Genomic DNA, 71,037 nt, shown 5'->3' with positions numbered 1-71,037 from the left:
CTCTTTATAAGATTTAGCCTTTTAATATAATGGAACAAAATCAGATTTATACCTTTAATAACCTCACTCTTGTTCACAGGCATGGAAAGTCAGCATGCAAAACGTTTTCATAAGCTAAAGCTAGTGCTATCCATGCTGTAGAGCCACTGTCACTCCTTCGATTTGGTGACATACCATTAATACTGACTTGTACGTCTGGAAAAAAATCATCCTTAGTTGAAAAATAAAAATGGTTTATACTTTATAACATGATTTTCTTAAACTACATGCATTGTGAAATAAGTGCAAGGTCATAGCACTAGCTTATATACATATCATGTTTGGTGTGTCATTAGAACACCTAAACCTACCCTCTTAGCAATTCTTAGGTACATAATGCATTGTTTTAACTATATTAGCCGTAAGATACAATGGAGCTCATGATCATATTCCTTCTATCTACATTTTATATTCCTTAACCACCATCTCTCCTATTGCTCTACCCTCACCCCTGATAACTGCCATGACTCAGGATTTCTAATGAGTAAATATTCCAGGAAAAATGTTTATCTACCTACTTGTTCTACTCCCTTTAAAAATTTTGAGGATTTGTTTTCCAAATTTAAGAAAGCACAGGGTGGAGTATAATGTGTAAATAACTTCCATGTTCTTGCAATGTAGTGACAGAAATGTTGAAAACCCCAGTCCCAAAACATAACTTCTTCCTTTTCCAATGCCTGTCCATGCTTTACAAAATCTAAGACAGGAAACAGAATAGGAAGAGTTTTTCAGGCTTGGAACACCTGACACAGATAAACAAAGGAAGTTTCATCCAGAGTCCTCCTCACTTTGGGGCTGGAAAGCTCACTCTAAGCACAGAGCTCAGCACACTGCAGTTACTAGGAAATACCTGAACAAACGAGCCACATAGTACTGCCATTAATCTTTCTCCGGAAGCTTCCCTTGCTTCATTAAAATGGAAGTGGTGCTCAAAACTGGACCCACTGGGCCCACATGCCCTTTACCCAGTGCAGTCTGATTCTGGTGGACTTTTAAACTGTCCTTCCCTCATATCCTCTTGGGGCTTTCTCTGGTCCCTCTTCACACTATTATTGCTATTTCTAAACATTGTCCATTACCTAGTTTCATTTTCACCCAGTATTCTGTCACACTACAGCTCTTGTCAGCATTTGTCTAATTTATGTATCATCTGTATTTTCATGTCTTCTCTGCTAGCTACAGTTGTTGTCCTTTGCAGATATCCCTAAGCAGACACACACACAAACACACACACAGAGTAATGCCAATCTCTCCCCCACCACTAAAAAAGCTCTTAAACAACTCACCTACTATATCACAGTATGAGATTAAGTGCCTGATTAAGTGGTAAAGGAAATGAAAATTTTCAAAGATAAATGAGGAGGGCAGAGAAGACTGTGGCCTGATCATGGTGGTGTGAGGAAGTGTCACTAGTCCCCTCCTGCACAGGACCCTTATATTTTAGGGACTGAGAAGCTGTGTGCTCCCTCCTGCTAAACCCAGATGTCAGGGTCACCCCTGGGATCTCCAAGGATGATACAGTGAGCCAAGAGAGAAATGAAAATCTTCCTCTTAATGCAAGAGTGGGTACTCTAGGGATAATTAGCAACTCCAGAACAAAAAGGAAAGTACATTAAGTATTTGAAGACAGAATGAGAGCATCGATAGAATTCTCTACAATAAAATGATAACCAACATTGTTTTAGTTAACTTAGTACATGCCAATCACTGTTACATTTAATATAAATCACCTCATTTAATTTTCAGAACAATCCAATTAGAAAAGAGATTAGCTACTCATTTTGCAAATGAAAATATGGAGACTTAGACGAGGAAGGCAAAAGCCTCCCAGTGAGCAAGTAAAAATGTTCAGATTCAGTCCTGAAATATTGACTAATAAAAAGAAATAACCTGGGGCCCAGCGTGATAATGTAGTGGTTAAAGTCCTCGCCTTGAGCATGCCAGGATCCCATATGGCGCCGGTGCTAATCCTGGCACCCCCACTTCCCATTCAGCTCCCTGCTTATGGCCTGGGAAAGCATTTGAGGACAGCCCAAAGCTTTGGGACCCTGCACCCAGCTGGGAAACCTGGAAGAAGCTCCTGGCTCCTGGCTTCGGATTGGCCCAGCCCCAACCCTTGCAGCCACTTGGGGAGTAAATTACTGGATGAAAGAACCTTCCTCTCTGTCTCTCCTCCTCTCTGTGTATCTGCCTTTCCAATAAAATTAAATAAAACTTTCTTTTAAAAAAAGAAATAACCTTTAAGGCAAATTTGCAGAGTCAATCACTTAAGTAAATAAAATGGTAAAGAGAAATAAAATAAACAAAAGGATGATTTTTTAAAATTTGCTCCATTAAAAGCAAAATTTATAGTCACATGAAAAGATGTTCATCATCAGTAATTATCAGGGAAATGCAAACAAAAGCTTTAATGAGATATCACTTCACATCCATTAGGATGCCTGCCACAAAAACTTTTTTAAAACTATAAAATTAAAAAGTGGGACAAGAATGTGGAGAAACTAGAACAGCATGGCAAGTCTTCAAACAATTAATATTGGACCAGCAATTCTACTTCTGGATGTACAACCAATAGAACAGAAATTCATTCATCATATGCTTAAATGGTACAATGACAGACTTATAACTGATTATGAAGGCCTATACTACTGGAATAAAATAGGGGAAATAAGTGGAGGTGGGGGTGTTTCAGGAGGGGCTGTGGGAAATCCCAGAACCTATGACCTGCATCATAAAGTGAAAATTAAAGACAGAGAACAAGCCTAAATACCTACCAATAGATTAATGAATAAAGAAAATGTGCTGCACACATGTTAAGAAAGAGATATGCTTACATCCATGTTAATAGCAGCACTAGTCATAACAGCTAAAATGTGAAAACAATACATTAATGCATCCAGATGTATAAATGAGCAAAATGAGTTTTGTACACACAGTGGAACATTATCCAGTCTTAAAAAGAAAAGAAATTCTGATTCAATTTGAAGATATACACAGTGGAATAAACCAGTCACAAAAAGATAAACATTATATGATTTTATTTATTTTTCTGCATATAATAGTCAAAGACATAAGGAGAGTGGTTGTCAGGGGTTTACTGGGCAGGAAATTAGAAATTAATGATTAATGGCCCACTGTTTTAGTTTCAAAATATGAAAAGAATTTTATGGGATGGATGATGGTGATGGTCACATAATAGCATAAACGTACTTGATATCACTGAACTTTACACTTAAAATGGTTAAGATGGCAAATTTTAACCTTTTTATTTGCTTTAATTTTATCTGAAAGGCACACATAGAGATCTCCTAGCCACTGGTCCACTCCCCAATGTTCCCAACAGTCAAAGTGGGACAAGGCCATTATCAAAAGGCTCGAATGTCATCAGAATCTCCTATATGTCTGACAGGGACCCAGGTACTTGAATACCACAAGCTACTTCACAGAAGCTGGATCTGAAGCAGAGGAGCCAGGACCAGAGCCAGGCACTCTGACATGGGAGGTAGGCAATGCCCTCCCCAAGACAGTAAAACCTTTATGTGTATTGTGCCACCAAAAATAAAATAGTGGGAAGAAAAATAAAATTCACATTTGTAGGGGTGTTTATTTAAAGTGTTCTAGGGGCCAGTGCAGTGGCACCTCATGTTAATTCCCACCTGAGGTGGCATCCCATAAAGATGGTGGTTCATGTCCTGGGCACTCCACTTCAGATCCAGCTTCCACCTAATGGCTTTGAGAAGCAGCAGGGAATGGCTGGAGGCCTTGGGCCCTGCACCCAAGTGAAAGACCTGAAAGAGGTTCTTGGCTCTTAACTTCAGATCAGCCCAGATTTTAACATTGCAACCATCTAGGGAGCGAACCAATGAATGAAAAACCTCTCTGTTATTGCCTCTATGTGTGTAATTCTGACTCTCAAGTAAAATAAATAAAATTTTTATATAATAAAGCACTCTTTTGGGGAGGGGAATTATATTTTCCATTCATCCTGTAGCTTTTGGAGCAAAGAAACTACTAGAAATCCACTAAAAAGGAAAATATCAATGGCATCAACCAAAAAAAAAAAAAAACCCACTGCTAGGTATTTAACTAAGAAATATAATAGCGTAAGTCACAAATACCTTATATACATATGTCATAAAGCTTTATTCATAATCAAAAATGGATGGCTGCTCATGTAGCTACCAACAGAACAGATAAATTGTGATATACAATGGAGTAATTAATACTCAGCAACTAAGATGAATAAACTTAAAACATGCAAGACACAGATTAAACTCAAGATCCTTATATGAAGTGAAAGAATCTAAACACAAAAGGCTAATATTGCATGATTAAATTTATGTAAGCTTCTATACCATGGCGATAGAAATCAGGAAGTGATTGCTTCTGAAATGGGAGGAAGCAAGGGGATTTCTTTGGAAAAAATGTTCTGTATTTTCAGAGATGTGTAGCAAAACTGTGGGTAAATTCTTCTCATGTATTTTCTATATCATCTCCAAGGATTAAAAACTATAACTCTGGATATCAAAACAATGGCATTTAAAAGAGAGAAGAAAGAGTAAAAAGACTCAAAAGAAAGGCTTCCATTCAAAGTTTCAAATATTGATCACAGCAGATTATGATGAATCAACATTTCTATATTCTAATACACAAAACAACCACTAGGAAAACTATAAAAAGTGACACATCAAAAAAAAAAATCAAGATGAAATCCTAAAACTTCGGAGTAATCCACAGGAAGGCAAGAAAGCAGAAACAGAGAAGAAAGAAAAGGAAAATAAACAGAAAATGCACAAACACCAAGACACTGATAATTTACTTAAATTGTAAGTGGTCTAAATACTTCAATTTTAAAAACAAGAGGTTAGCAATATGGGTGTTAAAAAAATTAACAAGTAATATATTCTTTACAAAAAATTAACTTCAAATTCAAAGCCAAAAAGAAAACTATCTAAAAAAAAAAAAGATAATCCAAAATGTACTGCTATGATATTATTAATGAATTTTTAAGAGCTTGATGCTGTGGCATATCAGATAACACTGCCATCTGCAAGACACATCCCATATATCGACCAGATCATATTATGACTAATTTTCTTCTGATTTAGTTCTCTACTAATGGTCTTGGAAAAGCAATCAAGAATAGCCAAGTGCTTGGCTCCCTACCACCCATGTCAGAAACCCAGAAGAATCCCCCAACTCCTGGCTTATGCCTGGCCCATCCAATGCTGTTGCAGTCCTCTGAAGGATAAACAGTGGATGGAAGATCTCTCTTCCTCTTTCTGTTGCTCTCTCTTCCTCTCTATATATAGCTCTGACTTTTAAACAAATTAATAAATCGTAAAACATGAATCTAAAATCTTCATGAATAAATCAAGCATCCAGCATAGCATCCTAAGATGCTATTTTGGATGCCCACATTCCATATCGGGGTGCCAGCTCTGCTCCCAGTATCAGCTTCCTGCTAATGCAAACATGACAAGCAGCAGCAGATGACTCAGTTACTTGGGTCCTTACCATCTATGCAGGAAACCTGGATTGAGTTCCTCAGCCTGGCTCACTCTCAGCTATTACAAGCACATGGAGAGTTAACCATCAAATAAAAATCTCTTTTTGTCTGTCAATGTCTTTCTCTTCCCTCTACCTGCCAAATAAAATTTAAAAATAAAGCTCAAAAAACAAGTTAATGCCAAGTATTAGAGTCCCATCCTGAAAATAGAGAATAACTCCCAAGTTATGGGCTAGCATTACCCTTAGCCAAAATCATATGAAAACCATATATTTTTGAAAGATTTTAAAATTTATTTTCATTAGAAAGGCAGATTTACAGAGAGAAGAGATAAAGTGAAAGATGTTCCAACTGCTGGTTCATTCCTCAAATGCTGCAATGACCGGAGCTGAGCCAATCTAAACTCAGCACCCAGGGGCTTTTTCTGGGTCTTCCACATGGATGCAGAATTCCAAGGCTTTGGGCCAGCATCCACAGCTTTCCTAGGCCAAAAGCAGGGAGCAGGAAGGGAAGTGGAGCATCTGGGACATGAACCAATGTCCATTTGAAATGCTGATAGGTGGAGGATTAGCCAGCTGAGCTATTGCACCAGCCCCATGAAGACTATATATTTAAAAACTCCTTAAAAAAAATGCTAGCTGTTCTAATAGAACAGTGTATTTTAAAAATCACACAGCATGACCAAACAGAATTAATTCCATATATGCAAATATGAATCAATATTTAACAATCAAGCTGAAACTCACTATATCAACAAGTGAAAAAAATATGAATTAAAACTAGAAAAAAAAAGAGTTTGGCAAAATAAATCCCCTTTCACAACTAAAACTCTCACAACTTAGCAAAAGAAGAAAACAGCTCAATTTGATAATGAGCATCTACAAAAGAAACCTAACCATACTTCGTAATGGTGGTAAAAGATCAGATGCAGAGTGAGACTACCTCTCACTCTTACTCAACATCAAATAGAAAGTCTAGCCACTGCAGTAAGAGGAGAAACAGAAAATGCACAGAGAAGAGGGATGACAGCTGTATCTCAAATTAGGTTGCTCTACCAAACATGCCACAAATTGGGTGACTTCAACAACAAACAGTTTTCAAGCTGAGGACTCCCCCAGGGAAGGCACCAGCAGATTCAGTGGCTGGTGAGAACCTGCTTTCTTTTTCTTAGATATCTGTCTTCTTGGTGTTACACAGTAGAAAATAAAATTCTCTGAGGTGTCTTTCATAAGGGCACAAATCCCATTCACTAGGTTTCTGTTCTCGTGACCTAGTCACACCCTAAAGGTCAACTTCCAAAAACATTTCATTAGGATTAAGTTTTAACTCACAAATTGGTGTTGAGGGGAGGAGTGGTCGAGATGGCTAACGGAAATAAACATTCAACATACAAGAAGAATGTGCCACCACATTCATCCCAGCTATTGAATTTTCACACATTTATCCTGGAGAAATGACAACTTATTTGCCACAAAAGCTCATATATATATATATACCTCAAAGAGGATTTTCTAGTGGTGCTCAAAAGCTGGAAATATTTCAGATGGCCTTCATTAGATGAATAGTTAAACAAATTGGTACAGATGGCCATAAAATGCTATTCAGCAGTAAAAATTAACTGCTCATACACAAAGCAAATTTGTCCAATTTTAAGGGAATTCTTTTGAGTCCAAATAAATCATGAAGGGCTTTATACTGTAGATTATATAACATTCTTAAGATGAAAAACAAATCACAGAAATGGAGAATAGATGAATGGCTTTTAGATAATCTCAGTGGGAATTTAGGAAGGAGGGAATGGCAAAAAGAGAGCTCATTGTGGTGATTATATTATGTATCTTGGCTATATCAATATCAGTAGCCTGGTAGTGACATTGTACCACACATACATTAGTTAGCTTTGCAAAATGTTGCTACTGGGAGTAACTACATAGATATTCAAGAGAACCTCCTCATATTTTATCTTACAACTGCATGTGAGCATCTAATTCATCTTATCATAATAAAAAATGCAGGTGTGCTTAATGTTTAAAAAGAATACATTAGAGATGTCTCAGTAGTGACCTGAAGTATTCCTTTGATATATTACTATTAAGCACCTAACAGTTGTCCCTTGTATAAAGTAGATACTCTTTAAATACTTGTTAAATCAGCAAAAGAAATCTCATTAAATATTTTTTATTGTTTTTATATTTATTATTTAATTCCAAAATCAAAAAACAAAATTAAAAAATATAAATACGTATGTGTAATTATGTACGAGCATGGAGAAAGATCTGAAAAGATGCACAGTAAAATGTTAACAAAAATTACCTATGCTATGAAGAAGGGACTGTAGAGGAACAAAATGGAAAGATGGAATTTTTGTTACCTCTTTTAGCAACAGTAAATATTGCTGAAATGCATACTTTTGGAAGAAATAATATTTTAAAATATTTATATGATGGGCCCAATGTGATGGTTCAGTGGCTAAATTCTTGCCTTGCACCAGAATACCGTATGGGTGTCAGTTAGTGTCCCAGCTGCTCCACTTCCCACCCAGCTCCCTGCTTGAGGCCTGAGAAAGCAGGAGAGTACACCCCACAGCCTTCAGACCCTGTACCCACATGGGAGACCCAGAGGAAGCCCCTGGCTCCTGGCTTCAGATCAGCTCAGCTCTGACATTGAAATCACTTGGGGAGTGAATCAGCAGATGGAATATCTTTCTATTTCTCCTTCTCTCTCTCTCTCTCTCTGTAAATCTGCCTTTCTAATAAAAATAAACAAATCTTAAATATAAATATATTTATATGACTTGGAGAAAAAGCAAATTATTAAGGTGAAGAGTAAAAAATAAGAATAGTATGAACATGACTGCAAGATGTAATTTTTAGCACATTGGTCGTCTGATGGGACAGGATTTGCAAAGGATGAAAACACAGTTCTTATCTTCAAGTCAAGGAAGTTGTGGTGAGGGTCCTAGGGAGGAAGAAAGGAGAGGTTCAGGGACAACAAACTAAGCATAAAAATCAAACAACAGAACGAAGAAAACTGTGATGAACATGTTGGCCCGAACTCAAAACAATCCACGCTCAGGCTCCACAGACTGCCTAATATTGCCACCACCGTGCAGATACAAAAGAAGGCTGGACCAAGAACAAACACACAAAAGAAGTTGGGCAATGCAAAGGGTAGTGTTGGCGCATTGCAAAAGAGGAAGAATTGAGTAATGTGAAAACAGACAAAACTCATTTGCAACGAAACTCAGCACTTGCTATCATTAAGTGTAATTTTACAGAGTGTCTCACAAAGCCAGCAATAAACAAGGCAAGAAAAAGAAGGATTTCTTTTTCCCTAGATTTTTGACTTGTTTGTTGTTTATGAAAAAGTAACAGATTTCATGTATTTTACATATACAATTATAAGAACATAATGATCTTCCTACCTCCTACTCTGCCTTCTCCATTCTTTATTCTTTTTTCAATGACATCCTTTCACTTTACTTAATAATCATGAGTTTAATCTTCCACTAAGCAAAGAAATCAACAAGTTGTAAATAGAAAAATCACTGTTCCTTAGGTGTAAAATGACAAGGACTATAAAAAATAATCAAATCTCAAGATGTCAATTTCAATCATATAAATTATATTCTTTCATACACTTCTTAGTTACCATAAATTGGAAAAAAAATGGCATTTGTCTTTTTATGTCTGGCTTCTTTCACTAAACAAAATAGTTTCCAATCACATTCATTTTATTGCAAAAAAACAGATTTCATTCTATTTTATGACTAAATAGAATTCCATTATGTAGATACACCACATTTTTCCTTATGCAGTCATCAGATGATGAACAACTGGGTTGGTCCCATGTCTTAGCCTTTCTGAATTGAGCTACCAAAGCCAGCTAATTCTTTCTAATGCTGATCTCATTTCCTTTGGGTAAATTCTCAAGAGTGCAGGCTGGTACAGTGGTACATAAAGTTAATCCCCTGCCAGTAGCACTGGCATCCCAAATTGTTCCTGGTGCAAACCCTATCTGATCCACTTTCCATCCAGCTCCCTGCTTACGTCATGGGAAGGAAGGAGGATGGCCCAAGTTCTTGTGCCCCTGTACCCACATGGAAAACCTGAAGGAAGCTCCTACCTCCCAGCTTCAGACTGAGCCAGCTCTGGCCATTGCAATCATTTGGGGAGTGAACCAGCAGATGGAAGATCTGTCTCCCTCTATCTCTCTGTAACTATGATTTTCAAGTAAAATAAATATATCTTTAAAAAAAATACTTAGGAGTGGGATGGCTAGAAAAAAGGTTAAATCTATTTTCAGATTTCTGAGGAATTTCCATGCTTTCTTCCATAATGGTGGTACTAGTTCACATTCCCACTAAGAGTGGGAATATCTTTTTCTCCACATCTTCACCAGCATTTTTTATTTTTTTAGTTTGGGAGTGATAACCATTCTAACTGGGTTAAGGTAAAGCCTTACTGTGGTTCTTATTTGCATTTCCCTGATGGCTAGCGATCCTGAGTGTTCTTTCATGTGTCTAGTGGCCATTTGTATCCCATCCTTGAAAAATTCCTGTTCCTATCCTTAGCCCATTTCTCAACTGAATTGCTTGTTTTGTTGTTGTTGTTGACTTTCTGAATATCAATCCTTTATCAGATATAATGTTCACAAATATTTCTTCCTATCCTGTAACACTTTGTTGAGTGTTTCCCTGGCTGTGCAGAAGCTTCTTAGCTTGATCTAATGACATTGTTTATTTTTACTTTTATTGCCTGAGCCTCTGGGGTCTCATCTAAAATATTTGCCTAGGCCGCTGTCTTACAATGCTTCCCCTATGTTTTTCTGTAGTGATTTAATGCTTTCAGGTCTTAATTTTTGCAAGAAAAATAAATCAAAAGGATACCAATGAAAAAGGGGGAAGTCAAATTATCCCTGATTGCTAAAGATATGACCCTCCGCACAGGGGAACCAAAAGACACAAGAGTCCCAAGAAGCAGCTTAACTTGCTGTCCCACATGTCTACCCATTTTTGTCATATTTTTATTTAAGAAGTGACTAAGAGAAGTAAATGAGAACATGGGCAGGAGCTAGTACTGTGGTGTAGCACGTTAAGTGGCCTCCTGCAGTGTTGGCATTGAGTTCAAGTCCTGGCTGTTCCACCTCCAATCCAGCTCCTGCTAATGTGCCTGGAAAAGCAGCAGAAGATGGCTCAAGTACTTGGGCCCCTGCACCCACAAGTTCCTGGTTTCTGGCTTCAGCCTGGTCAAGCCCCAGCCACTGGCCCTATCTGAGGAGTCAATCAGCAGATTGAAGAACTCTCTTTCTCTCTCCCTTACTCTTCTGTAACACTGTCTTTCAAATAAATAAAATAAATAAATTTCTTTTAAGAATATACACAAGTGTCAACACACATGCATAGCAACATAACAATAAATAATTTTAAGTCTGTCAATGATAAATATTGGGCAAAACCATAAGCCACAAAATGATTTAACAATCTGAAGAGATTATAAAGATTCATTTATCTGCATAAACAACTCAAAAATACATTCTGTATACAGAGTGGAAGATAACTTATGTTAATATTTAAATGGGCATATTCTAAATTCGTAATTATTGTTTTTTAGTGAGAGAACCGAAGATACAAGAGGCTTTGACTTTATCTGTAATTTTTATTGCTTTTATTAAAAACAGAACTGAAAGCACATGGGAAAATTTTAATGTCAGTTCTTGTGTTGATACTTGCACCTGTTCTTATTCTTTGTACTTTCATATCTGTTAGCCACTCCCCAAAAAAAAAGCATAACAGAAAGTAAACACAAAGAATGTATTGGAGACAAAAGGTTGTGTTTGGATGCTGCTGCGAGATCTTAGGATAAAGTTGTGAGGAATAAAATAAGACATCATCCTACGAGATTGAGAGGAGCTAGACACAGAAGCTCTTCAGATGTGTCCTAGTAGCTGTATGAAACCTAGCTTACTCCCTTTGGGCTGCCATAACAAAACACCACAGACCAGATGGTTTAAACAACAGACATTTCTCTTCCTGTTCTGGAATCTAACAAGTCTAAGATTAAGGTGCTCCATGCTTAGGTTCCTGGTGGAAGTTCTCTTTCCAGTTTGTATCAACAGCTTTCTCACTATGTCTTCACAAGGCACAGTGAGAGGCACAGAGATCTAGATCTTCTCATTCTTTTGTTTACAAAATGTATTTATTTTTATTGGAAAGGCAGATTTACAGAGAGAAGGAGAAAGACACAGATCTTGCATCTGCTAGTTCACTCCTCAAATGGCCACAATGGCTGGAGCTAAGCTGACCCAAACCCAGCAGCCAGGGCCTTCTTTGGGTCTCCCACATGGGTGCAGTATCCCAAGGCTTTGGGCCAGCATCCACTGCTTTCCTAGGCCACAAGCAGGAAGGTAGATCAGAAGTGGAGCAACTAGGCTAGGAACCAGTGCCCATATGGGATCCCAACGCTTGAAGGTGGATGATTAGCCATTATATCAGACTCTTGATCTTCTCGTTTTTACAGGGACACTAATTCTATTCATCACAGCCTCACACTCCTGACTCATCAATCTGTAAAATCTTCCAAAGTTCCCATCTCTAAATACCATCAGAGGTCAGGCCTACAACATAAGAATTTGGGAGGCAGGGGACACAAACATGCAGTCCATGTTTGTCACCCTGTGCTTACCATGCAATGAAACCTTAGTAAATTTTGCTGAGTCCTGAGAATGACATTAATTACTCATCTTAGTTGTAAGAGTAATCCAGGCAATGTGAAGTCGGAAACAGGGAAGCAATCAGGGAAAAGACAAAGACAACATTGCCTCAGAGATCTTGAGGGAATTAATTTCCTGTAATACGGCCTCAATTCAACCCAACAAAGGGAGCCTCTTTGGGAGTCCTCTTCTAAATGGGCTGATGGAAAGTCCTTGTTGGAAACTACCTCAGGAAAACCACCTTGGTCTTCTCAGCTAACATTGGTCAGTTAGTAAAACATTAAACACTGCATGCATGCCTCCCACTGAAAGAAAAGAACGACTGGCTAAGCCGCAGGAGTTTGGGGTTTCTAATCTGATATTGAAGACAATGATGGCCATTGTGGCCTCACCATGAAGGAGGGCAGTAAAGTCATTGCTACATGATCAAAGATGGCATCATTCCCAGAGTTTCTGGAACTAGAGGTCATAACCCCGCTGTGAAGAAAGGAGGGAGTGAGAGCATATATTATTACAGAGTTTATTTATAAGTACTAGGTTTATATACACATATATATGTGCATGTGTATATTTATATATATAAAACCCTTCTCAGAACCTGACTTCTATTTCCTTTTACAATAAAGAGGGTGAGAAGTTTCTTCTATAAAGGCTGTGACTTCAGTGCAAGTACAGCTACTAGTCTGAGAATTGGCTCCAGAACTTGATGAAATACTAAGGATTTCTCATGGAAGGACCTGAGATGGAAGGGAGAGATAAAACCGTAAGTCAGATAGATGTAGTGTTTATAGTTCCTTCCTTACCTCCACCGGGTGGTGTCACATAATATTACAGAGTCCTTTTGCTGCCCCTAGAACTGGGGGAAGGGAAGGCAAGGGCTACCATGGAACCAGGGGGAGCTTATACTGACCTGAGAATTGGGACTTAACAACTGCAACTTCGAACATTACTAGAAGAAAATCTACTACTGTACAATATTGCTAAAGTGCAAAGTTTTCTGATATATAACTGGAATATTTGAAATGGAAGAATCATTGAGTAAGTCCACAAGTCTTAAACTCATATATGAAAATCCTATTCTACAGGTATTCATGGTAGCAGCATTAGCCAAAGAAGTGAGGAAACTGGAGTTAATCTTCAAATAGAAACATCCTATTTGACAGTCTAGAAGCATCTGAGGTATCCATTGAGCCTTTCTTTCTCTTCCCACCCCATGAGACTCCCTGCAGAGACCTGGGACCACCACTGTAAGCAGGCTGTGGCACATCGCTCCACAAGGTCACAAGCATTTTGTCAGATCTCCTCTTCTAGTGGCCAGTATCACAGAGAATGACCAGTCAGGTGAACCTAGAAATGTTCAGATTCTATAAAACCAGACTGGGAGCTGGGCAATAAGCCAAGGAATTTTATAGAGGCAAAGTCTCCCAATGTATCCTCAGTTACTGGAGAATGAGTGCGGCAAATTTCTGAAAATCTAACAACTTCAATTTTGGAGTCTGTGAATTACTCTATGAGCAATCTTTGCACAAAGATCAAGTGCCCAAGAAAGCCAAAAGTCCAATTAGTGTTTTCTTGATGCCAACAGCATCCTGTCCTACCCTTCCATGGTTTTTAACCTGCTACTCCCATCTTCCTGTAGATGAGATTACCAATCTACTTTCAAACAGTTGTAGCTGCTTCTATATCTCCGCACTCAGTAATCGTGGGATCACTTGCCAATCTTCAAAGTTTCATGAGTGCACTTTTGTTTGAACACAATTGACACACTAGGGAACTTGACATAATGTGAATTATGTTTCACATATATGTGATTCCACTTTCATTCTCAAGAAATAAAGAAAACATAAAAACTGCTGGCTGAACCAAGCTAAGTAGGAAAACCCAACATGTATACACCTCAAGTACCTATCATATACCTCAGTTTATCAGTTATGTTGTAAATCACACCCACATCTGATATCACAACTTTTCACCCAGTTTCAGATAAACCTCCTCCACTGCTTCACAATAATCCACAGCTGCTTCCAACACTTACTTCCACAAAGGAACAGCAGATTGTTTTCAAGACAAAATATTGGGGACTGGTATTGTGACATAGCAGGTAAAGTTACTTCCCGCAACACCAGCATCCCATATGGGTATCAGTTCAAGTCTAGGCTGTTCTGCCTCTGATCCAGCACCTTGGGAGTGGCTTGGGGAAAAGTAGCAGAGAATTGTCCAACTACTTGGAACTCTGCCAACCACGTGGGAGACCCAGAGGAAGTTCCTGTCTCCTGGCTTCAGCCAGGTCTAGGACCTAGACCTCATCATTGTGGCCATCTGAGGAGTAAACCAGCAGATGGATCTCTCTTTCTCGCTCTCTGAAACTCTAACTTTAAAATAAATAAATAAATCTTTAAAGGAAATTCTTTTAAAAAGTCAAAGTATCATATTTGTCAGAGTATTCATGTACTTTCAGCTCGTTTTACATGTGTAAAACAGTCCTGCCACTTTCACTGGGTTTCTAACTTTTAAAAAAAAAAAAATGTGTCACTGATATTACTAGTAAGCTAGGATTTTTAATGCTTTCACCACAAAGATGAATACTTGACTGAATGAGATGTGGGACAGACTGGACGAGTCTGCTGTACAAACTGGCAAGTACATGAACCACGGCAAGGGGCGGGCCTCGTGGAGGTTAGTGTGGATCACTCCACAGGCTGCAGCTTCCACTGGTTTATGTGAGGGAAGTGTGTGTGGTGGGCAGGATAGGGTTGGACTGCAACACCCATGGGTTCCTGTGGAAGACAGGCTGAAAACAGAATTAACCCAGCAATTGCAATCACTAGCATGTTCATAAGCTGATAAGGGTGACAGACTGTGCCAGACTGACTCTGTATTGGCAAGCACACACAAGAATCTAATCTGGGATCAACTAAGACGAAGTTTCTTTGGGGATCCCTCCAACCGAACTGCTGATCTCAGAACCCCAACCATGAAGAGAAGTGCAGGTTCCATGGTCTGACCATGAAGTGCATGTGTCAAAGCTGAGCCTCCTCAGAGACTGAGACAAAACAGTGGACAGCATATCCATGTGTACATGGAGGATATGGCGGTCCATCCGAACCTGCAGAGGACATCTGGTACCACAGCCGAGGACAGAGGACAAAACAAGTCAATCATCTATCCCAGCCATGTGTTGGCAGTGAAAATCTGGACAAACGAAGATGCTAAGGTGGACTCTGTCAGCCAGTGGATTCTGGGGAGAGTACATCATGCTTGGAATGGTGAGATTGCAGCAATTCATAACCGTTGAACTATCAAAACTGCTTGAGCAGGACCCTCGGAGCATGCCCCACATCGGGGACCTGGAATGGGTGGGAGGCTGGGTGGGGCTTCTCCCTTTATCCTTCCCCTTACCCCAGATACAAGAAAAAAAAAATAATGTGTTAACAATCGTCTTACCCACTGTCCTGTAGCCCCTGACCCTTTGTGCCCTAATCAACAATGTAAAGATTATCAAAATAAAATAACAATTAAAAATTGAATTATTGAGGTAAATAGGTTTACTCTTATTTGTATACTACACAGCACACACATGCTATGAACATCATGCAGTGTCTCATAAAGATGTACAACATTTAGGTGTTGATTTTAAATTTTGTTTTAAATGTACCACTGAAAAGGGGTTTTGGATGCTGTGCCCCATCCTTTTTCCAATAAGCCCTGTGGATTTCATTGTTTGATTTTTGCAAAGTGTGGTACTTTTAAGGGTACGTCTCTTTATATCAAAAAGACTACTCATAAACTTGTAGTTTTATATCACTCACAGAATTGTAAGAAATTCATTCTGTTCTTTATGGACACCTATAGCTCCTGAATCAATAGCAACCCATTAGTCATCAAAAGATACTTGGACTGGCCATTCTCTATCATATGTGAAAGCAGAAATTATTTATTCATACCCAACTACATGGTAGGTCTTATAGTAAGCAATGGAGATACAATGGTTAATAAGATGCAAATCCTTCAACTTTTTCAAACTAGAGAGCAGACACAATAAAGTGGGGCAGCTGCTATTGTAAAATGAAGCAGGGTCTCGCTCTCTCCCTAACTCCAGGGACTCGGCAAAGACCCTGCCCCCCCAGGGGAAGTGATCCTTTTCCTCAGGGTTTTCCTCTCTGTATTCCTGATGTCTCCCTCTTTCTCAGTTACCAGATCCATCCACACTGAGTGAAGATGCAGACAGGGAAGAGTTAATTGTATACAGGGATTATGGCCCTGAGGGAAGCAAGTAGAACAGCCACTTAAAGGGCCCCACGGGCACCAGACAAGACACAGAGAAGCTGCTCCCACTCAGGGCACAGACTCTTCCCTGAGTCAAGCCCTCTGCTATTGATTGCGTCCTCATTCCTGTATCCATCCAATGTTCAGGAAGATCCTGCTGGGGGCAGGATTCCAAGTTGGTTTACTCACCCTGCATCCTATGCAGAGTGCCTCTTTCCAACATATCAGTGTTTCTTCATATGGCTGAGTTGAGTGACATTTCCTGCCTGTCACTTTTACTTCCTACCCACCTCTATCTACTTCACCAAGAATGAGTTAAAGACTTTCATCTGGATCAAGAAGGAGAAGGATGCAGAGTTCCCTTCCTTGTTGCCAGATCTTTTGCCATTGCTCCTCGTCCCCAGCTCCTCATCCATCACGAAGTTCACCATATTGTAAGAACCTACACCCTTGAATACTTATCTGTCACTCAAGGCTTACAGTTTCACTCTAAATCCCACCTGCCTCTCACTCTTTGTCCCTTCCTATCTGCTTCCTTTCTGATCAGAGGGTCGATGCCCATAAATGTTACAGCTGAGCAGCACTTAAGATCATTGTGCCTACCTCCACTGTAGAGCTAAAGCTGAGGCCCAGAGATCCTAGCCAAGGAGACAGCCAAGGACAGGACAGCTGAGACCTGATTTGCTTCTAGCACTGGCTTGTTCCACGTATTCAGACAGACTGTACTCAGATCTTGAGGTAGGAGACCTCTCATCTCAGCTGACTGCCAACTGGAGAAAATGACTATACTACATACTATAGCTGTCACTCCCTTGCTCATTACCTCTTTCTCACCATCACTATCCAATTTCTCCTACAACACTCATGGGATTTTAGGAGCAGACTCTCCCATCCTAAGACTGTGACCTTAACCATCCATCCAAACCCAGAACCAAAGGTTACAATCCTGTGATCCTGCAGTCCTGTACTACCTCCTCACACAAGCCCTGGGAATGAGTTTGTGCCACTGTGACTTCCTTAAATCTTCCTTTTGCCCTTTATGCCAGGAATCATGTCCCCATGAGCCTTGTAACGTCATTCCCTACAAGATGGCAGAAACTCCACTGCCCAATTCCACCTTCCTGCGTCCAGACTTCTTCACATTGACTGGCATTCCAGGGCTGGAGGGCGTCCAGGCCTGGTTGACACTGGCCTTTGGGCCCATGTACCTGCTGGCACTACTGGGTAATGGAGCGCTGCTGGCAATAGTGCGGATAGACTCCACACTTCATCAGCCCATGTTTCTACTTCTAGCTATCCTGGCAGTCACAGATCTGGGCTTAGCCACATCTATAGCCCCAGGGTTGCTGGTTGTACTGTGGCTTGGCCCCCAACCTCTGCCATATGCTGTCTGTCTGACTCAGATGTTCTTTGTACATGCACTGACTGCTATGGAATCTGGTGTGCTTTTGGCCATGGCTTGTGACCGTGCTGTGGCAATAGGACGTCCACTGCATTACCCTATCCTAGTTACCAAAGCCCGTGTGGGCTATGTGGTCCTGGCACTGGCACTGAAAGCTGTAGCTATTGTTGTGCCTTTCCCTCTGCTGGTGGCACGATTTGAGCACTTCCAAGCCAAGACCATATGTCACACTTACTGTGCACACATGGCAGTGGTAGAGTTGGTGGTGGGTAACACACAGGCCAATAACTTGTATGGGCTAGCACTTTCATTGGCTGTGTCAGGAGTGGACATTCTGGGCATTACTGCATCCTATGGACTCATTGCTTATGCTGTATCACAGCTGCCTACCTGGGAAGCTCGTGCCAAAGCCTTTGGTACGTGTAGTTCTCACATATGTGTCATTCTGGCCTTCTATGTGCCTGGTCTTTTCTCCTATCTTACACACCGCTTTGGTCGTCATACTGTCCCAAAGCCTGTGCACATCCTTCTTTCCAACATTTATTTGCTGCTGCCCCCTGCCTTCAACCCCCTCATCTATGGTGCCCGCACCAAGCAGATAAGAGATAGACTCCTGGAAAGCTTTACCTTCAGAAAAAGCCAGTTCTGATGGACAATGATAAGAATGGAGCATGAGGGTAGGTGGATACTCACGGTAGATTCTGGGGGCCAGGAAATTGTTCCAGTGTACACTGCTCACATGTCTAAACTTTGGCCTACCCATGTGTCCTAATTGGAAGGAGGGCAAAAGGTAGAGAAGGAGGACTAGATATTACCTTTCAAGGAGAATGAAGATGGATGGGAACTAGTTAAGATCATAATAAGAACCAATCCATACCTATTTCCAACATTTCAGCATGTCTATCTGTGCTGCCACATAACAACTTGTCTCAAACATAAAGGCTTGGCACTGTCACAGAGATGGTGCTGAGTCCAGAGGCCAGTGCTTGAAAACTGCCCGAGATGTTAGAGCCAAATTTTGTTTCCTGCCTGTTGTCAGGGGAGGATACAGGTTTAGCCCTGTGCCTCTAAGAATCTGAATAATATGCTCTGTGGTGCCAATTTGGCCAGAACACTGGTTTTTTTTTTAACATTTATTTATTTTTATTGGAAAGTCATATATACAGAGAGGAGAGACAGAGAGGAAGATCTTCCGTCTGATGATTCATTCCCCAAGCAGCTGCAACAGCTGGAGCTGAGCCAGGAGCCAGGAGCCTCTTCCAGGTCTCCCACGCAGGTGCAGTTTCCCAAAGCTTTGGGCTGTCCTCGACTGCTTTCCCAGGCCACAAGCAGAGAGCTGGATGGGAAGCAGGGCTGCCGGGATTAGAACTGGTGCCATATCGGATCCTGGGCGTGCAAAGCGAAGACCTTAACCACTATGCTATCGCACTGGGCCCCACAACACTGGTTTTCAAGACATCCAGAGGATGCACTTGGTCTCCAAAAGAAATTACTATTCCCTGTTTCCTCTAGGCATACAACTAGAACCTCTTACTGGGCCTGTAACTTCAGAGACAAGGGAGTTCAATTGAATGACATATTGACAGCCCAGAAAACTGTTACAATCGCATCATCTGCTTGCCTGAAGTTGAAGCTCTGTGGCCTCTAACCAATTTACCCTTCTATGCACCCTCAGTCAAAAATGTGAATCCCAAATAAAACCTGCAAATCAGCCCCCTTGTTCACAAGAAACACGTCAGTATAACAAGATGAACCAGGAGTATTTCTTGCTACCATAGCATAAAGATATTAAATATGAAAATCACGGTGTTGTGCAACAGCTGATACATTTTTAGCCAAGACTCCCCATTGAAAGGGACTAAACATAACAAAAGGTCTTCCAAGATCAGTTGGAGTTCAGAGTCAGTCTATCAGGCAGAAGACAGGGAGTGACTGCTAAGACATCAGGGAAAGCTGTAAGCTATACAGCAAATCCCAAGTCTCCAGGAAAACTGAACAGCAGTTACTGCAGACTTAGTCAGGAATACCCTAGCCCACTTAGCTCAGGTAGCTGGATCTAGTAGCAGAGGTTGACTATAGATCTGAAACAGCAAAGGATGCCATCTGCAGAGCTACGTGGAATCTCACCAGATCCTCATTAACAAAGGACTCAAGCCCAGAAGCTCTGCATCAAGTTCAGGAGTTATCACATCGAATCTGAGTGGATCAAGAGGAAACTATTATCAACTCAACTACGGCCACAGCCATTGGTACGACTGACTTTTTCTTCAAGCTCCAATTAAAAGCACTCCGAGCAATGAAGGTATAGATGACTGGGACAAAATACTGTTGACTGGGTCACAAATCTTGAATATGTGCATATCCTCTTTATTATTTTTAATGAGTTTGTCTTGAGAAAGTAAATGAGATGGGAACGGAGATGTATGCAGTAAGATATTTATTACAACATTATAAAAAGAAATGTATGTGCAATAATCCCATGTCACACATACACACACACACTTTTCTTTTTGTTGTTGTTGGCCTTTCCCCTGATACATAAAGAGGAAAATCACATGCAGTCACTGTTCACACACAATGAGCTCTTCTACCTTCCCATCTTAGGAAGACTCCTCTAAGGCACCTTCAGTTGCTGGTTTTGTAGGTTGTCCATTTTCAGAATCTTGTCCTCCAAGTCAAAAAATCCACCGGCCTGAACACTTTTTTTCCCCCTGGCTCAGGAATGCATACATGTCAATCATGTGATATGTTCACAAAGCTCTACCATCCGTCCGTCATTCCTCATAATAACCCGAGAATTCATTATAAGCCCACAATTGCTTACCTGCAATTCCAAACCTTAAAAACCTCTAAATAAACAATTTTTTCTCATTACTTTGGCCCAAAATCTGTCCTCAAGTGTTATGATCCAATTTATAATCTTTAGCTCTCTTAGTGTAACTATTCACATATTTAAATGCAGAAAATGTTGGTGTCTGATTACAAGGCACGGCCCTGAATTCCCCAGGATATTCCTTACTTACATGATATATGGACTATATTCTCTTTCTACAAGCTGAAAAATTTTAAATTTCAAAGCATATGTCTCCAAAAACTTTCAAATAAGGTTTTAGGGACTTGTACAATTATCCTTGCAGCCTGAGAGAAGTAGACTTACTGGGGCTCTTTGTCATTCTAGTGTCATCTGTATCAACACACGTCATACTGCTGTGCAGTTTCATGTGGCAAACCTCAATATTACCTGGAAAAACAGATCCATATCTTGGTACCCCTCATGTTATCCACTCAGGTCACCCTCAGATTCCCTGCAAACGAGATAGGCCAGAGTATGCCACACTGGGGACAAACAGCAGTAGTAGGATACAACCCAAATGGCACCCAGAATTCAGTTGTCATGTTTTCCTTCAGTAACTTTCAGACTCAGACTCTATGAGCCAAAAGACAGAGTTGCTTAATGTCAGGGTAGAGCAGTGGTGCAATTATGAAGCCTAGTGAATCACGGTCATCAGACATTAAGTGAAAGAAACCAAACAGTGTTAGCTGGCTGAGGAGTGCATCAGTGCCCATTTCTCCTAAAACGATTCTCCTCAACCTATATCACCAACAGCCCATCAACCCTGCACTTACCTCAGCCATTCCTTTCTCGTTCTGGAATCGCCTTAGGATCTGCATGTGTACCATGCTCTGTTGCTGTTTATCAGCTCATTGTAGCTGTACCTTTGCATCTCTGTCTTCTTGCATTGCCTGTCAGGTACATATATCTTGTCCTTACGTACACTTCTTCTTCATTCTATCTCTACCTCAGAATTCCTTTCTGGACAGAACAGAGGTACCAACTGAACTGTACATCTAGTGATATCTTTGCCAATCATAACAGTTTTTAAAGAGTGCTAAACTAGGAAGGAATATGGTTTCACTTGCCTTAACAGGAAACTTGGGTTTCTTTGGTCTGTGTGGCTCTTCTCTCACCCTGCCCACTCCCTTTTCACTAACGCACTCTATAGCTTCCATCTAGCATGTACTCTTCCCACCATACTCTAAAGTACTGGAACATGTTGGCTTCTACCTTCACCAAAAGGAACTACTGTGTAAGGGTTAAAGCTGGACTCAAACAGCCTTTGGTTTGAATTTTGCATCCTCTTTTAATCCACTGAATGCCTAGGGCTAATTATTTAACCTTTATAAGCCTGCTTCTTCACTTGCAAAAAGAAGCAGTAATGGCATCTAACTCAAGAGGCTATTTAAAGGATTAATCAAGATAATTCATTCAAAGTGCATGGTACAGCCCCTAGCAGAAATGAGCTCAATAAATATTTGACATTAATTCCTCTCCTGGAAAACAGAATCACACTCAAACATCCAGCACTCACACTCTTAGCTCTAACGAGACCTGCCTTCCCCTGAGGACAGTCACATCTCCTTTAGGAAACTTTACCCAACACTCTCCTGTTACTGCAGAACCCTTGGCTGTGCTGCCATATTCATGCTATCTCAGCCAACTTTGTGGGATAGCTCTATGAGATAGGGAAAGATAGTCTCTACGCACAAGGTGTATTCCTGAGCACAAAGGAAACTCGGAGGGAGGACTCTGAAAGTCAAGGTGCAGAGTGAAAATGTAGCTACTGGAAAGGTCTCCAGAATAACTACACTTCTCCAGCAAAACTGTAGGTTGAGATCTTTGACAAAGACACAGGGGCAGATAACCTATAACTAAGAAATGATGTGAAAGAGAAGCTACTGGACACAAATAAGCCTAGGACAGTGAGTGGAACACAATGAAAATGTTCCTCAAATTTACATTGGTAAGTTACAGTTTCCTGAAAATTTTCTTCTGTTACAAAGGCAACATTAATTCCAATTAGATTCTTACAATACACACTGTCATTGTGAGGCACAGCACCCTCCTACACACACACTGCAATTTGTAATCCACTTGTTAATAACATGTTTCAACCTAGGCTGTAACATTAAATTTATTTTAGGAGCCTTAAAAAGTTTCGATACCCAGGTATACCCCCATATCAATTAAATCAGAATCTCTGGATATGAGATCCAGGCATCAATAATTTTTAAAGTTCCCAGTAAATTTCAAAGTATAACCGTGGTAGACAGCCACTGTTTTGGTCTTAGTGTTAGTCCTGCCTGATTCCTTCCACATCCTTCAGATTCCTGGTCCAAACTCATCATCTGTAACTAACACCTGACCCCGTCTCTTTAAAGAACTCAGTCTAAGAATTCCTACTCCTGTGACACCCCACCCTCTCACACACACACACACATACTCTAACAAATACCTGCATTTTCCTCTCCTCAAGCAGAGGAGTAGGTAGGTGACTCGAAAGTATGAACCACAGGCTGTAGTGAGGTAAAGTCCTCTCCCCACCTAGGGGCTCCATCACCTAGCAGGACCTCTATGACCTCATGTTGAATAGGTCAGGGGCCAAGGCCTCGAGCCTAATCAACCTGGGCAGCTTGGGGTTCCTGCAGCAGCCACTACCCTGCCCAAACCCTCCCACTCCCCAGCCATGTTGGTTGGTACCCCTCACCTGCTAACACTGGATGAAGCTGATGCCACATGGACCCTCATCAAAGATAAGGTGGGTAAACTAAGGAGGCTAAAAAAAAAGTAACAAAGTGTGACCTCAGTGAATCTGACTAGCTTGTGAGTAGAGAAGAAAAATATCTAAAGGCAATAATAATTGTCTACTCAGTGTATACTTATCAACCAGGCACTACAGTAAAGTGCTTTGCAAAAACTGTCCCATTAAATCACAATTGCAAAAACAGAATGTTCCTTCAAAAGCAATGTTCAGGGAGCTAGGAGAGCAGAAATGAAAAGCACTAGGTCACTATGGGTGAATGAACGGCATACAAATATTAAAGGTACAGCATATAGTGAAAACTAGGAAAAGAAAGAAAAAAGTGTGTTATTTGTGAACTGCAAATACTCTTCTAGAGCAAAGCTCAGTGGAGTAATGATAATGAGGCCAAAGAGATGTATGAGTTGATAATGAAAGGCTCTTAAGCTTCCTAAAGAACCTAAACTTTACCTCAAACCCTTTCCATATCATCTCTCTACCTACTTTCCTACTGATTTCTGATAAACTGGGTTTCACTCTAACATAGAGTTTAAGAAGCAGGAAGATTTCAGCAGTATTTGGGTTGTAGGTACCCAGAAGTTTCACCAAATTATTTGTTAAATGAAAGCAAGATATCCAGAAATTACTCAGATTTTGGGTTCTGTCTCAATGATCCGAAGGAAAATGAATTTAAGGCATTCGTAGAAACCAGCTCAAAAGCTTAAACTATTTTAAAACAATATATACACCAGACTAAATCTGCCCTAATGGCATATAGCTCCCATTTGTTGGAAAATTTTTCACCATGAAGGCCAGCTTCTTAAGCAGAAACAGGACAGTCAATTTTCCTACTGTAGTAACACTTTCTTTGGGCAGAAGGTTGGTCCTGGGCTGGAATTAGTGTTTAAGGAGATGGTGTTTTCTACTGATTGAAAGCCACACAATCAGAAAAAAAAAAAAGAAAGAAAAAAAAAAAAAACCTATCTAAATAGAAACATATTTAAATGGAAAGTTAGGGTAGAACACTGTGTATAATAAATTTGTGGTGCAACGTGGCAAATTAAAAAGAGCACCTTTGAGTGCATGGTTTCCTATTTCCAGAACTGTTGAAAGCTCACTTACGTACTTTGAAAACATTTGGTTCAACAGAACATGACTCCTACAGCTCTCCACTTGGAATTCAAAGCAACCAAGGTACATCTAGGAAAGCAATTTTCCACCATCACTTTCCTACACTGCCCCTGGGTAACTTAAATATATAGGCCTCTATGGTCTATAGAACTTCTATCCAGAAAAAGTAAAGTTCAATAGGAGTAGGAAATGCTCTCAAATGGTGACTCTACCAAGAACACCAAGAGCACAGTCAATGTTGCAAAGAACTAAGCAACCGAGTCCCCTTACTTTCCCCACCTTAAACATGAGGGCCTTCAAGGGTAAGAAGGAGGACCTACCAAACCTCCATGGCAAATTAATCTTCAACGAGGTAGACAATAAAAACCAGGTATTTCAAATGTCACACATGTATTGAAGTGCTCTCTCTAGAAGACACATTTGGCCTATTTCTTCAGGACCCTAGAGGCCAAAGAAGCAGCTAGAATAGCATTCTGAATTCGTGTTTGATGAATATGCTATCACTGTCACAGGACAAAGTAGTCTATACAAAAATGCTAACCAACAGGGTTCTGCTCCTACCTCTAGAAACTCCACTGGCCCTTCTCAGAACCTTCCTCTTCAGCTTGATACTCCCTACGCAAAAGAAAGTGCTCCCTAGCTCAGTGAGGCAAAGTACAGGGAATGAGGTGAAACTCTTCCATACAGATCAAGAAAGAGCACCAGTTATTTCCTTGGCCAGGTGACAAAAGATGGTAGTGTTCAAACTACTTCATCTCCATATTGCAGTTTGCCAACTCCACTAGTTAGCCAGTCTCCTTGTTAGGAGGCAACACTTCACAAACAGCTTTATGGATCAAATATCAGGTCAGCCTTTTGAGGAAACCACTGAGTAAATTTTACCAGAACAGGAGGTGGGCAGTACCATCAGAGGGGCACAGTTATGGGATTTGTGGTCAGGAAATCAGGAGAATATAACAGTTTAAGCATATAGGGTTCAAATAGAGAAGGGACCCAAAAGAACTTTCAGTTGCCCTGGCTCCCCAGCATTACAGAGAGCCAACCAGAAGTCTTAGCCAACAACACCTGAATGAATTGAGATCAAAATGCCAAAGTATAATTACCAAAAAGAGTATTAATAGGTTCCAGGTTAGTCAGGAAATGTGTTCCAGACTAGGTTACCAAATCCAAAAACATCAAGACACTAGTGTTACAAAGAAACCTCAAATTCCCTAAAAGAAATGGCCCCTGCTGCTGGAGGAAAAAACAATGCTAAGATAACAGCCATAGGTTACAGGTAAGAAACAGACATTCCAAACACATTTGTTACCAGTCTCATAGGAATTATTTCAAGGATTGCTTTCCCCACTATATTTAAGCATGAAAATTCCACTAAGTATCTTACACACACATCCATGTATATATATATATACACACACACACACACATATATATATATGTGTATATACATATACATGAGTGTGTGTGTGTATATATATATAAACACATATATCTTCCCCTGTTGTTTTCATTTAGGGCTTTACCATGTCTTGCTTGGAGTATCACAATGCTCTTAAATAACTGATGTTTCATCTTATGCCTTTGTATTAAAAATCAGTTTTCTAAATATTTTCTGGCCCCATCCCTTCTAGCCAGAACCCTTCAAGTAGCTTCCCATTGCCCTCAAGATTTTAGTACAAATACTGGACTTTTATAATATAGTTCCTGTATTTTTCTTCATAACCTACTTGTTTAGTAATACGGAATTTTGTATTCCCAAAGGTACTCCTCTTGGTTTGTCAGTTAAGGTCTTTCATTGGTTGTCCTCTCTGCCTAGACTGACCATTCTCCTACCTGGTTCATTCCTTCAAAACTCAAGTATTACCACCCAGACACCTGCTTTGATCCACTTTCTATCAAAGACAAAAGCTGTATAATCATGTTTCCCTCTTTCTTATTTTGTTCTCAACCATTTTACTTGACTAATTACTGTTTATATTCTTACTTCCTTACGGGAATAAGCTATACTAGGAGAAGAAATGCCTCTGTTATGTATCCTAGCATCTGGTATAGTCTAGTATATGCAAGACATTCAAAGTTTTGATACAGGAGAAAACAGGGAGATAAGCAGGAGTGTGAGCCTGAGCATACTGTAGCATACTGTAGAAATGTAATTGAATAGACAGCAGAGGGAGGGTCAGTCTAGAGCGTACTATCAGTTAAATGTTAACTCTAAGTCAATCCCTAATCTATAAACTGGCCACCTGCAGGTCATTGAGGAGCGCTTTGGGTCCAATGTAGTGGCGGTACCGTTCCTGTCAGATGCAGCCTGCTATGACCTACTGGGTGTGCTGGTGAAACAGTCCCGCCCAGCCCACACCCGCCTGGCTTTGCCAGGTCGACAGGGTCGGAGGGCACTGAAACCAGTGGGGCCTCTGCCAAGCCTCCTGGAGCAGGCAGGATCTGAGGGTGCCTTTGCCCACTGCACTCGGGAATACTCACCAAACGGCCGGGCAGAGATTGCCTATGAAGAGACGCGACTGTTGGATGGGCAGCCCTGCCGGATCCGCCTACATATGGGTGGCCTACGTAAGAAGATTGCCTTCCTGCTGCTGCCGCCAGGGCAGGTGAGCTTACAGCAGACTCTCCCCTGGCTCCGGAGCATCCACAGCATTTATGTTATCTACCAGGTCTTCTCCTGCTCCTGGCTGCAGCTGGGACTGTTGCCCACAGCCAGTGAGCCCCAGCTGCTCCGGTTACAGCGGTCACTACCTGTTGCCTTTTCCTGCCTCAAGTTTTCATTGCAGCCCAAGGGTGTGCTGGGACCACAAAAATCTCTGACTAAAGACCCACTGCCCCATGGAGTCAACTGGGTCAGACCCAACCTCAGCATCATGACAACTCTGGCCCCCACATCAGCACCTGCTGATATCCCCGAAGCTGCTGATGTACCCCCACCTACCCCAGCCCCGCCAACACCTCCTCCCCAGGAAGGGCCAGAGGGAAGACCCACCAGATTCTCCTACAAGGGTAGAAACCTCTTCCGGAGGGGGCCCCAGATGCTGTCAGGTACTACTAGGGGAAATGAAAACAAGGGGAATGGATGGAATGGGATTGGGAGGATTGGGGTGGGGTGAGGGCATAGGGAGAAAGCCCTAGAATGTGTGGGAGCAGCTGTAACTCCACAGAATCCTGATGAGGAGGGTGGAATGTGGGAGACAGGGAGAACAAAATGGAAGCATGTGGCCTGGGCTGAGGGTTTGGGGATAGCACAGGGGACCAGAAGGAGGGACTAGGGAGGCAGAAAGACCAAAGCATGAGTCAAGCTGTGACTATCCCCAACCCTGGCAGAGAACTGGCTCTTCAGCCCCCGCAGCCCCCCACCAGGAGCCCAGGGTGGGGGACCCGGGGATCCCGACCGGCACTCCATGTCCCTGCCCCTGCTGCAGGGTCTGTCCTCGGAGTTCGACAGCGACGACTGAAGCTGAGGCAAGAGATGCAGGGGGCAAAGCCCCCAAGATATGACATAGGGATACTGGTCCCCAATAAACATCAGCTGCTGCTCCCCCAAACCATCCTGAGCCAATGTTGCTTCTTTTTCCTGGGGCCCAGAAGGAGGAGAATTCGCTTTTTCTCCTAGGCTTTAAGTGCCCTCACTCTCTCAGGGCCTAAGGATACCCTGAAACCCTGGTATTGAGGCCCTCCACCATGAGAGAGAAAGCATCCCTGACCACCTCCCCATCACATACAATCATCTTTAGGGCTCCAGCCCATGATAAAAGGGTAGGAAATAAGAATGAGCACAGAATAGAGATTTCCCTTTTATACATATTGCAACAAGTTCTCCATAAAACATTTATCTGAAATAAATTAAAAAGTCCTTTTGCCATGGCCTCTGAACATAAAAAGGAGCCTGTGCCCTGGCCCCAGCCCAGAGCACTTGTGGCACTGATTGTCCATGGAAGAAAGTTAAGGATTCAGGGGCCCAGAGCCTGAGGTGGGAGGGCCAGATCCCTCCTCTGAAGTATCCAACAAGAAAGGCGAGGTGACAGCATGGGCCTGGGATATGGCAGCCAACTCCTTGAGAAACTCAGGGAAAATGACTGCACAGTAGACAGCATTCTTGACTCGCAGAGCCTCACCTTGGCGCTCAGGGGCCCCGCCCCTGGCGGGTAGAACTGGAGTTGAAGTCCCAGGGGAGCCCCCACCTAGGCCAAGTCCTGCTCCGTCTCTCCCAGGCTGAAGGACCAACTGTGCCGCCTGCCGGGCCCTGGTTGGACTGTGTGCATGCCGCAGGAGTAACTCCCCCAAGGATGGCCTCCGGCTCTTCACTGGGAATAAACAGGGGTATCATGAAGGTGCTGGCATGAGGGAACCTCCCTAGGTATGGAAATGATATCCACCACCCTCCCTCCTGCCCCCAATACAAAGGATTCTTAGTTTTCTACTAGCGTACTAAGGGAATAGAAGATAAAATGTACATAAAATGAAACTCAAGCACAATTCCCTATTCTTCCTCAGAAGATAACCCTGAGGACCACAATGCGGAGGGGAATTCTTGTCCTAACACAAAAATCCTGCCTATCCAGCCTTTTTCCCTCATGCGGCCTCCCCATCCAGCCACTTGCCATCCTCAAGCTTAACCAGTCTACACTCCAGTCACTTCACTCCCAGTTAATACTCCTTCCTTTTCCATGTCTCTGCACTCAGAAATTCTCTATCCAAACACTACTCTGCCCACCAAGCTATTCATCTTGAGTCCACAGGCTTTCAGGCTTCCCATCAGCCTCCTAAACTAGAGCCCACCACTCTCAACTTGCCCTGCACAGCACAACACCTGACCCACATCCTCTGCCGCTTCAATGCTGACAGGAGCTACACATGCAGTTAGTTCAAAGACTGTTTCATTTCTGTCATGCTTCCCTGTCCCTCTAAGATCCGCTCTATTTCACCATTTTTCATTCACCAATCTCCATCCTATATTAACAAAGGCCACCTCCCAATGCTTGTGGCCAGATAACCTCATATCAGCTTAGAATCAAGTAAGTGATGTAAACAGTGTTTTCTCCCTTTCACTTTTCTGCCTACATCCCTGGATCTGGGCCCAAGAACATTACTAAGGCCTAGGTCATGCTAAAAGTTCCTATTCTTTATCCCTAAATGACTACAACGATGTTACTTAAATCTATTAACTGGCAGAATCTTTCACAATGCACAGTACATATGGCAACTGCTCAGATATTTGTTAAATGAAAAATCTAGATTCAGAAATTTGTGGTCATATTAATTCCTCTTCTTTCTTACATCTCAAAAGCACTCAAATGCAAGCATTATGCCAATACTTCATTCCATTCCTGTCTTACCAAGCTCACCTTTTAAATCTCATATGCCAACTACATGGTTCAAAATGTCTCTTGAGCAAAACTCTCACTTCTTTGCTTCTGTCCTACCCATCTCTCAAGATCCCATGACAAAAGTTCTTTGCTAAGCTGTAACAATATCTCAACCTAGAAACTACTATGTCCCCTTGCCTGTTCCCAAATCCTAGATCAGTTTTTGCCAGTACTGCTGATCAGGTTCTCAATTAGAATTATATTCTATCTTCTGACAAGAAGCCTGAGTTTTCTACAACTTCAGTTCCTAGTACAACGTTTTACCCTTAATAAGAACTCAATTTAACAATGGCTAGTAGGCTACCTAGGGAGGATAGAAAGACAGGCCTCACCTAGGGGATCAGAGCGGCGAGAGGCAGATCCTGTTGTAGGACCCTCAGACCAGTCCAACTTGCCACGGGCAATGAGGTACTTCTTGGCTTTGGATAGCAGTGCTGGGAAGTCCTCCTGGGAGGCTGCAAAGCTTTCAATCTTATTCTTCACAGAGCCCAGCACCTATGAAGCACAACTTCATGACATTTCTGGGTTGCTCTAGATTGACAGTCCTTTATATTCCCACTGGGCCTATTCCCAAACCACCCAAGGTCACTTCAGCCGTGGACCTAGCCCACCACAGAGCCTGGACGCACCCATGCATGCATGCATCGCACACCTGCAGCAAGGACTTGACACTGGGCTGGAAGACCATGTTGGTGTTGAGCAGGAAAGAGCGGAGCAGGGGCTGGGGATGACAGGCCAGCTGGGCCACCAGCCCCGTCAGCAGGAAGTTGACATAGACGGAGTTCTGCAGCATGTTCTCGAGTTTGGCAAAGAGCACAGCCATGAAGGGGCCTGGGAGGGGTAGGCACAAGGATACAAGGCCTGAACACAATGCACACAGCACGCATTCCTCCCAAAAATAAGAGATCCCCAAAAGATGAAAAATATTTGAAGTCTTTGGGTATATCTAAGTATTCTGTGACCACGGGAACTAAGACAACAAACAAAAACGGACCCCAAAGAGTCTAGATGCCAGCTTTGCACACACATGAGCTAAAGAGCCAGATCCTCAGCTCTGAAGGCACACAGATCTGGTTTCAGATTTCATCTTGTCCCTTTTACTAGTTACATTATTAGATAAATCAAAACTTCCCATGCTTCACTTTTTTCTTCGTAAAATAAGAATATACCTACCTCATGTAGTTAAAGAGAAATAAAAAGATCTACATAAGTGGAGCAATTAGGAAGATCTGGGAGATTTCACGTGTGAAATTATAAACAGAAGCTACATAATATTCATAATACTCAGTTTTTACAACAGCTTCACTCAAGAGATATAACAGAAGAAACAACAAGCAAAAAAAAAAAAAATGATCAAGACTGGGAAAAAAAAAACAGAAGCAGAAGAAAAATTCAGGTTCCAGAAGTCAGAATAATCTGCTGGGTTAGAGAGAAAGCAAAAAGATATGGTGAAGATCCCCCAACAGCCCCCAAAAAAGGTGATATACAACAGACTAATTAAACCTAGAAGAGGCAGGAAGAGCAGGAGGAATGGAATCTTTGAGGGAGCCAGGGGGAAAAAAACTAACTCTCTTTCAAGAATTGTGCATCAAACGTATCGAAAGTGGAACAGAATGGAAAGTAAAGGAATAGCTTATTCCAGGGCAGAGCAAATTGACTCAAGACAGACTCTGTTAGGAAAGAAGTGAATAGAAAGGATTATCATTTATTAGGAGAAACAGCCTCACCTAAATGGCATCACCAGTAAGACCAGAATCATCAGTCTTTCTGAACAGAGATTAAGCGAAAGCAGCATACCTAAGAACTGTACTATAAATTGAGACAGGAAAATAATGAAAGGCAGGAAGCAGTAAATACTGAAAAACTCGTAAAACATTTCTACTCCAGGTTCGTAGAACTAGTCTAGACTCAAAAACAATTATAAAGATAACAGGGTCCCAGGAGAATGCACAACTTTGTCATCCTGCTCCCCTTTCATATCCAAGGAATTTCTTGTAATAGACAAAAAGCTTAGATGAGTTTACCAAAAAATAGGAAGAAAGGAAGGGACCGAGAGAAGGGAGGAAAGGGAGAGGAAAAGGGAAGGAAAGAAAAGAAAAGAGAAAGGAAGGCTCTAAGATTACAGTGAAAACCTGCATGCCACCTCCTAGTGGCTCCAAGCAGGAACAAGCACAACAATCTAAATGAATGAGATAATATGCTTTTCTATAGCTGTAGTCTGTAGTGGACAAGTAGCTGGCATGACTCCAGGACAGAAGCCCTAGTACTGTAAGCAGAATAGTGAGTACACCCTGGGCCTAGTCAAGACACAGACCAATCACAGCATGACAACCTAACTACAAACAAACAGAAGTGTGGGTTTGCCTTGGTCAGCTTAAAGATACCATGTTCCCAGAGATGACCATCCTAGAGAAAAGCTGCCACCGTGCCAACACTGTAGTAAGTGATTTACATGCATCAGTGGCAGAGATGGGATGCTAACTTAAAGTACTTCTACTCTATAATCTGTGGTGAAGCCTTAGGCACTTAGGTTGTTCTCCTGTCCAGTGATGGATGACAGCTAGACTGGGCTGACTCTCAAACAAAAACAAAGAACAGTTTGCCCAACTAACCAGGGCATCATGACAAGCCTAAGAGAACTCAGCTTGGGAAAGCCCCAGAGAATTCAGGGTCATGCACTGTCATTTGCCCTCAAAGAAGTATTTCATGCTATCTGCTTCGATCCTTACAATTAACTGTAAGTCCCAAAAGCAGTCTCCCTAGGTAGTCATTGTTACCAAGAAGGTAAAGGAGTAACAGGAAAAAAAAAAATTGGGGATTAGATCATCTTTAAAAAGACAGGAAGGAAGGGGCTCTCAATAGGAGAAAAAGCACTGGAAGAGCTAACCCTGAGCAATGTGAAAATGACAGGAGATTCAACAACCAGACAAATATACTGGTGGCAACAGTACAAAGAGGGCTCACAGGTGCCTCTTACAGGGTAGCAGTCTTTGATATGGTTCTGATACATTGCTTTGATTGACCAGGAAACACCAAACATAGAACAACCTAATCACACATCCCAGGAAATGACCAGACTAGAAGAGGAGGAACATGCACGTAGGACAGACATACAAGGCTCAGACATCAGTCAATATTCAAACCAGCACAGGCATGGAAGACAGACACAGGGACACAGCATGACATGACACGTACCCGGAAAGGACTGAAGCAAAATGGATGAGAGGCTAGGCAAGAACACACAAATGACATAGCCAGGAAGTCTCAGATCCAGCACAAACAAGTCAAGAACATGCAAAGAGTACACAAGGGAGAAAGCCTAGGCTAAATAGCTTACCAGTGAAAGGCTGGCTCGGCAGTTGGTTTAGAGTCCGCAAAGGGCTGCTGAGGAAGGGGCCAGGGGGTTCAAGGGGACAAGTGAAGCTCTCGTAGGCCGCCTCCTCCTCAAGAGGTAGTGGAGGTTCTAAGGGGGGCTCTGAGACAGCTCCCCCATTGCTCAATGCCACCTCTAGCTCCCGGAGCTCCTGCCCAAAGCTTTCTAGTCCTGCCATGCCCTCCAAGGTGCCCTCTAGAAGTTCCCCAGATCCCTCATTAGGCACTGCATGTGGTACCAGACGAACCTTCTTGGGTCCCTCAGGCCATGGTCCTGGCACCCCATTGAGCTGGGGTGGGGGTAGATGGCCAGGACCCTCCCCTGTACCTCCAATTAGCCCCCTACTCCCCAGCTCTTCCTCCTCCCCTTTCCCCACTTTGTCTCTGCCCTCCTCAGGCAGTAGGCTGCGTTTCTTAGTCCGGGAGCCAACAGGACTGGGTTCAGGAGGGGGTCGCTCGCCATCATAAGGAGCAGACCAGGTTCGGCAGGCTCGCACACAGCGGTCCACACCACGGCGCGCCTCACGAAGATACTCCAGGTAATTGTCTTCCAGCTCACCAGGCTCCTCCACAGGGCTAGGCCGTCGGCCAGGACTAGAAGCTGGGGATGCAGCAAGCCCTGGTGAGCGAGGAGCTGGACCTGGGGATTCAGAGCCCCCCAGGCTCTGCTGCCGCAGGAAGAGGGCCAGACGAGATGGGGTGGAGGGCCGAGGCATGGTCACCACAGAAGAGGAGTCAATACTTGGGCTTCCAGGGCCTACAGAAGGAAAAAACATGAGAGGACTCAGACAGAGGTCCAAGGACAAAAAAGACATTTAGAGTGACTGAGATAAGGCAATAAGATGGCAAAAACATGAAACCTATTCAGACAGCTCATTCCAACCTCCAGGCTCTCTGTCCTTATTCACTGGCCTCTCTCACTATCACCACTAGAGAAACAACAGAAACAGGAAGAGTATAGGAAGAAAAATGAAGAAGAAATACAGCTTTGTCCATGTGTCTCAGTCTAAATTTCTTTGATGAGACCAGCAATGTTCCTTGTATTAGCGGCCTCACGTTCCCTGGCTCATTGCAAATAGAAATTAACAAGAGGTCAACATAAAACTCAGACAAGACTTATGCTCAAATACGAAAGGGCAAAGCAGGAAGAGGTTCTGCCAACTGGCTCCCAATGGGGAGCTGAACAGGTGCTTTTCTTGACTGGGGAGACACAGCCATCTCCCTTTGGCACACACACTTTGATCAGCATCTTGCTCAGAGTTGAGGACTCATCTCACGTGGCCCACATACTTTGGTTTGTACCCTGCTTAATGTTATACATAAGGGCTTTGTTTTTCCATGGATAGCATGCTTATAATCATAATGCTTCTCACTACTGCCCTCTCAGGAAGGTCACAAATGGGTCATGATGGATTATTTTGGGAAGCTGTGCAGACTGGAAGTTTCTACCAAGATCAGGAATCTTCTTGATTGGTTTACAGCAGCAGACAGATGCCATATGTCAGGATAAGGCCTGATCAGTGAGTCTTTTTCCTGTTCTGTCTCATAAGACTGCTCATCAATCTCCCGAAAGAAGAAATGTCACTCATGCCCACCTCCCTCCCCTCACCCTAGCCCTATATTCTTGCTTGACTCCCACAGAACATAGGCCATACCCGTGATGTCCTCCCTTCTCCCTGCCTCTCTGCTAGGCCCACCTCGTGCCCATGAGGCATGCTCTGGACGAGGTGGGCTGGGGGCATGGTGCCGACAACAGCGTGGGATTAGGGAGAGAAACTTGTCAGCTGCTCGTCCATATAGGTCCACATCACGCACAGCTGGCTTCTGACTCAGCATCACGTGGTTACATGGGACAAGATACCTGGGAAAAACAGCAGAAAAGAGATACAGGGTGGATCAGGAAGGAAATGATAGGGCCTAAGAGACCCACAGGCCAGTGGAACTAAATGGTTATGCCAGGCTCTAAGAGGACACTCATGAGCCACCTCATAAAGCCCAGCAATGCACAAGCCTTGAGGACTCTGAAGGTTCAGGGTCAGCCATCCCTCAGCCCTGCCCCGACAGGTACCTGAGAACCAGCTGCAGCAGGACATCCTCACAGCTGAGGTTCAGGAGGGTTCTGAAGAGACTCAGAGAGACCATGCAGAGCTGAGGGTGGGGAGGAGGGAGGAGTCACCATAAGGTCTCTCTACCCTCCAGACTATTTACCAAATGGGAGCCTCTCCCAGCCCCACACCCAACCAGCCACTCCAAGAGGAACAAACGCGTACAGTACAAATCAACAGTAGTCATTACAGTACTAACTAGATAGCATACAGTCCCTATGGGAAAGATTTTGTTATCCACCAAAAGGAATGAACCATGTCAAACCTGATGGGTTTCCACAGACCATTTTTCTATTAATAGATTCTCTGGCTATGGATACCTATTAACAGAGATTTTAGCAATACCTGAACAAAAACAGAGAAAAGAGACACTAAACAATACTGTTCCTGTGTGAATGACTAATAAGAAATAACAACATGGTACCTAAGTGAATGCCTGTCAGTGGGACTACAGCATCACAGTAACTACACACCTGCCAATAAGAAAACAGGAAACCTGGACAAAGTCCAACTGGGAAGTGGGTGGGGCTGTGAACATTAAGTCTGAGTCACCTCTCCAAAACCAGTGTATCTTTCAGAAGGTGGGATAAAGTTCAGGGTGGCTGGCAGGAAAAAGGAGAAGGGTAGTGGATCTCTGAGTGGGGAAACACCTGTAAGCTCTACCTCACTCCTCTGAATGTCCACAGCATTTTGTTTATAGTTCCTTTATGACAAATAGCTCAGATACCCTGGAGTCTCTCAAGACATCTCATGGGGTCTTAGTGTGTAGCACTACCTGCAAAAACTAATCTTCTTATCTGTTAAATGATTGGGAGAATTAAAAGTCAACCACATAATGGCTGGTGCTGTGGCACAGCAACTAAAACCTCCACCTGTGGCTCTAGCCATACAGAGGCATCGATTTGAGTCCCAGCCACTCCACTTCTGAAGCAGCTTCCTATTAATGTATCTGGGAAAGCAGCAGAGGATGGCCCACAAGTTAGGCTTCTACATTCATCTGAAAGACCTGGAAGAAGCTACTAGCTCCTGACTTTGGACAGGCTCAATCTAGCCATTGTAACCACTTTGGGAGTGAACCAGTGAATAAAAGACTTTCTTTCTCTCTCTCTCTCTCTCATGAATAGAAGACCTCTCTCTCTCTTTTTCATGAATAGAAGACTTCTCTCTCTTTGTCTTTATATCCCTCTGTCTCTCTGTGTAACTCTGCCATTCAAATAAATTCAAAAAGTCACCCACAAAGCAGAAAAAAGTTGAAATAGCAGTTCTCATTTTAGACAGCATGGATGTTCAGAGGACTTATTCTAAATGACCACTGTTAACTATCAAGGAAAAATCCAGGCTCACTGAAAAAGTAGTATGGAAGGTAGAAAAGCAGTCCCCTAAAAATATCCACATCCTAATTGCTATGACCTGCAAGCATTTTTCCTTATGTGGCAGGACTTCAGGACTTGACAGACATAACTGAGATTGTGGAATGTGAAATGGGGAGATTCCTAGATTATCTGGCTGGGCACAATAAAACCACACGATTTGGTTCCTGAAAAGCAGAAACTCTTCCAACTTTGTCAAAAAGTAGGAAATGAAATTTGAAGTGTTACAGGAACTGGACCCTTTATTAATGGAAATGAAAGATGCAGTCCAGAGCCAAGAAAATTGGTCAGCCCTCTAACCTGGAAATGGTCTCCAGCAGACAGCAAGGAGATCTCAGACCCACAAGTGCAAGGATATTAATTGTGCCAAGAACCCCAAAAGGCAATTCATCAGAGCCTCCCTTGAAGCCTCTAGAGGAACACAGCTCCCAACTACCCTAACACCTTGATTTCAAACTGCTGGAATTTGTCTCAGATCACAACCCCCAAAACTGTAAGATAAAATACTTGTTGTTTTAAGCCACTGAATTTGTGATATTTTGTTAAAACAAAAATAGGAAACCACTAGATACGAATAGGCATACAGACTGGTAATTTACTAAGATGCATAAAAGACAGGTTACAGAAGATACAAAGGCCAACAGAATCAAGTTTGAAAGAACCAGAAAGTACAACAGACCCATCTGCATGTTCAACATGAGCATCTGAAACAGGAGAGATCTGGCACCACAAGCACATTAAAATGTTTTTAAGCTCGGCTCTGGCTGTTGCGGCCACTTAGGGAGTAAACCAGTAGATGAAATATCTTCCTCTCTGTCTCTCCTTCTCTCTGTAAATCTGACTTGCCAATGAAAATAAATAAACTTTAAAAATAAATTTTAAGAAATAAATATACTGATGCAAAATACAACTCTGCAGGAATCTCACTAACCAAATATCTCAATTATCTAGAACAGTTTTTCAGAACTCTTAGTGATCAAAGAACTTTAATTTTAAACACAAGAATCCAGGAAACCTCAACTATTCATAATAAAGGAAGGAAATAAAAACTGTCCTAAAACCAAAATAAATACCATAAAATCCATGGCTAAACTAATACTTCATTTCCCTAGGAAAACTATTTACCCATTTTGTATATACTTCTACCAGTTAAAATTCAGACTCCTCACCACCATCTACAAAGGACATGCCAATCTGAATCTTACTTAGCTCTCAACTTGCATCTCATGCCCTTGTCCCTCTCACTCCTACATTTCTGGTCTTTCATTTCCTTAAGTACACTATGTTCTGCCTCCATCTGATGTCCTTTGCATGCCACTCCCTCTATCTGAATGTTCTCCCACTGGATGGTCAATGGGCTAATTCTTTTCCAACCATATGTCACAGATCAATTTTACCTCCTCAGAGAGGTCTTTCTTGATCACCTTCTCATTTTCTACGCATCCTGTTTGGTAATTTTCATGATACTGACCACAATTTCCAATTAGTTTATCCATGTTTGCCTGTCTCACTTCTCTAAATAAAGTAAATTCTGTGAACTCAGCATCAGTGTCTGCTTGTTTATATGTTATATGTACTATACTGAATGATACACATACTACACTTTAAGGTACAAAATGAACAGTTGATAAAAATGTTTAGGAGGAAGTGCAGGTGGGTAAGTGCCCAGGTTACAGGTCAAATGCAGCAAATGGGAGAGAAGGTAAGAACACTAGTAACAGCTAAACCATCTATCAGAGCAGACACAATAACCAAAGTGATCTCAAGAGATGAAGCGGATGAAGAGAATCTCAGGCCAGCCGTACAAGCACTGCACAACAGTGAAACCTACAGTCATAACAGCAACCAGTCACCCAGAAAAGGTAACTGGGATTGAGTTTCTTGTATCCTAAGAAAGAGAAATAGATTAAAATCTGTCCCTAAAATGGCTAAAAGCTAAATGCTGGAAAGCAACTGCCACCTAATTTTGAAGTGATTGCTGGAAACAAAGGTCAAAAGAGGTCAGGAACACCTTCCAAGCAAAGGTCAGACAGAGAAGACGGCTCACCCAGGTAAGCCGGGACAGAGGGGAGGGCCATACCCGGGAGTTACTGCCAATACGAGCAACGAGGGTGTCAAGGATGGTGTGGGTGTCATGCCGGTGTAACAACAGGAATCGCAGGAAAGTACGTAGCAAGGCAGGCTCTGAGATACTTCGCAGGAAGAGCTCCAGGTAGGCAGTACTGGCGATCATCTCCTCCACAGAAGTCTGCACCAATAGAAGGGAAAGTGAAAATTTAGGGTTTCCCTACCCATACCCTGAAACATGTCCCCTGCATTGTAAGCAAAAATCAGGAACTGATGGGAAAGAAGAGAGCAAGCCCCCACCACTGCCTCCCACACTGGTCTAGTCACTGGAAGGCACCACACTAAGGCCCAGACTCAAATCTGCTTTGCGACCCGTGACTCTCACCTTGTGCAGGGCAGGTCCCATAACAGGCACCAAGAACCCATTGTGAATATAATCCACCAGCTGCTTCTGTACCAGGGGATGAGCCACCTGAAAAGGTGTGAGAGAACAGGAAGATGAGGGACTGCTATCTGGATGGGAAAAGGACAGTACAGTCAGACCCTACCCCAAAGATGGCAGAACAGCAGAACCCCGGGGAAGACACCCCTCCTACTTCATCTCCCCAAAATGACGAAAGGCCATATTTCCTAGGAATCCCAGCCTACCTGAATGACTGCATTGCAGAACTCTAGAGAACTCATAAAGAGTGCAAGAGCGGGCACCCCCAGCCAGTCCTCTCGCCGCAGGCAGTGCCAATCATCTCCTGGCACTTCTATCTTTCGGGGCAGTGAAGAGTATAGGGCACTCAGCCCTGTGGCCAGCACCTACAGGAAGTGACCAAAGGCTCAGACAGTACAAAAAGTGGCACAGGAAAGCTACTATTCCAGAGTGTTGATATAAGTAGGGGTAAAGTATTGAACTATACACTGTGCCAGAATCTCACCTGGGAACATTGGCCCACCAAAAACCTAATATCTGCCCTGTCCGTCTGGGCCTATATTCTATCCCCCACAATTCCAGTGGGCTGCTTTCAAACTCAGGGGGTTATTTCCTGGAGATTTCTAGTATATAGCCTTTCCACAACTCCTGGATAGAAAGAGGCTGCTCAGTGTCTACATACCATGCCCTTTTCCCTCCCCAACCTGAAGGGATGCTAACCGGGCAGAAGTAAGAGTGATCCGCGATGTAGCGGCCCACGGTGGGGCTCCCAGCTGACAGAGCCATGAGCAGAAGGAGAGCATCACGGGCTTGCTGGCCCAGAGTGCCCTCTCGATGGACGAAAGGGACAAGGCGAGAAAACAGAAGAAGTCGGGGCGCAGCTCCAGGTTCCGGAGGTGGCTGAAGGAAGAACTCGAGTAATGACGGTTCCTGGGCCACACACACGCACAGCTGGCTGAGAAATAGCACCAGGCCTTCATCCAGTGCCGGGCTGCTGGGCACAGGGCGGCCACAGGCATCCAGCAGGATAAGCAGAGCCTCACGAACCGGACCATGCCGCAACAGTGGCTGGCGAGCTTCACTCACTAGCATCTCAAAAAGTTTCAGCTGCTCAGCCCGACGTTCCTCAACCCCATCCCCAAGCTCATCCCATTGCAGCTGCCATGCCAACACACGAGTCAGCAAATCCTCACGCAGAGCAAACTCCAACAGGGGCCCTGGGCCTGTGGGGGCTGAAGGGACTGCACGATCTTCTGCTAGCAGGGTCAACATCTGGTAAGTGTGGTTGCGCACAGCGCTGAGGTCATCCGCACCCCCAGGAGCTGCTCGAGGGCCTTGTCGCTCTAGGATTCGCACAACCTAGGGGTAAAGGATAGAAGATGGAAGGAATCTTTCATGACAAAGTAACTAAACACAATGGCATGTTTAGTTACCCAATGGACACAGCACTCTGACAGTCTCATACCTGGGACCAGTGATTCTTGAACACCATGAGGCAGGTCTCAGGATCAGCCATGACAGGTGTCTGCAGACTGGCCCCTTGAGGCACACGGTGCCCAGGGCCTCGAGAGGCCAGTCTGCTCAGCCAGTTCATCCTCTCCATGTGGCAAGCTGGGCAAGGCCAGCAGCCAGAGGGCTACACTCTGAGGATGTGCCAGTTGGAGGCTTTCTCCACTTTTGTCTCCAGTCTGCTTCATCCGGTCTGTAGGAGCCACTGGTTGGCCATCGAGCCAAAGGTTACACCAGATAGTAGTAAGCCAAGAAGCCACCGCCCAGTCCAGACTTGCAAATCTATTTCAAAGAGAGAAAAATGGAAGAAATAAACAGCAGCTCACTCTCTGTATTCTCCAGAAGGACAAATTCAGAACTACCACACCACTGAAAATTACACACACACACAGAGTCAGTATCTGAAACATCACATGTTTAAAACAGATCTCTTGATTTCTGCTTTCAAATCTTTTCTAATTCAATAAATATTGACACTCAATTGTATGCTAAGGCCAAAAATCTGGGTATCATCCTTGTTTCTGCTTTTCCTCCCTTCCAATATCCAGTCATCAGCAAACCTCTATCATTTGTTCTCTCAAAACATGCCTCGTAACTGCAATACCTTCCAATCTGGTCTGTTTCAATTTTTGTCCTTCTCAGAGTTTACTCTCCACATAGCAACCAAAGTAATATTTTTAAACCTAACTCATATCAGGTTTGTTCTCTGTTGAATATTTTCCAATAGCTTCCTTTGACACCAATAATAATCCAAATCCTCACCTTGGCGCACAGGAGCCAATATAAAATCAAATTATCTCATCTACATAACCTATCATTCTCCTTACCTATATTTTGGTCACACAGCCATCCTGAGTATGTCAGTTCCCTGTACCTGGAATATTCCCTTCCTCTTTACATTGCTTTCATTATAAAGTTCTTTTCAAATGCCATCTCCCCAGAGAGGCCTTATTTAACAATTTTATCTAACTAGCACATCTCCCCACCTTCATTTTCTAGCTGTCTACTTACTTCTTTGCAACTTTTACTCCCCACTAAAAAATAAACTCTCTGAGTACAGACTTTATCTTCTTTATTACTGTTTCCCCCTTACCATCAGCAATGCCTAGGGATGCACTAAACAGCTTTTAAATGGATGAAAACTTAGGTGAGTTGATGAATGAGCAAGCAATCAAGAAACAGCCTTGATCTTACTCAGCCCTCCATTCAGGATGAAATTTCCTTCTTTATAACACAGGTCCCTCTCTAGAAACCTTCCCAAAGCCTCTGCAAGATGGGCAAAAAACCACACACAACTGACTGAATACTCTTAAAAAAGGTGCAACTCAGAAACAATCAAACAGCAGATCTATTCTCACTACAGTGAGACACACTCTCACAGTCCTCATTTCTGCCAGGTACGTGCAGCATCCACCCCAGGATTGTAGCAAGATTCCCTCATAAGAGGGGTGGAAGCTGCCAAAATAGCTATTGGTCCAAGCTCCAGCCTACAGATCCTTCTCTGTCACTCCAGCCGAACCCTCATTAGTACTGCGTCTCAAGAGCATAGAACTTTGAGGGGAAAGATGTGGTTCTATTTGTCCTTCCTCTTGTCACTCAACAACAGCTCAAGGAGTTTAGACTGGGCACCATTCCCACGATCGGCCCTGAGGTCATAATAGACAACATCTCCTTTCATCCAGGTACTCCCACAATTACCACCTCACAACTAAAGAAAGGTAGAAACTATGCTCTCAGAAACCTTCTTTAGAGCAGAGACAGTCTTACAGACGGAAGCAGTCCTGCACAGCAGGCATGGCTTACTAGCTGATTAGCTCAAAGTACATTCATGCTAATGAAAGTACTGAACCTTGTACTAAGTAAGTACTGGAAATAGAGATGGATAAAAATAACTGCGGGAGCACAGACACAAATTCAGCAAATATTCTAAACAGAACTGTCACCGGGACTCAAAGGAAAGCAACTAACTGCCGAGAGTGCTGTGAAAGGATTCCGCAGAGGTAAATATCTGCCTTGGATCTTTAACAGTCAGATACTGGCTATGCAGAGCGCAGAGGGGCAAGCTGTCTTCATATTAAAAACAGCATATGGGTGGACAACTGGTTTAGTGGTTAAGGTACCATTTGGGATGTCCAGATTCCATATTAAAGTGCCTGGGTTCACATCCAGGTTGCCCTCTGGATTCCAGATTCCTGCTAACCCACACCCTTGGGAGGCAGCACGGACGGCTCACGGACTTGAGTCTGCCACCCACATGGGACGCCCAGACAGAACACCTACCTCCTGGTTTTGGCCTGGCCTGCCCCTATGGGAGATTCATTTTCTCTGTTTCTCTCCCTCTCCTTTTTCTTTCTCTGATAAACAAGATAGAAAGTAAAAATACATACATAACAAATAAATAAATAGATCAAGTATAGCATTAGTCTAAAAAAGAGGTACTATTTTCTCTGTCAATGAAAACAAAAGAGAAAGGATAGGGCCCGGTGCAGTAACCTAGTAGCCAAAGTCCTTGTCTTTCATGCTCTGGGATCCCATATGGGCATTGGTTTATATCCCAGATGCTCCACTTCCCATCTAGCTCCCTGCTTGTGGACTGGGAAAGCAGTCGAGGATGACCCAAAGCCCTGGTACCCTGCACCTACATGGGAGACTCGGAAAAGCTCGTGGCTCCCAGCTTCAGATCAGCTCAGCTCCAACTGTTGCAGCCACTTGGGGAATGAAACAGCAGATTGAAGAAGTTTCTCTATGTCTCTCCTTCTCTCTTTAAATCTGACTTTCCAATAGAAATAAATAAATCATTTAGAAAAGTATAATCAATAAATAAAGATAAAGGATGAGTGCCACTTCAGATAAATTTATCATGTCCCTCCACCCCACCCTTCCTTCTCTCACATGCCCACAAGAATGAGGATGGAAAAGAATGGGTAGAAAGGAGGTAAAGCCACAGACAGGTGCCCAGTCCCTCATACCGTTTTGTATAAGCCATCAAACATGGCCACAGATTGATAGCTATTAGCACCAAGGGTGCACTGGAAAAAGTACTTGCTCATCTTCCCCAGTACTTCAGTCCCAAGTAAATACGGACTGGGGAAGGCAAAGACAAAGAACTCTCTCCTGTTACCAGCCCTTGTTGCTGCTTTTAGCCTTGGATACCTTACCATCCCTTGTTGGTTCCTGAAACTCTGCCCATACCTTTGTTTACATAGTCCCTTTATTAAACTCTTCTTAAACCCAGCCTGGACCATCTGCCTCTTTGAAGAAGCCTGACTGATGAAAGAACATTACTATTTACAGAATATACTTTCTCAATCATATCTCATTCAAGGGTATCTCAAATCAGAGACCTTATGACCAAAAAAACCATAATCACAAAGCAGCAGTTAAAGTTTGACCTCCAGAAGCCCTCCAACAAAGGTCTGAATCTCAGTCCACCACTTTCCAGCTGTGTGGCTTCAAATAATTCACTTCACACATCTCAGCTTCAGTCAGTTTCCTCATCTGTAAACTGGTGAAATAAGCATTATTAGTTTCAAAACTTAGGTAACCTACAAAGTACTTCCAGTATAGAAATCACATGTTCCTTTTTTTCCTCCCCTCTCCCTGATCCTGTTTAAAAAATATCTCTGACGGAACAGAGGCACCTGACATGCTCTGATGTGTCCATGCTCACCATCTCACGTACATTACAGAGAGCATTACAGTGAGCAAGCACCAGGCAACATCCAAAACTAAACCACCTCCAGTACCAAGTAGTCTACCTGAGTTGCCCACCACTGCTTTACTGTCTGACCAAAAAAACAGCCCTGCTCACAGGCCTCAGGAAGGCTGCATCATTCCTCTCTCACACCTCTCCATTCTCTTTTCAAAGATCTCACAGAGTCAGTCTAGAATCGGTGTCTCAGAACCCAAGAGTTAACATTTAACCAGAGCACTGTTCACACACCAGAGAAGCATAAAAGAAGGCCACAGCTGCTTGTTTCTACACCTGCTTATATCCTTGCAAATGAAATCACCACGTGCTTACCGTACGCCCTTTCCTCCCATAATCAAGTCCAAAGTAGACCATCCCCTTCCCCAGGTTCACCTTAGGTCAGCTGCAGGACAGTAAAGGAGGGGAGGAGCCATCTCTTAGTCACACAAATGGCCAAGCTTAGGTAGGTATTGTAGAACCCAAAATACAAGGTTATAGGCAGACACCAGGCAAGAAGTAGCTCGGGCTCACTTAAGAAACTTTGTCCTGGGAGAGGCAAAGAGAAGGAGGGAAGTGGGGACAGATATACCTGGAATGTCTATGTCAGGCAGGGAGAGAGCAAAGGGACATTCCAAGAACAGGTCAATAAGGTCCTGGCTCTTCCTAGGTAATACTGACTGCTGACAAAAGTGGCATGAATGGGCAGTTACACCAAATACCAAAATTGGAAAGACCTCATCAAAACTCACAGAAATACAAAGTAAAAACAAAAGTAGGAGCCTACCAACTTGTATTCAGCCCACCTATATGCTCCCTGCTCGTCTACTCCTCAGACACATGGGATAGCAAGATAAGATCCCAACTCACTCCCTCCCTTCCACACAAAACACCTCTGCTTCTTAAACATATGTCCTGACCTGACTCCACCAGAGCCCTTACAATCCACTTTGTGAACCTCCGTCACACAGCAACTCCTCTTTACAACTGTGAGTCTTCATGTCACACAAAGCTATACCTACTTCTGTGAGGATGACAAAGATGGAAGCAGGTGAAATTGAACAAACAGCCTAACAGATAAGCCAAGGCATTCCCAGCAAGGAAGCCGTTATTGTGAAGATATCACTTCTGGAAAAAAGTAACATGTTTACCAGAGAACAGTGAACAATTTCTTCAAGCTCAAGCACAGACAAGGGAGTGGCAGGAGATGAGGCTAGAGAGGTAAATTCAAGCCAAATGATGCCATATAAGGAATTCTGAAGTTGTGCTACAGCAAACGAAACCATTAAAGTTTTTAACCAGAGCGATTATATATTCAGATTCATATTTTTTCTTTAGAAAGAGCATTGTAGTGGTAGAGTTTTAAGACAGCAGACTGTTTTAAAATCATATGAGTATTGAGTAGGAACTAGACTACAGCTACAATGAAGAAGACAAGTCAATGAAAATAAAAATAAGAAAGAGCAGATGCATTAAGATGTACTAAGATTTTAATGACTTATTGAATTCGGGGAAGTGAAGAAACAGAAAGGATGGAAAAAGGCAATGAAGTCCTTGCCTAGATTGAGACAGGTCATAGAGCTGTGAAACCAGGCAGGGCAGACAGTGAGGGCTTGGACAGGTCAATTTTGAACTGCCTGGAGATACACAAATTAACGTGTGGAACACAGGGAAAGCCCAGGTCTAAATAAGGAGACATTATCAACACCTACTGATACATTTTTACATTTCACATATTTCTCTGAATTGAAACAATCTTCTCAGTCTTCCAACTCAGAATTTCCTGAGACTTCAGAAGACCATACCTCATTAATCTTCTCTAATAAAAGATGAGCTTCATGAGGGCAAACTATTTGCTCAAGAAGACTTATCAAATCAATGAATTTATGTCCCCAGCATAGAAAGCCTGGCCCTCTGCATTTGTGCAATAAATGGTTACCAGAGAACTTAAAATATATTTCTATTTCTTCATCACCATTCTCATCTGTTTCATCCTCTTAGATCAACCACATAGCATTAAGCCATTGTGAAAATTCATTACGCTTAATGCACTGTCATTTCAACAAAGAGTTCTATACAGCAAACAACAAGCTTACGTAATCTCCAGCGTGACCAAGATTACGGACAGGACCTAGGAGTCCTCTGACAGGAGACTTAACTCCTATTGTTACTAAGATGTGATCTACTATCTAGAAATGACACTGAGGGAAGCAGGTTATGATTCCTCTTGGGGTGCCCACATTACATACCAGAGATCCTGGTTGAGTCCCAGCCACTCCACATTAGGCAAGAGCCTAATGTACCTGGGAGGTAGCAAATGGCAGCTTAAGCACTCAAGTCTCTGCCACCACATGAGAGATCCAGATGGATTTTCAGCTCCTAACCTTGGCCTGACCCAGCCCCAGCTGTTACAGTTTATGAAAGAGTTTATGAAAGATCGATCTCTCTCCTTCTATCATTCAGCTTTCAAGTAAATTAATAAATCCACCATTTACTAACACTGTTATTTCATTAACTGAAAGAGCATATTAATAGCAAAAGAATAAGAATGATAATTTAAAGACCCGGCTTGGTAGCCTAGTGGCTAAAGTCTTTGCCTTGCATGTACCACGATCCCATATGGGATCCTGGCGGCCCCACTTCCCATCCAGCTCCTCACTTGTGGCCTGGGAAAGCACTCAAGGAAAGCTCAAACCCTTGGGACCCTGCAGCCACATGTGGGAAACCCAGAAGAAGCTCCTGGCTCCTGGCTTCGAATTAGCTCAGCTCCAGCTGTTGCAGCCACTGGGGAGTGAATCAGCAGATAGAAGATTTTTCTCTGTGTCTTTCCTGCTCTGTGTAAATCTGCCTTTCCAATAAATTTTTTTTTTAAATCTTTAAAAAAATGAATGATCAAAATAAAGTTATCTTTAAACTTACTATGCTGTTTTATTTTTCTCCTTACTCCTGGGATGGATGAACACTATCACAGACTGAGTCCTTAGGCTAGTATTTAGGAACCCCTGCTATGAATTCCATAGAATTCGAAGTGGGCAGGCTTTCCCAGGGTTCCACAAGCATGAAGACTTGTTTGGCCTCTAAAGAGAAGTACAGACAGCTTACCACAGGATGTTACAGTTGCCTCTGAGGCCTACACTCAAGAATTAAATGGGAAATGAGACTACCTCTAATTCTTAGGGAACGGTCTGAACAAGGTCGCGCTAACTCCTTGTGAGGTTAGAGTCAAGATGTTGCAGTCCACACAGAGGAAAACTTAGTGGCAAGCAAATTTCGTTTGATCAGCAAAGCTCCATTTATTTCAATGGAGTTTCAATCCAATTTTCTAAAATTTTGATGCATTTGTTGGCTGACAGGCAGAAAGGGGCCAAAATTTTAAAAAAATAATAATAATTACAGGGCATAGAAGGAGTAAACCACAAAGGTAACAGGAGAAAATATTGGTCAAAAAGTTCAGTATCTTAAGGGTGCTAACGGCTTCACAAGTCTGTGTATAGGTCAAAACGCATCAAATTCTGCACATGAATATTTTAAATTTTAAATGTACACAGTAAGAGATTGAATTTAAATTTAAATTTTTATTAAAAATCAAATTGTAAATAAGAGCAAATAAGTACTTCAACAAAGGTAACAAGGACAACAAAGCCACCTTACTTGGGCACCTAAATATGTTGTTGCATGTGACAATCCATGCGACCTCCACGAAAGGATAAGCAGCACCAGAAAGTGGTCAGTCCAAACTACAGGCCAGCCATCGGAAGGACACACAACTCCTAGGTGAGGAGCAGTAGCGAGGCCAGGTCCCCCAGCAGCAGAGGAGGACACCAGCACCCATGGCCAAAGAACCTGCGTGACCCACGTCCCGGCCCCAAGGAAGAACGGGTGGCTGGGCTTCCAGGGAACCTCAAAAATGACTGTCTCACAGTTATTTTTTTCTGTCCTCTAAAACATGAAGACTCTATGGAAAAAGAAAAACCGAGCACACAACGCTTCCGCACTAGTTGTCCTACTTGGTCTACTTGCTGCTCTCACCGGACAGGACAGTCCACGCACTGGACAGGAGCCAACCGCAACAGCCTCCCCAAGTCTCACTCCTTCCTCCTCCCCGGCCTCCACCTGCCTCGCAATTCGCTTCCAAGCCGCAGGCTCCCGCCTTTGCCCTCCTCCCTCCTCCTCCTCCTCCTCACCCGGGCCTCGCCGGTGCCAGGGCTGTCCCTCGCTCCTGCCCTCGGCAGCCCCAGCCCCTCAGGGAGTCGCGTTCGCGAGTACCTTCCAGCTCGCGCCTCAGAGAGCAACGCAACCCTCCCACTGCAAGCCCGTTACCTGTCCATTCCGCCCCGGGATCTCACCCTGCTCCCCTACCTCCCATACTCAAGTCCATACCACCTGCCAGCCCCGCGCCCTGTCCCTGCACAGCCAGCGGTGCTCAGGCTCGGTGCCATCACTCTCCCTGCCCCTCACGGCCTCTGGCGCCTCTCCGGGTCCGCGGGTCCACGCCTACCGTCGGCTCACACACGCCCGATAGCGGCCAGGCCCTCAGGGCTGCGGTGCTGCTAGGTGAGTTCAGGCCGCCGCCATCGCTCCTCAGGCGCCCCAGCCGCGCCCCGCCCCGCGCCACACGCACCCGCGCCTCCGCGCACCACACGTAACCGCCCAGCGACGCACGACTGGCCAGTGGCGTGCCAGCTCATTGGCTAAACCCGGCCAGAGCCGGCGCGTCGACGCTCGTTTCCTGGCAACGACAGAGCGTAAGGGCGGAGTCGCCGTCGGCGTTTTGAGGGAGGCGTTCCGTCTCCCGCCGAGGTTCCGCCCCTCCGTTCTGTAAATCCCTCCCCTTACAGGGGAAGGCCTCTGGAGAGGCGGAGGCCCTCGGAACGTGGGTGGAACCGGCCGAGAAAGGTCGAACCGGAGGGCAGCAGGCGGGACCTACAGAGAAACGCAACTTTTGAGATGCGGGAAAAGGCCGGGGGCGGAGCTATGAGAGTGATGGACGGCGAAAGGGGCGGAGTAACGGGTGCCCTGGGCGAGTGGGCGTGGAAGGGGCGTGGGCCCGGAAGGAGGAGTCAGCCAGTGGGCGGGGCCGTGGAAACGGGGAGCCCTGTGGGGCTGAGGGCCAAGAATGTTCCATTCCCGCCGCACCTTGGAGTCCACCGTATTCTGGCTTTGACCTCCTTTCCTTGGCCCATCCAGCATCCGTGCTCTGTGCTGCTTTGTGAACTCTGGTCCAGGAACGAGGAATACGCGCTCCCTGTCTGGATGGTATCAGAACTGCTCTCTGCCCTCCAAAACCTCAGCTCTTTAATCAGATAGAATTGTCACACAGTGCAGGGAGTGATGTAGTAGGGGGACCGGCTAGGAGGAGCAATTAGCATGATGTGCACACGCGTCTACACAAGAGGATGAGGGGATGAACAGACGAAGGAGCTAGGGGAAGACTTCGGGGAGGAGATACTATCAAGAGTAAGATAAACTAAGACGGAGAAACAACCTTCTGATAAGGCCCACAGTTTAAAGTTTTGACCCGGTGTTAATAATCTGGCTTTGATTGTGCTTTTATGGTTCCAAAGATTAGGGGAACAAGAGTCAGTTCACATGGACTCCCTGTACTATTTTTTGCAACATTTCTGTAAAGTTAAAATTTACTCAAAATAATAAACTTTTAGAAAGAAAGAAACCAGTTTCAGCATACATGATAAGCCTGTATCAGAAAAACAAAGAATGAACAACATGGGGAGAAGTGTAAGCAGTCCAGTGTGCCTGGAGCCTGGGAAAGAAGCAGAAGAAACTGTGAGACGACGCCAAGGACACCAATCAAGAGTTCTGCAGGCTGAGATTTTGGGGTCCGTGCAGTGGATGTGGGGGACACGAAGGTGTGAAGAGTATTGTTCCATTGCAGGCAGGGCCGCAAAGAACTTCCCACTGTATGGCAGGGGATGTGTCTCTACAACCACCTGAATGCAGCTCCTCCTCCCTTTACGTGGACACCGGACCACCCTGCAGAAGAATTCTAATCCATTCAGGCATTGTTTGCTGCTGTGGAGTTGGCTTTTTTACTTAATGTGAGCTTGGAGATTAATGTCAATAATAATGTCTTGCAAAAGGGCCTTCTGTTATTCATACTGTCTTGGCTGTCCCCATCGACCTTATGCTAATCAAGCAACCTATATTTAGGGTTTCATTCTTTCCATGATCTTTACGTTCTCCTTTTCTTTGTGATACAAAATTAAGTTGTAGAATAAGAATTGTAGCAGGAACTTCTATCGTTTTTTTTTAGGTAAAACAAATGGCAGAATTATCCTTAGAAACACCCACTTGACCATGACGTAAAAAGTCTGAGCCAGAGTTAGACTGTTTCTGTATAAATAAAGTGGACAACTTTCCTGCGTTGTCCATTATGATCATGAAATCGTAGTGGTCCATTTCTTTCCTCTTTACGCCTCATCCACACACCCTTCTCGAGTTCCAAACTCAGCTGGAGCTGGACAAGGCGCTGAGTGTTTAGAGGTTTTCTGTGGGGTAACAGAGAGCTACAGAGCATTTATACCTGGTCAGAATGACTGGGAGGCTTTGCCCTAGAGCATACAGGAGCTGATGATGCACTTAAATGGGCATGTGGACATTGGACGGTAGATTACCAGCATTGAAGCAGTGGGAAATAAAAGGAAAAATAAGTGGAAGGATAGAAACCTTATTCTTGGCTTACAGAAGTTTTTAAAACTGTGAAACTAAAACTATAGCTTTAGAAGTCAGGACAACAATTACCCTTGGGAAAGTATTGACTGAAAGAGGGCAGATGGAAGATTCGGAGACACTGATAATGTCCATTTCTTAACCTGGGTGCTGGTTGCATAGCTATGTTCACTTTGGGAGATTTTTTTTTTTCTTACTTATTTAAAAGTCAGAGTCACAGAAAAAGAAAGAGACACAGAGAGACAAAAGGCTTTCATTTGCTGATTCACTGCCCAAACGGCCAAACGGCCACAATAGCTAGGGCTGGGCCAAACCAAACCTTCATCCAGGTCTCTCCTATAGGTGCAGGGATCCATGCACTTATGCCATCATCTGCTCCCTGCCCTGGACACACTATCCGGAAGCTGGATCAGAAGTGGAGCAACTGGGACTCACCCTTATGGGATGCTGACATCATGGGCTGTGGCTTTACTCATTACACTGCAATGTCAGCTCCCACTTCATGAAAATTTATCAAGCCATATACTTAGCACATTTTTCTACACTGTCTTTTTGTTCTGGATATTATGCTACATGACAAATTATCCTAAACTTAGTGCTGTAAAACCATAGTCATTTTACTATGCTCACAGATTTGGGGAATTGAGACAAGATAATACAGCAGAAATGGCTTGTCTGTTACATGATGTTTGCAACTTCATCTAAGAAACTCAAACACTTAGGGATTACTTGGGCTTGGTTCGTTGGATCTAGAGGTTTATTCAGTTACATGTCTAGAGGTTTATTCAGGGCTGGGACAATTCAAAGCTAAACTCAGCTGGAGCTGTCAAATAGAGCCTCACAGGGGACCAGCATCGTGTGCTGGTTTAAGTTCCAGCTGCTCATTTTCCAATCCAAAATCCTGCTAATGTGCTTGGGAAGGCAGCAAAAACAGTCCAAGTAATTGGGTCCCTGTCATGCACATGAAGGACTAGGATGGAGTTCTCTGCTCCTGGTACTGTCCTGACCCAGACCTAACTGCCACAATGAACCAACAGAGGAACTCTGATTCATTCATACTCTATATCTCCCCTCTCTCTCTTTCTTTCTTCTTCTTTTCCCACCCTCTCTCACACTCTAATTTTCAAAAAACAATTTTCAAAAATAGGGCCTCACAAGACAGTGACTACATTCCAGAAGGAAGCATCCTGAACTGGAATCAGCAGACAAAAACTATTGCTAAAGAGCCAGGAGGACTCTGCATGGCCTTTTATAATCCAACCTCAGAAGTCACACATTGCTCATCTTACACTGTTGGTTGAAACAAGGAGCAGTGTTAAAAGAATGTGTGGCTCTTTTCATAAAATTGCCACAATGTTAAATACTGGTCCTAGGGTGGTGGCTGAAAGGACAGAGATAGGGATTATAGCAGAAAGAGGCTGTAAATGGATAATGAACTTTGTTATGGACCCAGTGGGTTGAAGATGAATGTGTGATGTTCAAGTGGAAACTTCCAGGGAGCAGTAGCAATATATTTATATATATATATGTGTGTGTGTGTGTGTATACATGTATGTATGTATATATAATATATATTTGCACTTCAAGGAGATTCCTTGGAGCCATTAAACAGAAGAGGAAATCCTTTGGGTAACTGAGAGCATACAGAGTCAGGAAGATAGTAGAAAGGGGCCTAGATCAGAGTCTTAAAAGTACCAGCATAAAAGGGATGAACAGAAGCTCTTAAGAGAAGACTCAGAAGAAGCAAAAACCAAAGCAAGAACCAAAAAATACATGGTATCACAGAAGCCATGGGGAGAAAAGTTTTAAAAAATGAATTAGACTACAAATGTTTCTTTCAATAAACTTCTCCAAATACACAAATTGCCCTATCCCTTGACTGCAAGACATGACACGGATCCTCCACTGCTTTTAGGTAAAATCCAGGCGTTATTAGAACATCTGATAAATTCCCTGAACTGGTCTGTTCTCACTACTCAGCCTCCTCTCTCACCACCACTTCCCACACTTAGGCCTTCTTAAAAAAAATACTCAGTTGTTGTTCCCCTATTCCTGTGCTTGTTGCCTCCAGGTCTTTGCACGTTCCTGTGCTCTGCCTCTAGCACTCTTCATTCTGCCATCTATACCTACCTCCTATTCATTCTACAGAGCCCAGGCTCAATTGGGCCCCATCTCATGCACTGTAACACCTATTGTTTAAACATCTAATTGAATATTCACTAGTACCCTGGCAGTGACAGCCAATGCTCATTACCTGTGTGTCGATTTCCTCTTCCAGAATGTGAACTTCCAGAGGACAGAGTTTGTCTTATCCATTTTGTATTCCCAATACTTGGCATACACTGGCCAGCCACATGGCAGGCATTCTGATTATAACTTGCCAACTCACTGAGAGAGATGATAGTAACAAAAGGGACAGGTTACACAAGAACTGACAGGGGTTTTGTTTGAGTGAGACATTTAAGCATGTTAACAAAAGGGGGAAACTTAGAAGAGGTTGAGGATTCAGAAAAGACAGAAATAGCTGGAGGGATCAGACACCAAAGGCAACAGAAAGGGTAGGTGGCCCAAAGCACCATAGGATGGCTGCCATCACTTCATGCAACAGGAAGGTCACAGGTGGATGTCAGTGAAGATGCAGATAACAAAAGCTGAGCTCACATCTGATGAGAGAGGCATCTCCTTGTCTCTGGAGACTAGTTTAGCATCTGACACTTTTACATTCAGTAAACAGTTGTTAAGTCACCTGGTAATGAAACCCAAATGGCTAACTTGCACAAGACCAAACTGTCTGAGCCTACACGGGAATGCAGGTCTCATGACTTGCAGGGTCCTTAGGTAGTTCAGCTTGAGAGGCAGGATGTGAAAGAGGAAGACAGAAACAAGGTCCAGGCTTCTCTCAGGCAGACACACCTCGCCCCCTCTAGGGAACTCATTATGGGTGTTTAGCTCCACAGGTCTAAGCCCAAGCCCTAGGAGACAGGGCGGGCACTGGAGCTACACCGCTCCGCCCTTTCAGTAGCTGTTAGCCCTGGATGTGTTACTAAGAGCTTCCAAGACACAACAGTCACAGCCGGAGCCCAAGGAAGCCTCTTCCAGGAGTCGAGCACGAACCCCCACCTCTGCAAACCACTTGCTGGCAAAGAAGTCCAAAGCTTAGCTCAGACCCAGGCCCCAAACCACAGAACCATGAGCCAGGACAGCAAAGTGAAGACAACGGAGTCTAGCCCCCCGGCCCCTGCCAAGGCCAGGTGAGATGCTCTGGTCCCCAGCGTCGGATCTGTCCACCTCACTTGATGGAACCTCATTCCTCTTAATGCCTTCTCCAGTCAGAACTGCAGCATTGAATGTCTGCCCAACTCCCTCTTCCCCACAGAAAGTCACTGCCTGTTCTGGACCCGTCGGGGGATTACTACTACTGGTGGCTGAACACGATGGTCTTCCCAGTCATGTATAATCTCATCATAGTTGTCTGCAGGTTTGGCAGGGGTACTAAGGGGCCTTAAATGAAAAGGAGGTTAAAAAGTAAGGCAGGGAAGAGGGGCTGGCACATGGGCAGGGCTCAAAGAAAGAGCAGCACCCAAAAGAAGGATGAATGCTGATGGGAAGGTCCAAGGCACAGTGCTAAGGGGCTAAAGGGCAGCACATTTTACAAGAAAGCTGCCCTTAGCCAATATCTTCTGTCTCCACCCCTGACTTGCAGAGCCTGTTTTCCTGACTTGCAGCATGGTTATCTGGTGGCTTGGTTCGTGCTGGACTACACAAGTGACCTTCTGTACTTCCTGGATATCATAGTGCGCTTTCACACAGGTCAGTGAGCCCCTAAGACTGACCCTTCTTCAGTTTTCCTTAGAGAGCCTTGCTACTCTTAATAGCAAGGAACTCTCATTCACCCATTTCCCCAACTTTCCTGTGCCTCTGTGCTTCGTAACATCCCCCTGTCCATCCCAGAAGTTCTGGAGTAGTTACATTCCTTCTATGACTGGCCTCCCCAAGCCTGCCCACTGTAACCCATACTGAGCCCAGCTGGTCCCTTTCTCACTCCCACCCCCCCACTCCAGGATTCTTAGACCAGGGCATCCTAGTAGTGGACAAGGGGAAGATCTCGAGTCGCTATGTTCGCACCTGGAGCTTCTTGCTGGACCTGGTTTCCCTGGTGCCAACGGACTTGGCCTACCTGCGCCTGGGCCCACACGTACCCACTCTGCGGCTGAACCGGTTTCTCCGGGTGCCCCGCCTCTTCGAGGCCTTCGACCGCACGGAGACACGCACAGCTTACCCCAATGCCTTTCGCATCGCCAAGCTGATGCTTTACATTTTTGTCGTCATTCACTGGAACAGCTGTCTGTACTTTGCCCTGTCACGGTACCTAGGCTTTGGGCGAGATGCGTGGGTATACCCAGACCCTGCACAGCCTGGCTTTGAGCGCTTGCGGCGCCAGTACCTCTACAGCTTCTACTTCTCCACGCTAATCTTGACCACCGTGGGAGACACGCCACTGCCAGCCCGGGAGGAGGAGTACCTCTTCATGGTGGGCGACTTCCTGCTAGCCGTCATGGGTTTTGCCACCATCATGGGCAGCATGAGCTCTGTAATCTATAACATGAATACAGCCGACGCAGCTTTCTACCCGGACCATGCTCTAGTGAAGAAGTACATGAAGCTGCAGCATGTCAACCGCCGGCTGGAGCGACGAGTTATTGACTGGTGAGAAGCAGGGGTCCAGGCAGCAGGCATACAACCTGTGAGATGCACCTGTTGGGTTAGGCTAGGCAGTCAAAATATGGCTGCCGTTGGTGGGTCTGCTAGGCGGGCTTAGAGAAGAGTGACCTCCACTAGAGGAATCTGGACTTAGAGTTGGGATGGGTGAGAGAAGTATAGGGAAAAGGACTCCTACTTGAGGAAGGTTGGAGACCAGAGAATAGAAACTACCACCGTCTAGAAGGAATTCTAAGGTTCTGGAAGGAATGGGAGGAGAAGGGCAGTGCAGCCGAGGGATGAACCACAAGAAGATGGTTGATCATGTCACTGTTCTATACTGAAGACTGAATAGAGAGGAAGTGTCGCTTACATGGGAAGCCAGCACAAAGCATTTCTTGGAAGGGTCTTTGCTTGGTGGTTGACACAGCTATCAAGGAAGGTGGTGTAAGGCATCACTGATTGTTCGGGGAGGTAGATCCTGATGGGTAGCAGAGGGTAACTTATATTGTCAAGTGGAGACTTTTGTACCCTGAGTGGAGTATTAGAGACCAAAACATATCAGTGACCAGCAAAGCAGGTAACCCCGTAGGTACTCTCATGACCACTATGAGATCTCAGTGTGATTAACTATTAACTGAAGCTGATCTGATGCAAAGGCTGAAGGGAGAAGCCCCATTAAGAGGCTGGAACAGAAATGGCACTGTCCTTGCCCCTAGGTACCAGCACCTGCAGATCAATAAGAAGATGACCAATGAGGTCGCCATCCTACAGCACCTGCCTGAGCGGCTGAGGGCCGAAGTGGCTGTGTCTGTGCACCTGTCTACTCTGAGCCGGGTACAGATCTTCCAGAACTGTGAGGCCAGCCTGCTGGAGGAGCTGGTGTTGAAGCTGCAGCCCCAGACCTACTCACCTGGAGAATATGTGTGTCGCAAGGGGGACATTGGCCGAGAAATGTATATCATCCGTGAGGGTCAGCTGGCCGTGGTGGCAGATGATGGCATCACACAGTATGCTGTGCTCGGTGCAGGCCTCTACTTTGGGGAGATCAGCATCATCAACATCAAAGGTGAGCATCCCAGCATGTGCATTGGAAACAGGGCTAAGGAAGGTGCGGGAGAACCCAGAGCTGGGTTCCAGATAGTACTTCAAGACAGAAGGATTAAGGAAACTTGGTCCTTGCCTGACTTACCAGAGGACTCAGGAGAGAAGCAGGGCAGAGAGGGTCTGTTCCTTGAGGGGAAGCTGAGCCAAATCAGTGAGCAGGGTAGGTGCTCAAAAGAAAGTAGACATGTTCTGTGAACATTGACCTGAGACACCAACAAATCAGTGGAGAGTGGCAGAGATAATAATGATAGTAATAATTACAATCATTACAGCTCAGATTTATTACATGTATGCCCTGTAGCCCTTCCTAAGTGCTTTACATATATCAACTCGTAATGCTAGTAAGTATTAAGTAAGTAAGTACTAATAAGTATAAACTAAGCATTCTTGAGATGAGTACAAGGAACAAATGTTTCACAGCCAAGTGGAAAGAAAGGTCAAGGAGAAAAATTTTCCACATACTGACCATCAACTCCCTGCCAGGACAAGTAGTATATGGCTGGCTCATTTTTATGCTCATCAGGTCTGTGTAGGAGGCGTCATTAATGCCTGATCACAGGTAAAGAAGCTAAGGCTAGGAGCAACGTAAAACATGAATGGGGGGAGCACATTGTCCCTAACAGGGACAGGTGGACTGGAGACAGGTTCTCTTGGCCTGAGTGCCCCACCTTCCAGCAGCTCTAAAGGCCTCACATCTGTCTTCCAACAACCACCCCCGATACACCATCTCCACATCCCAGTCCACTTCTGCCTGTCTGACTTCAGACAAGTCAATTTCTGTTTTTAGGCCCCAATTTCTTCACCTATCCAATGAGATTAATATTTAAAACCCAAACAATGATTTGGGAGATCAAATGAGCTACATGAATAAAACATGAAGCACAGGGCCTGGCACATAGCAAGTGTTCAACAAATGGTAGCTCCTATTCCCCTTGCTAGGGTCCTTCTAGCTTTAAGACACTGCAGGATTCAAGCAACTCTATCTGTAGTATCTGCCCCACCCCAGACATCACCAGCATCCTTTAAAAGGCAAGTAAGGCCATTTAGCTCTCCTGCTTTGAATGTGTCAGTAGTTTCCCTCCAACCTCAGCATCAACTCTGAACATGGGAACAGCGAGCCTTGGTACATCTCTCCACCCTTCCCACAGCCTGCAGTTTAGCCACTCAGAGCTACTTTTTTGTTTTCTGAGGCCAGCTGACTATTTTCCATCCCTCTACTCGTGTTCCTCCCTCTGGCTATAGTGCCCTAGTGCCCTCTCCCTACACCCTTCCCCCTTTCTTTTATTGCCCCCTCTTAGTTCATCCTTTCCAGAATTCCTTGCTTTACAGCTTGGTAGGGGCTTCCTTCCTATGATACCTGAAGGACATGTCTACACTGCACAGTCATGCTGTTATGGAACACTCTTATTATGTATCTATCACCTCTAGAAAATGACTGCTAGACAGATCACTGATACCTACCCAGAACAAAGCAGAAAAAGACCCAAAAGCACAAACATGGAGGTGGCAATCCTGATTCAGGAGTGAGGTATCAGCTCTGCGTACCCCTGCTAATTGTCCTGCTGTCTTTCGGCCTCGGCCACAGGAAATATGTCTGGGAACCGCCGCACAGCCAACATCAAGAGCCTAGGTTATTCAGACTTGTTCTGCCTGAGCAAGGAGGACCTGAGGGAGGTACTGAGTGAGTATCCACAAGCCCAGGCCATCATGGAGGAGAAGGGCCGCGAGATCCTGCTCAAAATGAATAAGTTGGACGTGAATGCCGAGGCAGCTGAGATTGCCCTTCAGGAGGCCACAGAGTCCCGGCTACGAGGCCTCGATCAGCAGCTTGATGATCTACAGACCAAGTTTGCTCGCCTCCTAGCTGAGTTGGAGTCCAGCGCCCTGAAGATTGCCTACCGCATTGAACGACTGGAGTGGCAAACTCGAGAGTGGCCAATGCCAGAGGATGCAGCTGAAGCTGATGATGAGGGTGAGCCTGGAGAGGGAGCTTCCAAGGAGGGAGTGGAAAAGACTGGCCAGGAGAGACCCCTAGGCCCAGAGCTGTAGGAAAGCCTGACAGCAGAAACACTGCCCGGGGTGTTTGTTGAGGCTTAGAGACTGGAATGAATTGGTCTGTAGATGCTCAGCTAAAAATGCCCAGCTAAAAACTCTCTAGTACACCCATGCAAATACTCATTGCACATGCACACACTGGCCCAAACTGTGCATTCCACACAGAATGCTTTGGAATTCCTATTCTCAGACCACACATGCTTTCTCACAAGCTTAGATAGTTTTACACCACAGAGTATTTTCACGTGAAGTCATGCACCTCCTAAATACACACATGCTGGCAGTCACACACAAATAGGCACATAGATGCCCAGTAGGGATAGGCACATACTTGTGAAAACATAAAAGCATACCCAAAGCATCTTTGTCCAAGATGTTCTTCTCATGCTCTCCACAGGGGTGATTCACAATGGTACCTGCGGGTTATACTTGAAGAAAGCATTTGACTCCTAACTAAGTATGTGTGGGACTAGAAAGAGGAAAGCTAATGATGGACCAGGAGGAATATCTGAATTCTGAGTCACAGCCGCAAGAGCACAGGAGCTGTGTGTTAGCTGGTGACCTAGATTCAGAGAGTGGGATAACTGAAGAATAGAGACTTGATACTGAACCAAAGAGAACAGGCATCACATAGTTGTAGTGTCTTCCTCACATCCTTTCATGGTTATATTCACGCTCACACTCTGGCCTTGTATCTTACACCCTGGTGTGTGTTCTTCACTCTGTAACTCTGAGGGTTCTGATACAGGTTGGCAGGCCAGAGGAAATACTTCTGCTTCTTTTTCTTTGACCTGGCATAGCTCTGGAACCTGGGGAAGAACTTCCCGGCATAGAGGGCTGATTCCTGCAACAGTTATAGACTAGTGTATTTGGGAGTTTGGGGTAACTTGGTGAGTTTGAAAGGGGATCTGATACACTTCAGTGTATCTAGGGCCTAGCCAGTCTTCAAACCTGAGTTGTGTCAAGTGGTATTTAAAATGTGCTCAGAGCTTAATTCATAGATATGTCTGAGTAATGAGCCTCTACACTCGAGAGAGACTGTGATGGCCATTGCACTTTAAAATCTCTTATAATGTGTAGTTATTTTTAGGTAGTTATTTTGTTATATCTTCCTCACAAAATTAAAGATCCATAAAGCTGGCTCCAAGTCTGATATGTTCATCTCTATGCTCTCTGACCAATGCTGTACTGGGCAAACAGCAGGAACCTAAATATACATTTACTAGCAAAAGTAAAAGAAAGAAATTGAATAAGATAGAGGCTTTATATGCTGAAGAAAGACATGAATCAATTTCCTAAGAGGTTTTTCTACCATCTCTGCCCTCAAATCATGTGCTAGAATGGGTAGGAATGCTGTGAAAGTCTGTGATGGTGTATTGTTGGATGTAGGGAGCTGAGAGTGAAATTTCTGGGCATGTACTACAATGTGCTGCAATGTACATGCATATCTTCAGTGAAGGCTCTTGAAAAGCAAGTGCCAGCCCATCCAAACCTGGCCTATGGCACAGGTTTGATAACTGGCACATTCTGGATACAGAAGCAACACTGCTGGGGACAGTTATACATTTAGCTAGAATACCTCTGCTCTTCCCAATTACAGAGCTCAGATTCTGTGTGCTGAAGACCCCACTCCATCAGACACCCTGAAGATCAGCAACTCCACACTAGGGTCTCTAGTTATGGACCTATGTCCAACACTGAGTAAACACAATGACAATTTGGAGGTCAAGCTAGGTAGAATTGAATTAAGCAGTTACAGGAAATGCAAAAAATTTTTAAAAATTATTTTATTGCAAAGAATACTAGCAATAGGCTAACTTCTTACACTATACGTGTGAGGGAGATTTACTGAAATACTCATTTGAAATGTTTGTTTTATCCCTCCTTCTATCATAGTAAAATCTCTAAATCTTTGTATCCCCTTAACCTAAAGCTTTTGAATTGCACAATTAAAAACAGAAATGATGAGGAACAACATGCCCTAGGTTTTGTTTGTGAAAGCCAAGACTTGTAGATTTTCATCAACAATTCACTTATTGGTAAATTATACCCAATTGTCTTCTGTAAGAGGCAGAAGCTTCTTAACCTAAGAGGAGAGGAGATTACCCAAGACAAAGCAAAGAAGAAAGATTCTTAAAGGCTATATTTGCTTTCTTTTGGCTGCTGTAACATCTTTTCCCAAATCTAGCAACTTAAAACAGCATCCATTGATTGTCTCACAGTTCTGAGTCCAAATTCCAGGATTGTTCAGGGCTTCCCAAGAACTGACATCAAGGTGTCCACTGGACTGTGCTCTTAAGATTGTGGGTGAGAGTCAGCTTCCAAGCTCACCGAGACTGTTGACAAAATTCAGCTTCTTTTGAGTTTAAGACTGAAGCCCTGATGTTTCTTGACACATGTTCCCTTCAAGCCAACAAAGGCATGTGAAATCTTTCTCATTCTTTAAACTGCAACTTTCCTCTTCTACTGCCAGGTTGACAAAAGTCCCTGTTTTTTTTTAAAAAAAAAAATTATTTATTTACCTTGAATGTCAGTTATAGAAAGAGAAAAGAATTGATTTCTGGGGGACTTCCACCAACCTGACTACTGTACTTGCAGGTAAACAAGAGGCTGAGACTTGATGGTTTAGAGAAGGGAAACTAGAGCACCTTTTGAGGCCAAACCAATACCACATGATGGGTGTTGGTATCAACCACTGCCTGCCAGCACACATGAAAGCCATGACTGGGGGTCCTTCCTAGCAGTGCTCAACCACAGTACCTGCCAGTGAATGTTGGGGCAGGAGGTGGACCGTGCTAACCTAAGTTGGGCCATGACACTAACCAGCTCACAAGAGAAATGGGTCTGGGATCAGATTCTGTGGGGAATCGTGGACTCAACCCTGTGGGACTATTATACCAGCTGGTTTGATTAAGGGCTAAGGGTGGTGACAGACAAAGCTAGGTATAACCATGGAACTCAGCAACTCTCATGGGAACTGGGGTTGGAACAGACCAGCTTGGTTCAGGCTATAGCACCCGCAGGCACATCCAAGAATTAGATGTGTGGTAGGCCAGGCTGCAACATCCACTAGCTCATACAAAAGCTGATACTGAGAGCAGACTGCTGAATAAGAGACTAGTACCTGCTGGTATGCATGAGATCCGAGTCTGGGATGAGACCTGCTGGGGGAATTCGGGAAACACCCCTGGTGGGCCATCGTTCCTGCTGGTGAGCATGTGAGCCAGGGCTGGTTGCTGGTCAGGCCAGGCAGGGGTGCTTCACTCATCAGCAGATGTGTGGGTTGGCTCTGTGGGGGGTGGACCAGGCAGGATCAGGTCAAACCAAAGCACACTGGCATATGCAGGAGCCAGAAAAAGGTGCAGGTCATGCTGAGCTAGGCTAGGCTATTACATCTAATGGTTTACATGAGCTAGGGATAGAAGCAGACTGGGCAGGGGTAGACTGCAGCACCCACCAGCAATATTTGGGACTAGGAGCAGGCCACGATAGGATGGCTACAGCATCCCATGGCAAAGGCCAAAACAAGGAATAGGCTGTGCTGAGCTGGGTCAAAGCAACCGCTGGCACGCATGAGATCTGTAGCTGGAAACTGGCCTGATTACAGAACTAAAGGGAAGCTCCAGCTGGGTTGTGGTTCCCACTGATGAACAGGAGAGCCACAATAGGGGTGGTGATCTGGGCTAAACATGACTGCAGTGTCCCCCAGCATGGGTGTGAACTGGGTCTGGGGTGTGCCAGACTGGGCTGACTCCAGCACCCACTGGTGTTTGCAAGATCGAGAGTAGGTGTATCACAGGCTGGAATAGGTTTCAGCACTCATTAAGCCATGCAAGAGCTGTGTCTGGGGGTGAACCAGGCGTGGCTGGGTTGTAGCAGCCAACAATAAGAATTAGAATGGGTGTGGGCCGGTCAGGTAAGCCCACTGTTCCACCAGGACAGGAGGTAGACTGAGTCAGGATCGGCCAAAGACCCACCGGTGTGCACAAGATCTACCACTAGGAGGTAACCTGATAGAGGAGCTTGGGGAACTCCTCTGTCAGTTCACAGTCCCTGCAGGTGAGCACAAGCATCAAGGCTGGGAGCAGCCCAGACAAGGCCAGGTTCCAACACCCATCAGCATACATGTGGATCATGTCCGGGGACAGGACAGGCTAAGCCAATTCATAGCACCCACTGGTAGATATGAGAACCAGGACAGGGTGCAGGATGGGCCATGTTGGGCCACAATTCCAGCTGTTAGAAGCCAGATTTATGGGCCTTAGACTTGGCATACCTGACAGCCTGCTGCATTGCAAAGCCTGCCTTGAGCAAGCAGGGCCACAGCAAGCAGGATATTAGGTCAGAACATCCTGTGTAAAGCAAGCGGAATAGAACCTCCACCCTTGTTCCTGTTCAGATGATTAGTTCCTCCCCGGTTTCAATATAGATGATTGGTTCTTTCCCTGCTTCAATGAAGATAATTAGTTCCAGGAAACCCCTTCCCTTCCCCTCCTCCCCTAAAAAATAAGGTTTATATATAGGAGGAGTAAAATAAAGACCAGGAGGCACTCTTTTCCACTAAGTACGTGTGTCCGTGTGTTTCTTGGGCCAGTAGCCCGGGGGCTAGCAGCCCAGCATTCCCAGTCCACCCTCAGGGTTTGAGCACTGTGTCCTGCAGGTCGGGACAGCCAGCCAGTTCACAATAGGACAAGGACCTGGATCTGGCTGGGCTTGGCGATGCTATAGCACCCAAGCATGAGCTGAAACTGGGGGAAGGCTGGGATAAGCCAGGCTGCAGCATCTGCTGGTGGATGCTGAGGTGAGGTGGGCCATGCCAGTCTGGGCCACAACTCCCACTGGCACATGTAAGACCCAGGGTGGTGGAGGGGCTAAGCTCAGCAGAGGAGCTGCGGGGGTTTCCCTGCTAGGCCACTGTTCCTGCTGATGAATGTGAGAGCTGGGGTTGGGGGTACACCAGGCTAGGCAGGGCAACAAAACATGTTGGCCTCCATGTGAGCTGGGTTAGGGGTAGAGCCAGTCTGGGTTGAGTGATGGTATCCAGTGGTATATTCATGAATCAGAGTAAGTACAGGCTAATTGGGCTTTGCCACAGCGTTAGCTGGCAAGTGCTGGGACTGGAGGCAAGTCTTATCAAGATTAGACTGTAGAACCACCTGGAAAGTGCGGTATTGGGCTGAGTATGGGCCCAGGAGGGGAACTGTGGGTATGCTACTCATGGGCTGCATCTCCCTCTGGTGAGCATGAGAACCAGGGCTGGGGGAGAACCTGGATAGACAGGTGGTAGCACCTGCCAACATGAGTGTGGGCTGGATAATGGGGTTAGTCGGGTTGAGCTAGGTTCCAATACCCATTGATGTGTATGAGAGCTGAATGAAGGCCCTGGGTTTGCTGTTCATCATAAAACCCCCAGAGACTTTTGCAAGAAGGAAAGGGCAATGGAAATACAGCCACAAAGTAACTAACTTAGAATCTTCCATGAGGCAGGAAGGTAAGTGGTAAAAACTTCTAGAAGAATTAATTGATTTATTTATTTGCTCGTTTTTATTTTTAATTTTTTAAATTTTTAATGATGTTTACATAGCTGACCATGGGGGGAAGAATCAAGGGTTAGGGAAAAGTGGGTGTCATCATTGTTTCTAAATGTTGTATTTCTTCCTGTTTCTGGGGGAAGGAGGGAGATAAAGGGAGAAGCCATTCCCAGTCTCCCAACTGCCCCAGTACCCTGGGATGGAGAATGGCCATATGGTATCAATCCAGGATCCCTGATGTGGCACACGCTCTGAGGGGTCTGCCAAGGTGGATGTGATCATTCTGACATGCTGTCAGTCTCACCGATCCAAGGATGAAGGAATCCTTCCAATGTCCATTGGCTGACATAGTTGACCTCAGAGTCTCCTTTCATCAAAAATATAAATAAATAAATAAATAGTCATATTTTAAAAAGGATATTGAGAATATACCAGTGTTGTGGCACAGTGTGTTAATCACCACCTATAATGTTGCATCCCATACACATGCTAGTTTGAGTTTTAACAGCTCCATTTCTGATCTAGCTCTCTGACGATGTGCTTAGGAAAGCACCTGAAGATGGCCCAAATGCCATAGTGTTTGCGCCAATGTGGAATATCCAGATGGAATTCCAGGCTCCTGGCTCAGGCCTGGCCCTAGCCTGGCTATTGCATCCATTTGGAGAGTAGACCAGAGTTTGGAAGATCTATACCTCTCCCACTTTCTCTCTGTATCTCCCTCCTTCTCTAACACTATCTTTCAAATAAATAAATGAATATTTATAAAGAGAAATAATATTGTGAAAGATAATCTTTAGGCGTAGTATTTCAAGTCATTCTTTAAAGTATAGAGTACAACACAAATATAAAGTGTTATTTTAATTGACCTCAAGTAATTGAATGTTTTAAATTGTCTAAAAATGATTAACTGATTTGGAAACCCAAGGAAATATCCATTTTTTAAAGATTTATTTTTCTTTTTATTGGAAAGGCAGATTTATAGAGAAAGATCTTTCTTCTGTCCAGTGGTTCACTTCCCAAGTGGCCACAATGTCTGGAACTGAGCTGATCTATAGCCAGGAGCCAAGAACTTCCATTTGCGTACAGGGTCCCAAGGCTTTGGGCCATCCTGTTGCTTTTTTAGGCCAGAAGCAAGGGGCTGGATGGAAAACAAAACAACCAGAACGTGAACCGGTGCTGATATGTAATCCCAGCACTTACAAGGGAAGAATTTAGCCACTGAGCCATCATATTGGGTCTGAAATGTCCACTTTTTTTAAATACTGTTTAAGAGTCATTTACAATGTATTGCTATGTGTAGGCTATCTCATTTGGTTCTGAGGGCAAGGTTGGAACTCTAAGTGGTTATTAATAATAGCTCATTTTTCCAGGCCTTGGAACTGAATCCCATAGAGCATCTAAAAATACTAGATTTTATTTATGGAGAAGTTACTTTACACCAGGTCCTAGGCTTAACTGCCTAGTGTCAATGAATCCCAACAGCTGTATGTGGTAGATGCCATTATAATTCCATTTTGAAAGGAGGAAACCGAAGCCTTTCCAATATCGCAAAGCTCCTCAATCATGTGAGATGAAGGCCAAGTTTGTTATGCTGTTACTTTAAATAAGGAGAGAGACTATTTTAATAGGAGGCCAACACCAGGCAAGTTCCCTTCTTGCTGGAGGATGACTGTTGTGAAGTGTAACTGTGGTAACCAGCAGAGAAGGAGCCAGTTTCTGAATCCCTCGCAAGCTTGCCCAACGCACTGAAGGGGGAGCCAAGATTTGGGATGGACACCCTTTCTGAGTGTTGGCAGTTAACTACTTCCCCAAGAAACTTTTTCAACTCCTCCACCCACCCCACCCTTTTCTTTCTTTGGTTGTGGCAGTTGGCCACTGAAGACAGATGGAAATAAAGCATCAGGCTTGGGAAGAAACCAATTTAGTAGAGAAAGGGGACGTTCAATCCCAGGAAAAGCCACCAGGAGGCAGCAGCAGGAGGCAGGGTGGGTGGATTCTAACTTGATGAAGCTGGAGTTTGGCTTGAGGTTAGGCTTAGAGATAGACTGTCAAGCTGGGTCGGAGTTGGACCCAGAACTGTGGCTCACGGCAGGGCAAGTGTTAAAGTATATCATATGAAGTAGAGCCTGTGTTTTGGAGCCAATCAGAGCTGTAAAACATCGCTCATCTGGGGGACTTAGGGCTTCTTACATAAAAATCTTATAGAGTTGCTGAAATACTTAGAGAATTAAAATGTAAATGAGATAATGCATGTAAAATTCCCACCAGTGCCTGGCAGATAGCAATTTCTTCTTTTTAAATTTTTAGTTATGTACTTGAGAGGGAGAGAAAGCGGGGAAAGAAGAAGAGAGCGAGCACTCCCACCTGCTGGTTCACTTCCCAAATGCCCACAGTGGAGAGGCGGCGGAAGGGACAAGTCGAGTTCTAGGAACTCAATCTAGATCTCGTGTGTGTGTGTGTGTGTGTGTGTGTGTGTGTGTGTGTAGCTCAAATACTCCGAGTGTCACCACTAGCTCCCAGAGTCTGCGTTAGCAGGAAGCTGGGGTCAGGAATTAAAACCAGGCACTAAACCTAGGCACTCTGGTACGGGAGCTAAGATCTAGAGCAAATGCCTACCCCAGAAATTTATTCATAGCTAACAGAAGCCATAACAATCAGGCATGCCCTCCTAGCAGTGGTTGTGCCTTTCACACCAGCGATTGTCCAGTCTGTCTGAGTCAAGTAACTCCAGGAATGGACAGCAGAGGGAGCTAGGCACTCCTTCCTTCCTTTCTGCTCACTCCCAGGCCACAGGATTGCTCTACTTTGAAAAGCTGGGAGAACATCTAAGGAGAACTGGGAACTTAGGCACAGGGAAGGATGCTAGGGATTCATGATCGCAAGTAGTCTGTAAAATTCTTCAGATATGTTCACAATGCCTGAGAGAAATCACTGAGCAAGTTGCTCCAAGTCAGGGACAAAAGCTGCCTTCCAAAAGGCAGGACCGATTGAATGAGAACATTCAGGACTACCCTCTCCAAGAACTGAAAATTTCTTGTGTTTTTCTCCTGTAGAACACATGGACGCAAAGGCCCATGGACCCTCTCTATGTCTGATGCTGCTGTTCCAGTACCTCAGCCCATTGTCCTCAGCCCTTCCCTTCAAGCTGGTCCAACAGAGGTGCCAGAGGTTTGTAACTTGAATGCCTTCTTGAAGCCCTTGCTCTCAGTGGCCTTCTTTTGGCTTCTTTAACCTTCAAGAGAGGCCCTCACCCTGTTGGCCCACCTGTGTTGGCCCACATCCAAAGCCAAGTACAACCTACCTGGCTAGAACCAGCTCCTGCGGGTGCTCTCCCCAAAACAAATCCCCAGGAACCCAAAAGCCAGTCCGTTCCTTGGTTTCTTTTCTCTTCCCAACATTTCTGTCTATGCTGGCTCTCGCTCTTCCTAGCCTGCTCCCTCTCTCTCTCCCTTTAATTATCCTAAGAGAAGGGCCTCCTTGCATAGGCAGGGAATGTGTGGGCAGAAGCTCAGCACAGATGCAGATCTGCACATCACAGAAATGCAGAAAAGAGGGTGAGGATACTGTGCCCCAAGCAGACACAGAGCGAGGGGCTGCGCAGGTCTAGAAAGAGGTGAGCTCTGGACGCCTCCAAAGACTTTGCCGTGGCTGGTTTCTCTCCATGCTCTGGAGCCCAGTCGCATGGACATGAGTCAGCGTCAAGGTTCTAGAGGCAAAGCCTATGGCATGACCCCATGCCACTGTGTATGTGAACTCTAGGTTTGCTGGGTAGAGTGGAGATTTTGTGGACCCACAGATACCTGAAATAAGCAGTACTTTATAACACAGGTCATCTGGTTGTGCCTTGGGCACTGCATTCTTCTCTCTATGGTTGTTCCCTGAATGCTTGCTGAAGTGTTATTTAAATGTTCACCCTCTTATCTCAGTTGATACAGGATATTGAAAAAAGAATCACGTGCTCACACTTGGGCTGGTGGAGCAGCAGCATGGGTAACTGAAGGCTTCTCAAGGGTAAATTGTTCAAACTACAAGAATCAAGTTAGGCATTCTAGAAACTCACTACAGAAACTCAAAGCAAGCCAAAAACAGTAGCCGTAGTAGGTGAGGCATGAGGCAGACTGGTCCTGCTACAGGCTGTCTGACTTCTGCTGCCTTTCTCCTTCTGGGACAAGAGTCCACGTCTGTGGTGGCTGCCCATGTTGACTTTGCCATGCCCTTTCTGGTCTGATTTAATACTCCCCAGGTTCCTTGCCCTGCACAATTCCATTGTCTCCAAATGTTGGCTTATCCCTGACATCAATGAGATTTCTTGATTTGGATAAATGAGCATCTAACATCTTAGTACTGTATTTCATCCCTTCTTTTGGTGAGGGCTCTCTTTCTGGTTCGCAAACAATGGCTTTTTTTGTTTGTTTGTCCTTACATGGCCTTGCCTCTGTGCATAGTGGAGAGAGGGCAAGCATGATGGGGGTTGGGGTAGGTTAATAAGGAGAGCTTGATCTTGCACCTCTTCCTTTTCTTGTAAGGACATTCATCCTGTTGGATTAGAGACCCACTTTTATGATCTCATCTCATCTTAATTACCTCCGCAAAGGTTCTTCCTCCAAATGCAGTCACGAAAGCAGGTCCAATCCCTTGGAATACAGACAAAAGGACAATAGCACAACATAGAACTGTACTCATTGTCAGGATCAACATATGGAGAAGTCACAGAGGCCTACCAAAGAGGTTCCCAACCAGACTGATGCTAAAAAGAGCTTCTCTGTAGAATTTTGTTTGCTGTGACTCCTTTTCCAAGATTTACAAACCCTTACATCCTCAACTTAGTTGAGCATTCTCCCAACTCCTATGTAAACTAAAATCAGAAATTCCCTAAAAGTGACCTAAACTCTGTAGAAATGGCTTCTCGTCCGCTCACAGCCCATGTGGCACAGACTTGGGGTCCAATACTCACCATTGCTTCTTCTCTCCTAATATATTCTTGCATCTTGAAGTCCATGAATTCATCGTGCCAGCCTTCCTTGTGGATGATAACTACCAATCTACAGGGGTCACCCATTACTCATTTTAGCCTTGGGCCTCTCCCCTCATCTCATAAGCCTTCCTGGTCCTTGTCTAGCTGAGATTTTGTGACCCATTAGCCCACCCTTGTCCCTCTGTTTTGCCATACCACTGCCCTGGTAAAATCCCAACATTGGATAAACTGAACGATCCACATTCTCCCTGCTTGCATCCAGCTAGCTAAGCTCTGCTGGAGAAGCTGACATCATTAGAAATGCATGGTCATCAACCCTCACGTAAGCCTTCAATACATTCTTAGTGTCTCATTACATTGCTCTAGGCTCGATTTTCCTTCTCTTGTTATACATAGCTTTCTTAAACCATCTTGACTCTTCAAGTTCCAATTAGCACACCACACACACACCCATCTCCAACTTCAAAGGGGAAACAGAAATTATCAGACAGTACTTCCCATCAAATCTATGATCTGTTTTCTTTGTTAAGATGCTGGCTATGTTGCTATAGCAATAGAGAAAAAATATGTAAGGATTTAAGACTGTAGTTTCTTCTCATGTAGAAGAACCAGGGCGGGTACTGTGGCTTGAATGTTGAATGTCTGCCAAAGGCTTTGTTCCCAGGTGGCACTCTTGGAAGGTGAGAATTTTAAGAGGTATGGGGGCCTACTGGGAGGTCCTCAGTCATTGGGTGTATACCCCTGAAAGGCAGTTCTTTCCAGAGGTTTGTTATAAAAGGTTGCTTGTCCAACATTCCCACTCCTCCTTTTTCCTGCTTGCTTACGATCCTTACTCTGCATCTGTTCTATCATCTACCATAGGGCCTTCACTGGAGTTTGGATTTTTTTTTTCTCCTTCTATAACTGTGAGCCACTCCTTTCATAAGTAGCTTGACTTAGGTATTTTTAGAGGTAAAAAAAAAAAAGCTGTCATAAATGGCAAAGTGGTTTGATAAAGGAGACCCTCTTGCCACTCTGCACCCTAATGTGTTGGCCTTCCTACATGGTCAGAAGTGATTAACCCTTACATTCACAATCAGCTTGCAACTGAAAAGAGGGCCAAATCCTCCCCCTCCTCCTTTAAGACATTATGTGGAAGCTAGAGTTTCTACTTCCATCCAAAGCTACTCATCTTGTCACAATGCCACACTTGGATAGAGAGAGAGATAATATACTTGTTATCTGATTGGCTGGGCTATGACTTTTCATCTGAAAACATCCTCTTCTACTAATTACCAGTAACAATTGAAATTGAGTCTCAAACTAAAAGCCAGAACCCTCTCCTTCTCCTCTGGAGCCCGAGCTTCACTTCCCAGGAACACTGCATTATCAACCACTCTAGCTCCACCATGTCTTCAGTCTTTCCAAATAGTGTGGTAGTTCCAGCAGGAAAATAAATAAACA

The 71,037-nt window shown here is 44.2% G+C and overlaps 4 protein-coding genes across 6 annotated transcripts; 3 read left to right on the top strand and 1 right to left on the bottom strand.

Moving 5' to 3' along the window:
• Window positions 1-17,610: 17,610 nt before the first annotated feature.
• LOC121145441 (olfactory receptor 52W1) lies at window positions 17,611-18,576 on the top strand. The gene has a single exon (XM_040964280.1). It carries the CDS (start codon window positions 17,614-17,616, stop codon window positions 18,574-18,576), a length of 963 nt encoding a protein of 320 aa, XP_040820214.1. The 5' UTR covers window positions 17,611-17,613.
• Window positions 18,577-23,392: 4,816 nt separating this feature from the next.
• CUNH11orf42 (chromosome unknown C11orf42 homolog) lies at window positions 23,393-28,188 on the top strand. The gene is made up of 3 exons (XM_040963931.1): window positions 23,393-23,524; window positions 26,887-27,685; window positions 27,968-28,188. Exons 1-3 carry the CDS (start codon window positions 23,453-23,455, stop codon window positions 28,096-28,098), a joined length of 1,002 nt encoding a protein of 333 aa, XP_040819865.1. The 5' UTR covers window positions 23,393-23,452; the 3' UTR covers window positions 28,099-28,188.
• A 236-nt stretch (window positions 28,189-28,424) lies between these two features.
• On the bottom strand, window positions 28,425-49,140 carry FHIP1B (FHF complex subunit HOOK interacting protein 1B). 3 transcript variants are annotated; one of them, XM_040963928.1, is made up of 12 exons: window positions 49,040-49,140; window positions 40,810-41,135; window positions 40,065-40,703; window positions 39,572-39,730; window positions 39,309-39,395; window positions 38,937-39,104; window positions 35,450-35,529; window positions 35,037-35,242; window positions 33,347-34,138; window positions 30,662-30,840; window positions 30,342-30,504; window positions 28,425-28,947 (listed from the first exon to the last, which is right to left on the bottom strand). In XM_040963928.1, exons 2-12 carry the CDS (start codon window positions 40,945-40,947, stop codon window positions 28,586-28,588), a joined length of 2,973 nt encoding a protein of 990 aa, XP_040819862.1. In that variant the 5' UTR covers window positions 40,948-41,135; window positions 49,040-49,140; the 3' UTR covers window positions 28,425-28,585. The 3 variants fall into 3 exon arrangements, with proteins under 3 accessions (XP_040819862.1, XP_040819863.1, XP_040819864.1); XM_040963929.1 differs by having other exon boundaries at window positions 35,079-35,242; XM_040963930.1 differs by lacking the exon at window positions 28,425-28,947 and having other exon boundaries at window positions 30,404-30,504; window positions 30,639-30,840.
• A 5,268-nt stretch (window positions 49,141-54,408) lies between these two features.
• CNGA4 (cyclic nucleotide gated channel subunit alpha 4) lies at window positions 54,409-59,082 on the top strand. The gene is made up of 6 exons (XM_040963996.1): window positions 54,409-54,479; window positions 54,605-54,706; window positions 54,932-55,038; window positions 55,290-55,935; window positions 56,646-56,995; window positions 58,619-59,082. Exons 1-6 carry the CDS (start codon window positions 54,418-54,420, stop codon window positions 59,080-59,082), a joined length of 1,731 nt encoding a protein of 576 aa, XP_040819930.1. The 5' UTR covers window positions 54,409-54,417.
• The last annotated feature ends 11,955 nt before the right edge of the window (window positions 59,083-71,037 follow it).

This window comes from Ochotona curzoniae, unplaced genomic scaffold (assembly GCF_017591425.1).
Source record: "Ochotona curzoniae isolate NIBS_2020 unplaced genomic scaffold, NIBS_Ocur_1.0 scaffold_3223, whole genome shotgun sequence".
NCBI lineage: Eukaryota > Metazoa > Chordata > Mammalia > Lagomorpha > Ochotonidae > Ochotona > Ochotona curzoniae.
This window is presented reverse-complemented; position numbering and strand designations above follow the sequence as displayed.

Excerpts from the sequence above, each read along its gene's own strand:
- FHIP1B (XM_040963928.1), bottom strand. The coding sequence starts at position 40,947 with ATGGAGAGGATGAACTGGCTGAGCAGACTGGCCTCTCGAGGCCCTGGG. Across the intron at positions 39,731-40,064 it reads ATCACTCTTACTTCTGCCCG|GTGCTGGCCACAGGGCTGAG; the intron begins GTTAGCATCCCT and ends CACTTCCTGTAG. Across the intron at positions 34,139-35,036 it reads GAGAAGGGAGGACATCACGG|GCCCTGGAAGCCCAAGTATT; the intron begins GTATGGCCTATG and ends TTCCTTCTGTAG.
- CNGA4 (XM_040963996.1), top strand. The coding sequence starts at position 54,418 with ATGAGCCAGGACAGCAAAGTGAAGACAACGGAGTCTAGCCCCCCGGCC. Across the intron at positions 54,707-54,931 it reads CTCATCATAGTTGTCTGCAG|AGCCTGTTTTCCTGACTTGC; the intron begins GTTTGGCAGGGG and ends CCTGACTTGCAG. Across the intron at positions 56,996-58,618 it reads CAGCATCATCAACATCAAAG|GAAATATGTCTGGGAACCGC; the intron begins GTGAGCATCCCA and ends CCTCGGCCACAG.
- CUNH11orf42 (XM_040963931.1), top strand. The coding sequence starts at position 23,453 with ATGTTGGTTGGTACCCCTCACCTGCTAACACTGGATGAAGCTGATGCC. Across the intron at positions 23,525-26,886 it reads GGACCCTCATCAAAGATAAG|GTCATTGAGGAGCGCTTTGG; the intron begins GTGGGTAAACTA and ends GGCCACCTGCAG. Across the intron at positions 27,686-27,967 it reads GGGGCCCCAGATGCTGTCAG|AGAACTGGCTCTTCAGCCCC; the intron begins GTACTACTAGGG and ends CAACCCTGGCAG.
- LOC121145441 (XM_040964280.1), top strand. The coding sequence starts at position 17,614 with ATGGCAGAAACTCCACTGCCCAATTCCACCTTCCTGCGTCCAGACTTC.